At 57.4% G+C, this 60,948-nt stretch overlaps 3 protein-coding genes across 5 annotated transcripts; all 3 read left to right on the plus strand.

Annotated features, from left to right (window-relative positions):
* Positions 1 to 3,692: 3,692 nt before the first annotated feature.
* DUSP23 (dual specificity phosphatase 23) lies at positions 3,693 to 8,858 on the plus strand. 3 transcript variants are annotated; one of them, XM_055333821.1, is made up of 3 exons: positions 3,693 to 3,991; positions 4,902 to 5,083; positions 8,384 to 8,858. In XM_055333821.1, exons 1-3 carry the CDS (start codon positions 3,725 to 3,727, stop codon positions 8,385 to 8,387), a joined length of 453 nt encoding a protein of 150 aa, XP_055189796.1. In that variant the 5' UTR covers positions 3,693 to 3,724; the 3' UTR covers positions 8,388 to 8,858. The 3 variants fall into 3 exon arrangements, with proteins under 3 accessions (XP_055189796.1, XP_055189795.1, XP_055189797.1); XM_055333820.1 differs by lacking the exon at positions 4,902 to 5,083; XM_055333822.1 differs by lacking the exon at positions 8,384 to 8,858 and having other exon boundaries at positions 4,902 to 5,087.
* An 18,871-nt stretch (positions 8,859 to 27,729) lies between these two features.
* On the plus strand, positions 27,730 to 45,914 carry FCRL6 (Fc receptor like 6). Its single transcript, XM_055333873.1, is given in 12 exon segments — positions 27,730 to 27,760; positions 33,183 to 33,203; positions 33,906 to 33,960; positions 33,962 to 34,170; positions 34,605 to 34,889; positions 35,051 to 35,332; positions 38,569 to 38,634; positions 39,242 to 39,313; positions 41,456 to 41,487; positions 41,563 to 41,879; positions 45,465 to 45,626; positions 45,800 to 45,914. Coding segments are annotated over 12 exon segments (1,647 nt in total).
* A 1,347-nt stretch (positions 45,915 to 47,261) lies between these two features.
* Positions 47,262 to 56,710, plus strand: SLAMF8 (SLAM family member 8). The gene is made up of 5 exons (XM_055334155.1): positions 47,262 to 47,320; positions 49,227 to 49,595; positions 53,342 to 53,647; positions 53,735 to 53,830; positions 54,670 to 56,710. Exons 1-5 carry the CDS (start codon positions 47,287 to 47,289, stop codon positions 54,732 to 54,734), a joined length of 870 nt encoding a protein of 289 aa, XP_055190130.1. The 5' UTR covers positions 47,262 to 47,286; the 3' UTR covers positions 54,735 to 56,710.
* Positions 56,711 to 60,948: the final 4,238 nt, after the last annotated feature.

Here is a 60,948-nt window from a genome sequence, read left to right on the forward strand (position 1 = left end):
GCGGGGGATGTGCCTTGACCTAGCAGAGCCCCTCATCCCCAACCACGTTCGCCCCCGTGGACCACAGCTATCTCCGGTACAACGTTCCCCTACAGAAACAACGCTCCTGGAGCTGATTAGAAATTATGTCTCCTCCTTTCTTCTATCTGAATGTTCCCCTTCGTCTTAGTTACCTGTCGCTGCATAAAAATCACCCCAAAATATGGGATCCCCAGGTGGCTCAGCAGTTTGGTGCCTGCCTTTGGCTTAGGGCATGATCCTGGAGTCCCGGGATCGAGTCCCGCATCGAGCTCCCTACATGGAGCCTGCTTCTCACTCTCTCTGTGTCTCTTGTGAATAAATGAATAAAATCCTTAAAAAAAAACTCACCCAAAAATTTGATGCTAAGAGTAATAAATAATTATTATGTCTAGTTTCTGTGGATTAGGACCCCAACGCAGCCTAGCTGGGCGGTCCTGGCTCAGGGAACCCGTCGGGTGATGCAGATGCTGGCCATCTAAATTCTTGATGGGCCTGGAGGACCCGCTTCCAAACCAGCTGGCTCCCTCAGTGACTCTGGTACGAAAGCTCGGTTCCTCACCACAGGGATCTCTCCGCGAGGCTCCTCGAGTGTCCACACAACATGGCAACTGGCTTCTCCAGGGCGACAACCCAGCATCTTTACGACGTCACTGGAGAAGTCACCTGCCAGCACTTCCACCGCATCCGCCGGGTGCACTTCTGTCCGCGTGGGAAAGGACCAGACTAGCAGGAGGTGGTTCGCTGGGGCCACCTTGGAGGTGGGCCCCTCACCACCCCTTCTTAAACCCGATTCCCAAACCCACGAGTCCCAGGCATGAAATGTGTTTACACCGAGGAGGATGAGCCTGCTGAGGACACCAAGGACTCTGACGCAGTCCAAGGGCCCCAGGAAACCAACCCTGAGCAACCCTGTGCCTTGGTGGGGCACAGAGGCCGGCTTGGAGCAAGGAATTCTCCGACTCTGGCTTCACCTCCTCCACTGGCATCAAGCCAACCCAGGAAGTGGGACCTCGACGTGAAGGAGGCATAGGTCAGAACATTTTTAGGGACTGCGGAAGGAGGAGCTAGGATGCCCCCAAAACTGCTCCGTTGAGCTTGTCAAGGAAAGTCACGTCTAGTATTTCACGACGGAGAGAACAAAACAGAAGAGCGGAGGGCTCCTGTCTTCATAGGACTTTTCTGGTGGTTCTAGCCCAAGCTTATCTTTCCCCCACCAATTTGCGTAGCGCTTGTTATTTTTACCGCACAATGAACTTTTTAATACATATTATCTGATTGTCTTTGATGAGTAATTTAGCGCTTTATTATATGTTATGAGAACAATTACACCGGAGTCTAAATCCTCTCAAGTATGTTGTAAATTCCTTCAAGTCGGGGAAATTAAGCTTATTACTCAGCTCACCATCAGTGTCAACAGATCGTTATCCAGGAATATGTGCCCCTCAAAGCACTCACATACACCCGCAGTCACAGACACAAGAGGAGCTCCACGAAGAGCAAGGCTTATTAATCCCCTTTTACAAAAGCAGTAACTAGACTTAGCCAGGGTCATGTTCACACGGTCATTCTTTTCTTAAAAGCAGAGACATGTAAAAAAGCACAATTCGGAAGGTGCCACATGACTCCACCCGACGTGGTCCGCAAGCTGATGCACCCGAGAAGCTGTGACACGTCGTGCATTGTCACATAGTCCTGGAGACTCGCAACCGCACCCGGAAATGTGCGTTCACGACCTTGCCCCTGCGTTCTTTTGGTCTTTCTCCTTCATTGGCTCGTTTAACATTTTTGAGCTCCGTGTACTCGATCTGTGGAATTCAAAGATGGAACGATGAGGTCTGAGCTAACCTCAATCCAATAAAGTAACTACTTCCTGGGAGTACATGTTTATACCAGGTGAGAGGTGAGCACAGAAAAAAGGCCTCTATCTTCCTGAGGGTCAGGTGAGGCTTTAGAGAGGACAAAGGAGAAGAAGATGGGTATTGAGTTGGCCTGTGGTCTGGGGGGGGGGATGGGGGGCACTGCAGGGCGCTGACATGGTTAAGTCACAGAGGTCTGAGCCAGGAAACCATCACAGAGGGCTTTTGTGTTCAGTGTGAGACGTCCCAGGCCCAAGACCAAAAAATTAAAGAGCACCGTTGACCATGGGACACAGCCCAAGGCAAGAACACCGGGCGTCTCTCACCCGGGCTCTGTCGGACGGGAGGGGCAGGGCTGCCGAGAGGAGGCGAATTCCTAGTCACCCTTGGAGGCCGGGCAGGGGGAAGGCCGCACTCCTGCCCCTGCAGAGCCCCGTGCAAGGGGAGACCTTCCTCAAGGTTCAGGCCATGGGGACGGGGAGCCAAGGGGAGATTACCGGCTCCTGGCACCCGTCGAGGGTGGGTTAGAGGCAACGTTCTTCCCATTTTACTGGAACCAGAGCTTTAAATGATCCAACAACATGTGTGCCGGGGGCTGGTGGGGCAGGGAAGGGAGCACCGCTGCCCAGCTAGGTGCCCTGGGCCCGGCCTGCCCAGCGGCATCCCAGCTGCATGTCCTTGGCCGCGTTAACCCACCTGGGTTAGCCTCCGATCACACGTGTACAAAGGGGACCCAAACACACTGTCCACGTGTTGCTCTTCCAGAAAGCACTAGGCGCAGGGCCCGGTACACAAGCAGATTCAACGAGGGCTAACAGCTTCCATCATTATGATCGGCCTGCGTCACCAGAAGCGCATTGTTCAGATGAGGACACGGATGGGTCAGGTCACAGCCAGCTCGCCCCATAGGAGCTGGGTCTCCACCGTCGGGAGCAACGCCGGTGACCTCTGGCCGCCCCACGGGAGGGTGACACAGCCAGCCTGGAAGTCCCGAAACACTAAGAGAAATTCAGAAACCCCGCAGTTGTGGAACCCCGATGCTATTTGGGAGCGTGAGGATGGTCACGGAGGAGGGAACCAATACTGGGCTGCAAAGAGGCCGGGGCCAGGCCGCCTGCTTCCAAACCCGCAGGCCGCAGGCCCGGAGCCATCTCGGCCAGGTTCCTGCAGCTGCGGAGCCTCAGTTTCCCCATCTGGAGACCACGGTTCATGAGGGCACCCGCTCGGTGAGATTGCTGCGGCTGGGTCAGCGATGTTAAAGGAGTTAACACGGGTAAAGTGCTGTGGCAAGTGCTCAGTAAACGTGGCTTCTTCCGTCCAAGGCTGCTGCTGCCACTGGGCCCCCGCCGCCCCCCGCAGGCGGCAGCCCCGGGCTGGGGGGTCCCCGCAGCGCACACGCGGGACAGGCCTCCGCACGGCGCCGCTCGCCCGCACTGCCCCGGATCGCCAAGCCCCTGAGACGCAGCGGCCATCCCGGCGGAGGAGGCCCGCGCGGACCCGGAGCGCCCCGGGCCCAGTCGGAGCGCGGAGGTCACGCCCCGGGTCGGCACGCGCGGGGACACCGCTGCGCTGACCGCCACCGGCCGCCAGGGAGCCCCAGAGCCCGACCCCGGGCGGCCCCGCCCACCCCCGGCGCCGCCGCCTGAGCTGCACCAATCCCCGCGCGCACCGCCGCCGTAAGCCCGCCCAGCCCCGGCCGCCCGGCCAATCAGCGCGCGGGCTGCCCCGGCCCCCGGCCTGCCCGTCACTCAGGGCCCGCTCGGCGCTGCGGCCCCGCCCCCAGGCGGCTCGGCCAATCCCCGCGGCGGGGCGGGGCCGGGGCGGGGCCGGGGGGCGCTTCCGCGGCGATGGGCGCGCAGCCCCCCAACTTCTCGTGGGTGCTCCCGGGCCGGCTGGCGGGGCTGGCGCTGCCGCGGCTCCCCGCGCACTACCGCTTCCTGCGGGAGCAGGGCGTGCGGCACCTGGTGTCCCTGACGGAGCGCGGGCCCCCGCACAGCGACAGCTGCCCCGGCCTCACGCTGCACCGGCTGCGCATCCCCGACTTCTGCCCGCCCGCCCCCGAGCAGATCGACCGCTTCGTGCGCATCGTGGACGAGGCCAGCGCGCGCGGGGAGGTCAGCGGAAAGGGCGGGGGGCGGGGCCTGCGGGGGGCGGAGGGGGCAGGAGGGGGCAGGAGGGCGGGACCTGCAGGGGTCAGCGGAGGGCAGGGCGGGGACAGGAGGGAGCAGGAGGGCGGGACCTGCAGGGGTCAGCGGAGGGCAGGGCGGGGACAGGAGGGAGCAGGAGGGTGGGGGGCGGGGCAGGAGGGGTCAGGAGGGCGGGGGCAGCGGGGCAGGAGGGCGGGGACAGACGGGCTAAGCCGGGCGGGAGGGCGGGACCTCGCTGCGGGGCGGGGGCGGGGCGGGGCGGGGCTACGGGAGGCGAAGCCGGGGCAGCGGGAAGGCCCGGGCCGCAGGGAGTGTGGCGAGAGGAGAGGGAGAAGCTGGCACACGGGGAGACGCAGGTGGAAGGCGGCACCGTTGCGGGGTCTCGGGGCCACCCGCCTCCCACACACCCCGACTGGAGCCACAGTGTGACAGGCAGAGAAGGGTCAGGGAAACTCGTTTTGATGATACAGCGAAGCCCAGTAAGTCAAAGTATTATGGTTTCCCCGTATGATCAATGTAAATGCTAAATGACGGATAGGTCGTGTCTTGCACCCCGTGTGCAGAACCCGGTGGTTGCACCTCGGAGCGCAGGTTGGACGAGCGGCCTCTCCCACGCGCGGTGGCTTCTGCACTGGGAGGCGCAGGGACAGGGCTGCGGGGGGCCGCGGAGCCCAGCACCGGAACCAGCTACGGGGGAGGTGATTGGTGGCCTCCACACCACCAGGGAGGGGACAGCTGTCCCTGACCATGACATCCCCTCTCGCCCCCGAGAGCCTTGCAACAACTGAGGGGCCCCAGCCTGACCCAGAAGAGGCAGGTGTAGGAAGGAGGCTCACCCAGGCATCAGGCTCGGCCCCATCAAGCCCCCTCTTCCCAGGCGGTGGGAGTGCACTGTGCCCTGGGCTTTGGCCGCACGGGCACCATGCTGGCCTGCTACCTGGTGAAGGAACGGGGCCTGGCTGCCGGGGACGCCATCGCCGAGATCCGGCGCCTTCGACCCGGCTCCATCGAGACCTACGAGCAGGAGAAAGCGGTCTTCCAGTTCTACCAGCGGACCAAGTAAGGGGCGCAGCGCCCTCCCCTGAGCCTCGTGTCTGCTGGGGCCAGCGACGCCGACAGACGCTGACCCTGCAGGCAGGCCCCGGCCCCCAACCGAAGGCGAGCTGGCGTGGGGGGGGGGGTGCCGGGGTTGCGGTGTGCACAGCTTTCCCCACACCGACTAACACAAGCCCCACGCCAGCCCCGTGAGCTGGGGACTGTCCTTCAGATGAGGTAGCTCAGGCTCTCGGCCACACTTCTAGAAAGTGGCAGGATGGGCCAGGTCTTCAGCCCCTTAAAGAGGCTAAGACCATTCTCTGACAATCCCTGGCATGTCTCCTGGGGAGCTGGTCAACGGAAAGGACACAGCCCCCCAGCAGCCCAGGATCTCCGATGCTCCCCGACCGGAGGGCCACAGGGGACACCCCCAGCCGAGGCCCGCCTGCCCCTTGCATGTCTCCCTGCCAACCCCCGGGACAGATAACCACACTCCCAGCTCCAGAGGGCCGGACGCCCCTCAGCGACCTTCTTTAGGCTCCCCCGGGAGGAGCTTCCCCACAGGGCCCGAGGCCTGGGCCGAGCAAGGCACAAGGCGGGAGCCCAGCCAGCGGGGTGCTTGTGCGGGGAGCGTGTGTGATGGGTCGGGGAAGATGCGGGGCCACAGCTCTGGGCCGGGTCTCCACTCCCCGGATGGATCCCATCCCAGCAGCTCCAGCAGCACACTCTGGGCTTTGAGAGGACAAGTTGGGCGGGCCAGTCGCGCGGCCATTGGCTGTGACTCCAGTCTGGTCCGTGGCAGGCCCGGCGCAACAACATAGCAGTACTTTGCGAGCACATCCTCGGTGCCCGTGCGTCCCAGGCCGAGGCTCCCAACTCCTGCAGGACATGGGCACACAGGGTCCCACCCCACACAGTGGCGCCAACAGCCAAGCCTTCCAGACGCAGCAGGGACAGGGGTGTGGCCAGGTCGCCCCCACGGCGCCCTCCTGTGTGGCCGAGGCAGCCTAGGCCGCCCGCTGCCGGCACGGCACCTCGTGTCCTTTCCGCAGCTGCCCGCCCGCCCAAGCCCCGGCCGGCGCTCTCACCCGGTAGCACATTAGCCAGAGTCTCGCCATTCGTCTCGGGGAGGGAGACAGGCCCTAACACACCTCCCCGGTCTCCCCGAGGTGTGTCAGAGCTGGGGCGCAGCTCTCCATCCTGTCCCCGGCCCCCCACCCCCCTGCTGCTCCCCGATGCCAACCTGAGTCCCTTCCAGAGGGAGTGTGCATGCACGCGTGTGTAAGCGTGCACACGTGTGCCAGTGACACAGGAGGCGGCTGCATGGCCCGCTCCCCACGTCTCTCTCCTCCGCCTACGGGACGGATCAGAGAGGAGAGGCAGGACCCCTGAAGCCTCTGATCCCACCGGCCCCTCCCCACGTCCCCTGCGCGAGGGGAGCCTGCCGGGCCTTCCTCCCGGGCTCCTTCAGAGGAGACGAGCATTTTTCTAACCCCGTTAGAGCCCCGTGAGCAGCCTCCGTCCCCATAATTTAAGCAGATCTCCCTGCCTCAAGAGTTCCTCGGGGAAATAAACATATAATTATGTGCTTAAGGAAATCGGTTTTAAAATAAGTAAGAGTTGACTTGAAATGAAATCTCCGGCCTCATCCTTCCTCTCCCTGGGAGGGTGGCCTGAGGCTCCTTTTGGGCTGCTCCCCGCCCCCAAGCATTCGGCAGCCTCCTCCTCCGTGTGTGGCCACCAAGCTGGGGCCAGCCAGCCGGGACCCTTCCCCATCCAGCTGCCCTGAGGTGATGGGCGTGAGGCGGGGGCCACGGCCGCCCACCCAGAACCTTCGTGCCGCCTCCAGCCAGGCTCTGGCAGTCTCAGTGCTGCTGACATTTGGGGCTGGAGACTTGGGTGATGTGCGGCTGCCCTGGGCGCTGTGCGGCGTTGAGCAACGTCCCTGCGTGGCACCTCCCCTAAAAACTGACAGTAGGACTGTTCACGGACATTGCCAGAGGCCCTGCAGAGCAAAGCCAGTCCCCGTTGAGAACCACGGCGTTGGACCAACAAGCCCCAGATGCAGCTGTAAGCTTCCATTTCCTCTGGGAACGTGCGTGGGAACCTGTCCCGGGGACACGCACCCCCAGAGAAGGGGCAGAGGACTGAACTCCATCCACACTGTCGCCGTGTCGAGCAGGGCCTGGTACCCAGCCCCAGCCGCTCTCCTCTTCCCCAGTGGCCGGGTTCCCAAGGTGGTGACAGACACATTAACCTTCGATGGCCGGGAGGGTCTCGCTCTCCACCAGTAGTTGGCGGGCACAGCTGTGGCGACACGGACTCGCGACCCCATGACTTTAAAGGTCCCCTCAGGTTTATTCCGTGCAGTGTGACCTGAATGGAGGCTACCCCATGTGGACGACATCCCTCCATGCCCCTTGGGTTCTGCAGCCACCACCTCCTTGGCTCCTCTCCCAGAAATTTGTTCCAGGGCAGCCCAGGCGGCTCAGCGGTTTAGCACCTGCCTTCAGCCCAGGGTGTGATCCTGGAGACCCGGGATCGAGTCCCACATCGGGCTCCCTGCATGGAGCCTGCTTCTCCCTCTGCCTGTGTCTCTGCCTCTCTTTCTCCGTGTCTCTCATGAATAAATAAATAAAAATCTTTAAAAAAAAAAATCTGTTCCGATGCAAGAGGCAACTGGCATCAGGACGGGAGGAGCACGGCTGCTCTCAACCTTCCACGTCAGGTCCACTCCACCTGGGGCCCCAGGTGCACGGCTGCCCCCAGGCCGGGCGTCCCAGCACAGCCTCCCGCCGCGGAGACCGGCATCCTGCCTGCTCCCAAAGCCCCGGAGCTCTGTGTCCCCAGCATCCCTTCAGCCACTCCCAACGTGTGGGGACCTGCCCCACCGGGCCGCTCGTTACCCGTTCTCCCCAGGTGAAGCGCCCCCACCTGCCCCCTGGAGACCCCCCCAGGTCTTCCCAGGTCAATGATGAGCATGTCATGGGGGCCGGGATTTGGCCCAAACCGTACACCGGCTCCCCGACTGAACCGCACTCGCTTGCCAGGCCTCCAGTCAACCCTTCTGCCCTCCGAGTTGCCGTTCTCTCCAAGAAGGAAACTAATTTGGTCTCACAGGATCATTTTGTCACAAAACAGTAGCAGTCACCACGAATCCAACCCCCCCCCGCCCCCCCGTGGTCATGACCGCGTCGCTTACTTACACGGTCACAACTGTCTCTATGAGGCGCCTACCGCACAGCAGGTGTTTAATGTACGTCACGTTATATCATTTTATCTTTACAACCGCTCTGCAAATCAGGTGTTTTTCCCTTTTTCTAGATAAACCGAGGTCTACAACGCTGGCTGGCTTGCCCAGTCCCTCTCACTTGCCGCGAAGGAGCTGGGATCAAATCCAGACTTCCCACCTGCCAGGACCTCCTCCTGGACCCCACACATGGGGCCGTCTGTCTTCACAGCCAGAGCTTGGACTCGAGGGCCATTTTACCCACACGGCTTCCGGCGTCCCTCCGTCCCTCCCTCCACCCACCCCGGCCCATCCTCCTGGGAGGCCAGAGAATAAACCGCATCCGAGAAGCCAACACATCTGAGCTCTGAGCCGTTCCTTAAAGTGCAGCCCAAGCATTTCAGTGCAGAAGAGTGCAGCTGACCCATCGGGTCCCCGTCGCACCTGCTGCTACAGAACCCGGAGCGGGTGTGGGCCTGGCCCAGCGCGACAGGCTGGAGGGTGAATAGCCCTGAGCCCTCGCCGATGTGTGTCGGTGTCGGATGATCTATTAAAACCTCTAATATCCTTTCTGTTTGTGTTGTTCTCTGACCCCTTCATGCACGCCAGGTGCTACGCCAAGCGCTTTACAGACGTTACCTCACTCAATCCTCAAAACAGCCCTACGGACAAGGTCCTGTTATAATGACCAGTGCACAATTTGAGGGACGCCCAGGTGGCTCAGCGGTTGGGCACCTGCCTTCGGCTCAGGGCATGACGCCGGGGTCCTGGGATCGAGTCCCGCATTAGGCTCCCTGCTTGGAGCCTGCTTCTCCTTCCACCTGTGTCTGCCTCTCTCTGTGTCTCCCATGAATAAATAAATAAAATATTAAAAAAAAAGATAACCGAATCCTTTGTGCTGATGAATTCCTTACGTTGATTCAACCACCCTCTCAGCCTATTTTTCCCTTGACTTACTGTCACCAGGGGTACGTGATCATGACACAAACTGCTGGTGTCACCTCTGAGCTCGCAACGCGTGGGACTCCGCACGGCAGGCAGTTCTGGGATCTTCCCCCTACCTTTTTCATACGGGAGACCTTTGTCCCCACCAACAGATACGGAGCAGGGACTCTGCGCCAAGCCGAGGCGGGCCATCTGGAAGAGGACTGGCGTGGCTGTGCCGCGGGTAGCACTGCTCGCCTCCCGCAGTGGGTTCTACGCGCCCTTGGGCTCCCCAAGCCCACTCCACACGAATTCACCGATTTGCAGGCTTTCTGTAGGCACCTTGTGAGGTCTCGTGGGGGCTGGTCCAGCCTCGGCCGAGGAATAGTATTGAATAAGTGACCAGACTGGGATCAGGCCCACAGAGAGAACCACGAGGCCCCAAGGAGTCCAGTTCCTTCCCGCAGCTCCTTCCTCACCTCATATTCCTCTCCTTGCCCCCCAGCCCCTGTTTCCTCTGCTCTGCCCGTGATGGGGTCCCCAAGACCACCCTCGCTAGGAGGACCCACAGCTGTCACACTGTCGATGATGGCTTATTGCGGGGAGAGGACTCACTGGCCGTCAGTCAAGGAGAAGGATGCCTGGCGCAGAGTCCAGGCACACCAGGCACGGGCGTCCGGGGCATCGCGTGGACACGCACCTCTCCCCATGATCGTGGAAATGCATTAATACCGCCCAACGGTGTGGCTCACCGCCCCCAGGCTCGGGGCCCCGGGGTAGTGTGGGGCAGGTCCCCTGGGCATGCAGCCCCTGCCCGACTGGCCTCAGGCTCCAGCCCCCAGGCAGATACACAGCCACGGTGTCAGCACAGACCACAGCCTGGCCCGAAGCCTCAGGGCCACAGGATGTCCCAGGGGCTCAGGGATCGCCTCCCGGGAGCTGACGGCCTGCAGGCCTGACAACTCGGGGCATCTGTAAGGCTGGGGCCCCAGCCTGCGTGCAGCCAGGCATTCCGTGCTCTCTCCACATGACCGGCCGGATGGAGCCGTTCCTCCACCTGGGAGGACCGTCCCCAGCTCTGCCCAGCTCCCAACTCCCACTCCCCACTGGTCTCAGTTTAACACCATTTCCCGGGGAAAGGTTTCCAACCGCCCCCACGCATACTCACACATATTCCCGAAGCATCTGTCCTTCTACCTCGCGGGCCCTTGCTCACCTATGATTCATCTCATCGTTTAATGTCTCTCTTCCCTACTAGCGTCTAAAGCCCGGGCCCGTGCTGCCGGCGCCCAGCACGGTGCCTGGCACCTGGGTGCTCCGTGACGCGTGACCACTGACTGGCCGACATGGTGTCTGCCCGGAGGCACAGGTGTGGGAAGGGTCCACGTAGGGGAGGTGTAGTCTCCCGGGGGATGCACGGCACGTGCGCACCCCTAAGCGCACCCCCGAGATGCCCTGGAGCAACCCCAGCAGCGCGGGAGCCATCACAGGGCTCCGGGGAGGGTGTCCAAGGTGTATATACGGACGCCCCGACAGTGTGTGACAGGTGCAGGTCCCCAGAGGGAGGCTCGGGGAGGTGGGTGGGGCAGGGGACCCCGCAGCCCGCTCCCAGGAGCCGCGGAAAACACAGGCTTGGGTTAAGACGGTGGGGGGGGCCGCGGCAGCCATGCCAAGGGCCGGGGGCCTCTGAGCGGGACGCCCCCCCCAGGCTCCACTTTTCTTAGGCTGCTCCCCGACAGGACGGCCCTTGCGGAGCATCAGGGGGCGCTTTGCGACACAGGCCTGGGGCTGTGGCTCCTTAAGACTTTGCAGAAGCCCTGAGTTAAGAAAGAACCTGCTCTCCCTGCCGTGGAAGGTTAATGGCTTTAAAGCTCTGCCAGAGAAAGTAAAGGGGTGGTTAAGGCAGAGCGCTCACCCTCCGGGCTGGCAGGTCATGATTTTTTAATGCTCTTCAGATGGGAAGGGATCTCGGGCGAGTGTCACCCCTACGTGTAGAAATGCATCTCTCCGATGGCAGCTGGCACCGGCTCCCGCACACCCACTGCCCTGGCTGATTCACCAGCGACACATTTCGAGTCTTGGGCTGCTGCCCGAACCCAGCTGAGCCGATCCGAAGGTCCGCGGCGCTGGTGGCCCCGATGCTGCGCTCAGGCCAGAGTCCTGCTGTCTGTTCCTCTCATCCCAAGGCCAGGGGAGCTCAGACTTACCTCCTGCCCCCACCACCCTCCTGTGACGCCTGTCCCCCGACTCACCCACTTGTCTTCTTTTGGCCAAATGGTGGTCAGAGGAGCCAAGCCGACCAGATGGTATGTTCTCCTGCAGGAAGGTGCAGGGTGTGGCGTGTGCCAAGGAAGGGCAGTGCCAAGGGCTCCAAAGGCTGCTCCCGCCACGGGAACACGCAGGTCCTCAGAGGAGTCGAGGCGGCTGTGACTCCAGAGCACCCCGAGCCCTGGGGCGCCCGGGGCTGGCCCTTCGCCGCTGGGGGCCTAGAGAGTAACTGAGCAGCCTGCACACCCAGGGAGCCCTCTCCTGCCCCTCACAGGAGCCTGGAGAGCTCTAGATGGAACTCGGCAGGGGGGCTGACTGTGGGCGGCCTCCACACTTTGCTCCTCATCCTGTGGCTCCACGTCTGGCCTGGCAGGTGCACTCAAAGCCCTCCAGGAAGGGGAGGAGGCCAGGAACGCGTGGAGAGCTCCAGGCCCACTCAGGTGTCAGGCGGCACCCTCGAGGGCTTGACGGTGACCTCGAACCCACCCCAATCCACTTCGGCTCATCCGATAACCCAGAAGCCACAAGGGAAGTCACGGGGAGGGGTTCGGAAAGGAATTCGGGAAATGCAAATGAAATCAGCTGTAAGATATGATTTTGCGTGCATCAGGGTGGACACACGCGTTCACCAAGTCTCAAAACCCCAGCATTGGCAAGGCTGAGGAAAAGGGAGCTCTCAGGTGGAGGGTATGTAAACTGGAGGGCAGTGTGGCCGGCTCGCCGGGAAACTCTAGCCCCTTCATGTCTGAGCGTATATTCTGGGCAAATTCTGCATGTGAGCAGCCTAGGAGCGGGTATGAGGCTGTTCATTTACTCGTTAAACTCAAGGCAGAGCATTGAGCACCTCTTACATGCCAGGCACACTTCCGGGAGCTCAAAACCGAGCACGAACAGAACATAAAAAGTCTCTGCCCTCGTGGAGTGCATACACAGCACTATTCCAATGCCCAAAACCTGAAAACAATCCTAAAATACACTGTCCGGACAACGGATGGACGCCGGACGAGACACACAAGCGTCGACGCAGGGGTATCTCAGAAACACTGTTGGGCGCTTGAGAATCTTGCAGCATCTGTGGCACACAACCATTCGTGTGAATAAAAACAAACACGACTGTAAATCGCCTCCGGACGCCCACACAGGCTATGAAACTAGTGCTTCGGCTTCCCTCCGGCCCCAGCTCAGGGGCCTGCTGGAGGGCGGGTGGGGGTCTGAGAGCGTTAGTGAAGGAATCCGGAGGAGAACTTAGAGCAAACTCTGGAAAATCTGAAGCAAATATATAAAGTGCGAGCACCATACCTTCCACCTGTTAAGCACCTAGATGTTTGTTTTCGCATCCTGGGTCCCTCTCGGTTTGAGCTCAAGGCGGGGAGGCTGTTTTGTATTGCTCTCATTTTAGGAAAGGGCTGGTGAGACAAGGATTAAGGCCATGGCCCCAGCAACCCGCGTGAGGGTCTGGGCTCGGGGCCCCCCGGGGCACCTGGCAGGGTGGCGGCGGTGCTAGACAGGGGCTCCTGGCGCCCGCTGGCACGCTCTTCTCCGAAGTGCTGCTCTTAAGGGTCTGCCCTAGAGAAACGAATCCGTGCCAAAGGAGACGCGTGCAAGTGCTCCTTGCAGCGGCATTTAGTGGCCAAAGATGGAAAATGGCACCACCACCCATCACTGGGAGAATCGAAGTGAGACGTGCAGATAGGATGGAAGGCTGGAGCGACAGCCAGAGCCGCGTGTGTGGGCTCGGGCCCACCGCCCAAGCCTGCCCCTGCCCCGGCAATAACGTGCATGCATACGAGCTCTAAACGTGCCCCCAGATACTAGATGCTGTTGACGGACATTCACGTGGCATGCAAGTGTATAAACAGGCCCCGCAATGGAAAAATATGGGATTCGGGGGTTCCTTCTGGAAAGGAGACAGGAGGGTAGAGAGAGGGCGGGGCCCCTGCTCGCTCTGGGCTGCTTAGGAAAACAAAAATCTGTAGCAAATGTGACATTTTTGGAATTAAATAGAGCTGGGGGGTGAGTATGCAGGTGCTCGTGTTACCTGCTATGCTTTCCAGAGTGTTTAAGTCCGTCGCACGCGTGTGCACACACCCACACACACGTGCACACACGCACACGCATGCACACACACTGGCAGAGCCTGGAGGCGGAGGGAAGAGGGCAGGGAGGAGCTGTGCTTGGCAGAAGGTCCCGGCACAGAGGGAGAAGGCGGCGGCCTCCCACGGGACTGGAGACGCACACAGGCCCAGCCTGCCGGGCACGATCCGAAGGGGCATGTTTGCTCCCTGGCGGAGGAGAGACAGTGGGAGTTCTAACCAGAGGAGTATTTACACTGGGCCTGTTGATATTCCGAGTAGGTCACTTCTTTCTTCTGTGTGGGAAACGCAGGGGAGGCACGAGCAGGGCCGGGAAAAGAAGGGAAGAAGCTGTCCCAGCAGCACGCAAAAGCTGGGGTGGGGGGCTCCCCGGTGGGGCTGGCAAGAGGGGCAGCATGAGGGGACCCAAGGCACACTTTGGAGAGGAGCCCAGAACTGGGGGAGGGATCCAGGTGAGGATGACTCCTCATCCGGAGTTTCTGTTGGAGTCACTGGGGTGGAGCTCAGGGAGGCCGCTGGGGGCCTCCCCAGCTTGAGCAGTGGGTACATCCGGTCACCCCCAGTAAGGAGGGGAGGGCGCAGGGCTTTATGGGGACCTAAGGGGAGGAGGAGAGCCGACCTGTCTGTCCTGTCTGAAGTGCACAGGAGAGGTCGGTCAGGTCAGGAGATAGGAATGTGGTGCCACGACATGGGCCATTGACCCAGAGCACCCGAGGGCAGTGAGCAGAGGGGAAGGGGATGGGGAGGGCACCGGGACTGAACTGGCGCAGGACTGAACGCCCCCTCCCCCCTCTCCACGCAGTGAGAAGAGGGGGATCCGGCCAACAGACTCCTGCCAGGGACGCGGGAGGAGGTCAGGAGGGGGCCCGAGGGCCGCCCACGAAGAGAAGCCATTGGGGAGGGAGGCAGGGCTCAGCTGGGAGGTGCCGCCCGAGCAACCAGCAGCCGGAGGGCAGGGCCGCAGGGACACGTCTGAGCGGTTCAAGGGTGGCGGTCAAAGCCAGACCCAGGGCGAGGGGAGAGGCTGTGCTGGAGGCAGAGGAGACCCCATGAGCAGCTCAGAGGGACGCAGGCGCCCGGGGAGCAGCAGCAGAGGAAGGAGAAGGACGGGGCGGGAGCAGGCCGGGCTCCAGGCTCAGGGGGAGAGGTCTGCGCTCTTGGGGGATGTCTGTGCGCCCACGTGCAGGTGAAGACGTCCCCACGAGCCGGATCCACAGGTGGGAGCCAGGGGGAGGAAGGTAGGAAAGAACCCGAGCCAAGGCCCAGCCCCGTGCACCCAGCTGAGCCCAGTTCCTGTCTGGCCCCACAGGCCACGCTCCCTCCCAAATATCCCGTTAGCCTCTGCTTAGGTTGTGCTTGCTCCCGGGCGTCCTGCCTCCGGGCCCGCGTGCAAGATCCTTCACGGCCACCGCCTGGAAACACACGCGGCCTCTCTGTTTCCCTTGGGGCTCCATGTCTACCCAGGGAACTGGAGGAGAAAACGCGCAAACCGCAGAAAATGAAATCGGACCCATTTTACGCGTTCGGTATAAACACGTGAAATAGATCATGTCTGACGGTGGTAAACAGAGAACCCCCAAAATCCAATTCATCACGCTAATCATAGGTGCCTTCCCTCCTGGATCTCCGGGGCAGGCCGTGCCTCCCCCCACTGCCAGCCCCCTCTGCAGGGCTGTCCCCTGCCCTCCCCGGAGCCCAGCCCAACAAGGCGTAAGGTGCTGGCAGGATGGTGCGCGCCCGCAGGAATGTAACGGGCGTGTGTGAGGGACGTGAAGAGTAAGGACACGGAGGTGGGGGTGGGGTTGTGGTTCCAGGAGCCCGCAGCCGAGGGGCAGGCCCACCGGGAAGGGACAAAGGTGCTGCGTATTTCGGCTGCTAGGCTAACTCGAGTCAACTGAGCACCTGCCGGACAGGAAACCTCACCGAAAATCACTGATGTGGGAATAAGAGGAGAGGGTGGGAGGGCCTGAAGGAGGGCGCATGAGACCCCCCAGCTCAGGAGCCCCCCTGCTCCCGCAAGGCAGGGTCGGCACCCCACTCCCAAGCTCTGTGCCAGGCCCTGAAGGTACGGCCGGTGCCCCCTGCCAGCCAGCAGCCTGGGGGGGGCACGCGGATGAGAGCCCATCGGTGCCCATGGGACGGGTGCACTCAGCGTGGCGACAGGATGGGTGTGCAGCTGACCCAGCCCGGTGGGTGCAGCGGGGTGGTCAGGAAGGTCATGGAACCTGAGGCCTGGGGCATGACCCGGATTTAGCCAGGCTGGCGGTGGGGACAGGCGGCGGGCACAGGCGGTGGGGACGTTGTAGGCAACAGACATGCAAAGTGTGTGCGAGCACATGTCCACGACAGTCGTCGTCCCAGAGGGTCCTATTGGGGGAGTGTTCTCGCCAAGCTCATGGGCGCTTTGGGGCTGATCAGGGTCATGACACCAAGTCTCAGCCTCGCGCGCAGGTGCCGAGGGGCGCTGCCCACCGACAGGGGCAGCACCCAGGAAGGACACAACTGGGAGGCAGCGGCTGCTGCCGTCTTGACACCCTGACCTTGAGGAGCCTCGTGCCTATTACCCCATGACCCAATGTTCTGCTTAAACAGAACTTTCTGGAGGCACCTGGGGGCCCAGGTGGTGGAGCGTCTGCCTTCTGCTCGGGTGGTGACCTTGGGGTCCTGGGATCCAGCCCTGCACCCCGTGGAGCCCTGTGCTCAGCAGGGAGTCTGCATCTCCTGCCCCCCAGCTCGCTCTGGCTCGCTCTCTCGCTCTGTCTCTCAAATAAGTAAATAAAATCTTAAAAACAGATATGTTTTTAAAAAGTAAACAGGACTTTCTCTATGTGCCACAAAGCCAACGGAGTGGAAGCATGCTGTGTGGTCCTAAAGCAGAGGGTTCAGGTCAGATTTCCCACCCCAGACGCGCGTGGCAGGCCCCGAGTGAGCCTAGCACTCCCATAACTTGGGGCCTTTCTCCCTTCTCGGTGGGCCTGCCCCTCGCTCTGTGGGGCTCCTGGAACCACCACCCCACCCCCACCTCCCTGTCCCTACTTCTAATGTCGTTGCACTCGCCGGTTACATTTTACTGCCCAGGTAAGTCGCTTCATGTCCCCAAATGTGAGATTACAGCCTGTGTCACAGAGACACATTTGGGACTTGTCGTCCTAGAGGCCAACACTTGGACCGAGGTCGCAGAGGACAATAGTCAGGGACAGAGGCTAGAGTACAGAGAGGATGGGCCCTGGCCGGGTGCCTGGAACTCAGTCAGGGCTCAGAGGAGGGAGGGGGAGGGAGTGGGAGGAAAACCTGCAGCCCTGGGGCCCTGGTCCCCTGGTCCCCCTAGAGCCCTGCAGCCCTGGAGCCCTGCAGCCCTGGAGCCCTGGAGCCCTGGAGGCCTGGTCCCCTCGTCCCCTGGAGCCCTCGTCCCCTGAAGCCCTCGTCCCCTGGAGCCGTGATCCCCTGGAGCCCTGCAGCCCTGGAGTCCTGGAGCCCTGGTCCCCTGGTCCCCTGGTGCCCTGGTCCCCTGGAGGCCTGGAGCCCTGCAGCCCAGGAGCCCTGAACCCGGGAGCCCGGGAGCCCTGCAGCCCTGGTCCCCTAGAGCCCTGGAGCCCTGGAGCCCTGCAGCCCTGGTTCCCTGGTGCTCTGGTGTCCTGGAGCCCTGGAGCCTGCAGCCCTGCTCCCCTGGTCCCCTGGTCCCCTGGGTCCCTGCAGCCCTGCAGCCCACTGTTTAAGGAAGGACAAGGTCGTCCACAGTAACAATGGCAGCAACAGGATGGGAACAAACTGTCCACCGGGTCCCCTGAGACAGATGGCAGGTACTGTGCTGGGCGGAGTGCAGGGCTCCTAAGAGGCTGGGGGGGGGGGGGGACTAGGGGTCGGGGCGGGGGGCGGGGACGCTGCGTGTGCACCTGCGTGGTCCTCTCCATGATGCCAGATGTCAGAGCTCGTCGTTACCTGGTTACAGGTTGTACCCGGAGTCACTGAGATTTGGCCACTGCCCCGGGCCCCCCACCTAGTGAGCAGCAGAATCTGGATTGGAACCCAGATCTTTGTGACCTGGATCCCCTAACAGTTATAGGTCGGTGCCCCTCAAGGCTCCTGTGTGCGAGGCCTGGAGACGCAGGCCCGGCCGAGATGTGCCCTTGCCCCTGAGGAGGTCACAGACTGGAAGTGGAGGGACACAGTGAGCAACCAGGACACAGTGTGACAAGATACAGCAATGGGGACATTTAAAAAATAGTTCCAGAAGCACACAGATCGTACTGGAGAGAAGCCTGCCTGTCCCGGATGCAGGGGGGCAGTGAGGAGAGCTGAGGAAAGACGGGAGGGGGTGGTTCTCCGTGGTGGGGCGTCTGCCTTCGGCTCAGGGCATGACCTCGGGGTCCTGGGATCGAGTCCCCGCAGGGAGCCTGCTTCTCCCTCTGCCTGTGTCTCTGTGTCACTCAGAAATAAATAAGTAAAATCTTTTTTAAAAAGAAAAAAGCTAAAAAAAGAAAGCTGGGGGCGGGTGGAGAGAGCATGACCTTCCAGTACCCACCGCTGGGGGCACAGCGGCTGTCCCCGTGGCCACCAGGGGTCACTGCAGGCCTGGCCCTCCGTCCACCGGGCCCTCCAGGCTCCCTGGCCGTGCCTCCAGGAAGGCGGGAGGGAGACGAGCTGGCCCAGTGACCAGCCTCCCCCTCCCCGCCCCGCAGGCCAGCCTGCCCTCCATCCCCAGTCCCGCTGCACCTGCACCGACTCCTGCTCTTCCCCGTCCCGGTGGGGCGCAGGCTGCAGGGGGCTCCCACAGCCCTTCTTACTGGCCAGGCACTGCCCGCATCCCCCAGTCCACCCCTGGCCACAGGGGAACGCCTGCATGTAAATTAAGTAAAATTAGGAACAAGTACAGTCCAGTTCCTCACCCCCCGTGGTCATTTCAAGGCTTGGGCGGCTCCTGGGGCGAGTGGCCTCCTACCGGACAGCGCACAGCACACCTCCCCGCCGCTCACTGAACCCTCACAGTAACCCCACGACGCAGGGTAATTGCTTTTATGTGTTCAAGTGTCTGGGTTCTTCATATATGTTGCACATTGACCACTTATCAGTTATATCATTGGCAAGTATCGTCTCCCAGTAGGTTGCCTTTCCATTTTGTTGATGTTTTCCTTTGCTGTTCGGAAGCTTTTTAGTTTGGTGTAGTCCCCTTTGTTTATTTTTGTTTCTTATCCTGGTCCAAGGAGACATTTCCAAAAAAAAAAAAAAAAAAAGAATATTGCAGAGGGGCTCCTGGGTGGCTCAGTCAGGTGTCCAACCCTTCATTTCAGCTCAGGTCATGATCTCAGGGTCATGAGGTCAAGCCCCGCATTGGGCTCCACACTCTAAGGGGAGTCTGCTTCTCCCCTTCTCCCTCTTCCTCTGCCCCTCTTCTTCTCTCTCTCTCTTTCTTAAAAATAAAATAAATAAATAAATAAATAAATAAATAATAAATCTTTAAAAACATATATATATTGCTGAGACCAATGTCCGAGAGCTTACTACCTATGTTTTCCTCTAGTTTTATGGTTTCTGGCCTTACATTTAAGTCTCTAATCCATTTTGAGTTTATTTTTGTCCCTGGTGTAAGAAAGTGGCCCAGTTTCATTCTTTTGCATGTGGTTGTCCAGTTTTTCCAATACCAGTTACCGAAGAGACTCTTTTCCCCACTGTATGTTCTTGCCCCCTTTGTCAAAAATTAAATTGACCATATAAGCGTGGATTTATTTCCGGGCTATTTTGTTCCGCTGATCTGAGTCTCTTTTTCTGCCAGTACTATACCGATTTGATTGCTGAAGCTGTGGTAGCCTCTGAAGTCATTGAGCATAATGTCTCCCACTTTGTTCCTCCTCAAGATTGCTTTGGCTACTTGGGGACTTCCGTGGTTCTATATAATGTCTAGGATTATTTTTTTCTAGTTCTGTGAAAAAATCCCGTTGGTATTTTGATAAAGACTGCGTTGAATCTGTAGATTGTTTTGGAAAGTATAGACGCTTTAACAATATTAATTCCATTTATTTGTATCTTCTTCAATTTCTTTCATCAATGTCTTATTGTCTGCTCTGTAAAGGTCTTTCACTTCCTTGGTTCAATTTATTCTTATGTATTTTATTCTTTTTGAGGCAATTGTAAGTGGGATTTTCTTAATTTCTCTTTCTGATAGTTCATTATTCGTATAAACAGAAATGCAACAAATTTGTGTATGTTTATTTTGTATTCTGCAGCTTTACTGAATTCACTTATTCTAATAGCCTTTTGGTGGAGTCTTTACAGGTTTCTACATATAGTATCATGTCTGTAAATAGTGACAATTTTCTTTCTTTTCTAATTTGGATGCCTTCTATTTCTTTGTCTTGTCTGATAGCTGTTGCTAGGACTTCCAATAAAATGCTACCATTTTTACTTAAATGGTAAGAATGAGGTTGCCTGGATGGTGGAGCTGGTTAAGCATCCAGCTCTTGGTTTCAGCTCAGGTCAGGAGATCAAGCCCTATGCTGAGCTCCACCCTCAGCGTGGAGTCCGCGTAAGACTTTCTCCCCTTCTCCCTCTGTCTCCCCCTGCCCTCTCAAATAAGTGGATAATTTTTAGGAAAAAGTGAGAATGGGGATCCTTGTCTTGTTTCAGAGCTTAGAGGGAAAGCTTTCAGCTCTTTACCCTTGAGTATGCTGTTAGCTGTGGGTTAATTATAAGTGGCCTTTATTATTTTGAGGTATTTTCCCTCTATGCCCACTCTGCTGAGATTTTTTATCATAAAAGGATGTTGAATTTTATCAAATGCTTTTTCTTCATCTATTGAGATGATCATGATTTTTATCTTTCATTTTGCTAATATGGTGTATCATGTTGATTGGTTTGTGTATACAGAATCAACCTTGAAACTCAAGAATGAGTCCCACTTGATCATGGTGTGTGATCCTTTTAATGTATCATCTGCTAATATTTTGTTGGGAATTTTTGTATCGGTGTTAATCAGGGATATTGGCCTGTAGTGTGTGTGTGTGTGTGTGTGTGTGTGTGTGTGTGTGTGTGTGTGGTGTGTCTTTCCGGTGGTTTTGGTATCAGGGTAATGCTGGCCTCATAAAATGAGTTTGAAAGGGTTCCTTCCTCTTCAATTTTTTGAGATAGTTTAAGAATAGGTATTAATTTTTTTCTAAATGTTCAGCAGAATTCACCCGTGAAGCCGTCTTGTCCTGGTCTTTTATTTGTTGGAAGTTTTTTGGGTACTGATTCAATCTCTTTACTGATAATCAGTCTGTTCAGATTTTCTATTTTTTTTCCTGATTCAGTCTTGGAAGATGGTATGCTTCCAGGCATTTATCCATCTAGGTTGTCCCTTTTGTTGGCATATAGTTGTTCACAGTAGTGTCTCACAATCTTTTGTATTTCTGTGGTGTCAGCTTTAACCTCTCTGTATTTTCTGATTTTATTTATTTGGCCCCTCTCTTTTTTTGTTGATAAGTCTGGCCAAAATTTGTCTACTTTGTTTTCTTTTCAAAGAACCAGCTCTTCATTTCATTGATCTTTTCTATTTTTCTGTCTCTATTTCATTTATTTCCACTCTGGTCTTTATTATTTCCATCCTTCTACTAACTTTGAGCCTTGCTTATTCTTTTTTCAGATCCTTTGGGTAAAGTTTAGATTGTTTATTTGAGATTTTTCTTGTTTCTTGAAGTAGGCTTGTATGGCTATGAACTTCCCTCTTAGAACTGCTTTTGCTGAACCCCATACATTTTGGGATGTTGTGTTTTCATTTTCATTTGTCTCAAGGTATTTTTTTTTTATAAATTAATTTTTATTGGTGTTCAATTTACCAACATACAGAATAACACCCAGTGCTCATCCCGTCAAGTGTCCCCCTCCGTGCCCGTCACCCATTCACCCCCACCCCCCGCCACCCTCCCCCTCCACCACCCCTAGTTCATTTCCCAGAGTTAGAAGTCTTTATGTTCTGTGTCCCTTTCTGATATCTCCCACACATTTCTTCTCCCTTCCCTTATATTCCCCTTCACTATTATTCATATTCCCCAAATAAGTGAGAACATACACTGTTTGTCCTTCTCCGATTGACTTACTTCACTCAGCATAATACCCTCCAGTTCCATCCACGTTGAAGCAAATGGTGGGTATTTGTTGTTTCTAATGGCTGAGTAATATTCCATTGTATACATAAACCACATCTTCTTTATCCATTCATCTTTCGATGGGCACCGAGGCTCCTTCCACAGTTTGGCTATTGTGGACATGGCTGCTAGAAACATCGGGGTGCAGGTGCCCCGGCGTTTCATTGCATCTGAATCTTCGGGGTAAATCCCTAACAGTGCAATTGCTGGGTCGTAGGGCAGGTCTATTTTTAATTCTTTGAGGAACCTCCACACAGTTTTCCAGAGTGGCTGCACCAGTTCACATTCCCACCAACAGTGTAAGAGGGTTCCCTTTTCTCCGCATCCTCTCCAACATTTGTTGTTTCCTGCCTTGTTAATTTTCCCCATTCTCACTGGTGTGAGGTGGTATCTCATTGTGGTTTTGATTGTATTTCCCTGATGGCAAGTGATGCAGAGCATTTTCTCATGTGCATGTTGGCCATGTCTATGTCTTCCTCTGTGAGATTTCTCTTCATGTCTTTTGCCCATTTCATGATTGGATTGTTTGTTTCTTTGGTGTTGAGTTTAATAAGTTCTTTATAGATTTTGGAAACTAGCCCTTTATCTGATATGTTATTTGCAAATATCTTCTCCCATTCTGTAGGTTGTCTTTGAGTTTTGTTGACTGTATCCTTTGCTGTGCAAAAGCTTCTTATCTTGATGAAGTCCCAATAGTTCATTTTTGCTTTTGTTTCTTTTGTTTTCGTGGATGTATCTTGCAAGAAGTTACTGTGGCCAAGTTCAAAAAGGGTGTTGCCTGTGTTCTCCTCTAGGATTTTGATGGAGTCTTGTCTCACATTTAAATCTTTCATCCATTTTGAGTTTATCTTTGTGTATGGTGCAAGAGAGTGGTCTAGTTTCATTCTTCTGCATGTGGATGACCAATTTTCCCAGCACCATTTATTGAAGAGACTGTCTTTCTTCCAGTGGATCGTCTTTCCTCCTTTGTCGAATATTAGTTGACCATAAAGTTCAGGGTCCATTTCTGGATTCTCTATTCTGTTCCATTGGTCTATGTGTCTGTTTTTGTGCCAGTACCACACTGTCTTGATGACCACAGCTTTGTAGTACAACCTGAAATCTGGCATTGTGATGCCCCCAGCTATGGTTTTCTTTTTTAAAATTCCCCTGGCTATTCGGGGTCTTTTCTGATTCCACACAAATCTTAAAATAATTTGTTCTAAGTCTCTGAAAAAAGTCCATGGTATTTTGATAGGGATTGCATTGAACGTGTAAATTGCCCTGGGTAGCATTGACATTTTCACAATATTAATTCTGCCAATCCATGAGCATGGAATATTTTTCCATCTCTTTGTGTCTTCCTCAATTTCTTTCAAAAGTGTTCTATAGTTTTTAGGGTATAGATCCTTTACCTCTTTGGTTAGGTTTATTCCTAGGTATCTTATGCTTTTGGGTGCAGTTGTAAATGGGATTGACTCCTTAATTTCTCTTTCTTCAGTCTCATTGTTAGTGTATAGGAATGCCATTGATTTCTGGGCATTGATTTTGTATCCTGCCACGCTACCAAATTGCTGTATGAGTTCTAGCAATCTTGGGGTGGAGGCTTTTGGGTTTTCTATGTAGAGTATCATGTCATCGGCGAAGAGGGAGAGTTTGACTTCTTCTTTGCCAATTTGAATGCCTTTAATGTCTTTTTGTTGTCTGATTGCTGAGGCTAGGACTTCCAGTACTATGTTGAATAGCAGTGGTGAGAGTGGACATCCCTGTCTGGTTCCTGATCTTAGGGGAAAGGCTCCCAGTGCTTCCCCATTGAGAATGATATTTGCTGTGGGCTTTTCGTAGATGGCTTTTAAGATGTCGAGGAAAGTTCCCTCTATCCCTACACTCTGAAGAGTTTTGATCAGGAATGGATGCTGTATTTTGTCAAATGCTTTCTCTGCATCTAATGAGAGGATCATATGGTTCTTGGTTTTTCTCTTGCTGATATGATGAATCACATTGATTGTTTTACGAGTGTTGAACCAGCCTTGCATTCCGGGGATAAATCCTACTTGGTCATGGTGAATAATTTTCTTAATGTGTTGTTGGATCCTATTGGCTAGTATCTTGTTGAGAATTTTTGCATCCATGTTCATCAGGGATATTGGTCTGTAATTCTCCTTTTTGGTGGGGTCTTTGTCTGGTTTTGGAATTAAGGTGATGCTGGCCTCATAGAATGAGTTTGGAAGTACTCCATCTCTTTCTATCTTTCCAAACAGCTTTAGTAGAATAGGTATGATTTCTTCTTTAAACGTTTGATAGAATTCCCCTGGGAAGCCATCTGGCCCTGGACTCTTGTGTCTTGGGAGGTTTTTGATGACTGCTTCAATTTCCTCCCTGGTTATTGGCCTGTTCAGGTTTTCTATTTCTTCCTGCTCCAGTTTTGGTAGTTTGTGGCTTTCCAGGAATGCGTCCATTTCTTCTAGATTGCCTAATTTATTGGCGTAGAGCTGTTCATAATATGTTTTTAAAATCGTTTGTATTTCCTTGGTGTTGGTAGTGATCTCTCCTTTCTCATTCATGATTTTATTAATTTGAGTCTTCTCTCTCTTCTTTTTAATAAGGTTGGCTAATGGTTTATCTATCTTATTAATTCTTTCAAAGAACCAACTCCTGGTTCTATTGATCTGTTCCACAGTTCTTCTGGTCTCAATTTCGTTGAGTTCTGCTCGAATTTTAATTAACTCTCTTCTTCTGCTGGGCGTCGGGTCGATTTGCTGCTTCTTCTCTAGCTCCTTTATGTGTAAGGTTGGCTTTTGTATTTGAGTTCTTTCCAGTTTTTGAATGGATGCTTGTATTGCGATGTATTTCCCCCTCAGGAGTGCTTTTGCTGCATCCCAAAGATTTTGAACAGTTGTATCTTCATTCTCATTAGTTTCCATGAATCTTTTTAATTCTTCCTTAATTTCCTGGTTGACCCTTTTATCTTTTAGCAGGATGGTCCTTAACCTCCACGTGTTTGAGGTCCTTCCAAACTTCTTCTTGTGATTGAGTTCTAATTTCAAGGCGTTATGGTCTGAGAATATGCAGGGGACGATCCCAATCTTTTGGTATCGGTTCAGACCCGATTTGTGACCCAGTATGTGGTCTATTCTGGAAAAAGTTCCATGTGCACTTGAGAAGAATGTGTATTCAGTTGAGTTTGGATGTAAAGTTCTGTAGATATCTGTGAAATCTATCTGGTCCAGTGTATCATTTAAAGCTCTCGTTTCTTTGGAGATGTTGTGTTTAGAAGACCTTGATAGAAGCGTGAACTCCTCTCACTGTAGCGTTCCAGCTGGTCTCTCTTTACATCTCAGGCCGAATTCGTAGATTTTCAGGATGGTTTGAAGGTTATCTAGGTAATTTGTTGGGGACAGGTGATTTGGGGACCCTACTCCTCCGCCATCTTGCCCCTCCTTCAAGGTATTTTTTTATTTCTTCTTTGATTTCTTTATTGTCCCATTGATTGTTTAGCCTCCATGTTTGTGGTTTTTCCCCCCAGTTTTCTTCTTGTAATTGATTTCTAGTATCATACCATTATAGTTGGAAAAGATTCTTGATATGATTTCAATCTTCTTAAATTTGTTAAGACTTCTTCTGTGGCCTAACATATGATCTATCCCGGAAAATGTTCCATGTGCACTTGAAAAGAATGTGTATGTGTTTTTGGCTATTTGGGGATGCAATGTTCTATATGTATCTATTAAGTCTACAAACCACAACTGGATAAAATTCTGTCTCGCTCCCCCCTCCATCATCCTCCCCACTTCCTTTTAGCCCTGAATTTTTCTTGGAGTTTTAGTATTATGGGTTTGATTCCTCTCCCAACCCATCTCCATCTTGAGATCAGCCTGGGTCCTGAAGATTCCTAACCTAGCAGCAGACCCTAGGGTCACCTTCATGGCCAAGGGAATGGTATGCAGCCAGCTCAGCTCAGAGACCCAATTCCACAAACGCCTTTAAAAATGTCACTATGTCTCACTGTTCAGGGGCAGAGTGAGGAGTCAGGAAGAGTTCACACACCCACGCTGCCAGGACCTGGTGATAGAAGCTAGGGTAGAAGCTTCAATGTTCTGCACGCAAAGCACACTAAGTGCTTGCAAGCTAAACCATTTGCGGTTGCCCGATCTCTACCTTAGCTGCAGGCCTGCAAAGCTGCTACCCTACACTCTGGACCTGCAGCTGAGCAAAGGCGTAGACGACTCAAGTCAAGAGACCTGTTGAAAAGAGACCAATAGGGGAAAATGTATAAACATTCACATCTTAAGGTGAGTGGATAAGATATCCATCTCCTACTTCACTTCCTCGCCATGTTCATCTCTCACCCAACCAAGAGTCACATGAGAATTGCCTGCCTGTGTCAGATTATTTTCCCACTTCCAGGGAATTAGGGAATCTAGAGCACAAAAAGTTAGAAAGTTCACACCTCCATTCTTGTCTTTGACAATAAGCACATTGAATTCTTTCCAGACTGTATGGAACTTCTCACCTAAAGACTTCCAGGAAACACTTTACTGTCAGAAAGTGCTTCCTGGTACTTTACCCAAAACCCTCGTGCTTCAGTTTAAACTCCCATGTTCTATCCTCAAAGAAGATGAGGGTGGTGTGGCCTTTTTCTCTGTTGAGGGCTCACTAAGTAATTTCCAGGTTTCATCTGTTAAAAGGGATGCTGCTATGAACACTTTTGTACATATCTTTTGATGCCAACATATATGCATTTCTGTTCAATATATACCTAGGAGTGAAAATGCTGGGCCATCAGGTATTTTTATGATCCATTTAGTAGATTCTGTTAATGCAGTTTTCTAAAAGTAGTTGTACCAATTTACACTCCCCCTGAAGGTGTACAAGAGAACACCTTACATCCTCACCAGCATGTGGTTACTATCTTGATAGTTTCAGCCATTTTTATGGGGCATGTAGTGGTGTTTCACTTAGTTTAAATTGGCACTTCACGGTTATTTATGAAGTCAAGCTTCTTTTTCTGTGTTCATTTGGCACTTGGATATCTGCTTCTATAAATTACATATTCAATTATTTTGCCCATTTTTTTAAATTTATGATAGTCACAGAGAGAGAGAGAGAGAGAGAGAGAGAGAGGCAGAGACACAGGCAGAGGGAGAAGCAGGCTCCATGCACCGGGAGCCTGATGTGGGATTCGATCCCGGGTCTCCAGGATCGCGCCCTGAGCCAAAGGCAGGCGCCAAACCGCTGCGCCACCCAGGGATCCCTATTTTGCCCATTTTCCAGTGGATTGTCTCTCTTTTTCTTACTGACTTTTAGAAAGTCTTATATTCTGGATATGGGTCCTTTCTCGGCCACGTGTATGGAAAATATCTTGTCACCCTGTGGCTTGCCTATTTACTCTCCTACTAGTACAATTCAAGGAAAAGTTCTCAAAATAATAACCTGACAGTCTTAAAACCTCAGATTCAGAAATTCCAGCCCATTCCACTCCGACCTCATCAATCCCGGAGTTCCTCCTGAACTAGTAGTCCCGTGGGCCATTTTCAGGATTCCACTTTTCCACCTCATTGCAGTGCACAGAGACTCACTTTTCTCCTTGGATAGAAGGAAACCTTGGAGAAGTGGACGTCACTCAGGGTGGGGGACGGATGATCTTGGCGTTTTCAGAACTGTGCTACCTTCCAAGATAAATGATGTTGAAATCACACAAATTCTGGCAGTCTCTGGATCTTTCCATAGCCATGTCCCATCTTGATTCATTAGCATGAGCTTTTCAAAGCCACAGAGTGTTCAAGGGTTTATTAGCAAATTTCCTGACTCCTTCATGCAGCATGGTAAAGGAAGTTCACTTATATTATACCTCTTCAACCAAAGAGGAAATACTAATTTGAACTTTTAAAGTTTCTTCCCCACTTCCTCTATTTAGACTATGAAGTAGCAACACCACCTACATCAGAAGGGTCACTCACCCATCCCTGGGCCTGCGGCTTAGATCCTCTCCACTCCACCCTGACTCTGCATCTGCCTTTAGCTGGACCTATGTCCTTCCCCTGTGCCAGGCCAGGTTCCATGCTGCTCTACAGGATTATGCTGTTCTTTGGTAAGTCACCAAGCATGAGCTTTCCCTCCTTGGCACCAAAGGCTAAGTTATTTGGGTCTTCTACTTTCACCTTTCTGAGTTCAAGTGGATTTAATGAGGGTGTGCACATGGGTATGCTTGACAGAGATGGGGTGTAGTGGGGGGGGCTCCTCTTATGTTTCCCATCCCTTCGTCCTTAGAAGGGGAGGCCTTCAATGTATCAGAGCAAAATTAGGGAGACAGAAAATCACATTCTGAGGCCCAATGACATGTTTACCCTGTCAAATAAGATTAAATTACTCACCAGGCTGTCTCAAAAGGAAAATGAAGTTATAGAAGGAAAGAAGGCTTGGGATGCCTGGGTGGCTCAGTCGATTAAGCCTCGGCCTTCGGCTCAGGTCATGATCTCCGGGTCCTGGGATCAAGCCCTGAATCAGGCTGCTTGCTCAGCAAGGAGTCTGCTGCTCCCTCTCCCTCTGTCTCTCCCTCAGCTTGTGCACACTCTCTCTCTCTCTCTCAGATAAACAAAATCTTAAAAAAAAAAAAAAAGAGGAAGGAAAGAAGCTTTGGGCAGGGCGTGGGCTGGACAGGATTAGGGAAATGGGAAAAGGTAGTTCTGTGCATTTTGCTCAGCAATAGGTAGGCTTTTACAAAAAACAAAAGATTTATTTTTATGAAGTTTCAGTGTTTTCCTAGAAGCAGTCAACAATGACCAGGCTTCTCATCTGATCAAGAGGCCTTGCTCTGAGTGTCCAAAGCCCTTTACCCACTGGCCGTTCCCCTTCTCCCTACATCATCTCTCTGTTGGGGATGGGCAGGTGCAGAGGTTGCTTCAGGTCTGACTGATCCTTGGGGATGGTTCGCAGGATCAAATCCATTCTCCCTGAGGTATGTCTCTCTCCTTGACGCACCTCCCCGGAGGCCAGTCACCCTTGCCAGCAGTGGAAGGGACTGCTCCTCCAGTGGGAGAGAACTACGAGGTGGGGAGAGGGTCACTAGGCACCTCCCAGACTCAACCCAGTCTCAGCCACTATTGCCTGCTACACTTAAAAGGAACAAGTCTGGGCACATACTCCACATCGCCTTACAATTTCCGAGTTGACTTACTTTTTGCTTTATACTTGGTCCCATTAGTTTTCTTGTTTGTTTTCGTCGAACCAGAAAAACAAAACCATTTCTAAATACGATCTCTTCCTGGACAGAGTTTTTGAGAATTTGACCCTGCAAGGAAAACCCTTGTCCCATTCGGTGCTCTTCCTTCCCCCACATCAGTGTTGTCCTGTGTGCTTATGAACAGCCCTTTGGACAAGTGGAAAGATCCAAGGGCAGGGTCAGGATGGCCTAGTGCCTGGATAGGCTCCAGAAGAAAGGCTTTCAAGGGCAAATCACTAACTTGTAAAAGGAACAGCCCTTGCTGGGCTTGACTGGATGAAGTCCAAGCGCTTTCCAGCGTGGAACCCATGATCTGGAAGAGAGAGAGAGTCAAAAACTGGCTGACTAGGGGACAAGGTGGTAGAGGACCCAGGCCCAATGGAGTCACACTTGATGCTTGGGGACCTCAGGAAACCAATCTAAGATGCTGGGACCCCATGGCTAGGTGTGGAGAAACAGAGTTACCCTAAGTGCAGAGCTGCTATTTCCTCTTAGATGTGGGCAGAGACAAACAAGAAAACACCGAAGGCCTGCTTTGTAGTGCGTACGGTATCTCACCTCACCTTTAGAATCATAGGGTGGGTATTTTTTTTAATCCCGATTAAAAAATTGGGGATATTGAGGTTCACGATGGTTAACAAACTTGTGTAGAATTGCCCTGCTAATGAGCACAACAGATGCAAACCCAAGTCCACTTGGTGCTACCCGTGTGCTCTCTCCATCCCACCGCGATACCTCTAGCACAGCTGTGGTTGAGTTTTAATCAAGTGAGACTGGAAAACAAAATTCACTCCAAGTGCCTGGTGGGGCACATTCACACAGTAAGTGGTGCCTCTTACTATTATGACTATCAGGAATTCGAGAGGCCAGGGGCCCTGATGCCAAATGTGCTGGTACCTGGCTGTACACTAAAGGTGTATTTGAAGTTTAGGAGAAGAACCTTAAATTTCTTCTGAGCTGAGCATTCGCCAAGTTCGGTCCCAGGGCTGGAACCCACCCTCCGTAGACACGCACGCGGGCCATGACAACTATCTCAGAGCTTCCAGAACACGGCCACCCCCTGGCACCGTGGAAGCACGGCATGTTCCAGTGTGCTTGCGCTCACTGCCGAGAGGGTCCCTCGTGCTCTGCTGAAATCTGCTTCCCTGATCTCCCTCATTTCCATGAATTAGTCCCACTTCTGCCTAAAGTCTATCCCTCTCTCTTAAGCTTCGCCCATCAGCTATTTGAAGACCCCTGTGTCCCTACTCTGCTGGGTCTTTCTCAGACAAGTATCTCCCAGCGCCTCTGAGCGGGAAATGGTGTCAGGGCCCCGTCCATCATGCTGGTTGGCCTGCTTGGTCCCCATACACTGTCCATGGGCCAGGAGCTGGGCCTTCTCCTCCCTCCCACCACGGCCTCACTAGTGCCAAGGTCGGCAGGGCTGCGGCCTCCGCTGTCTATTGTACAACTTATTCAATGGCTGTGTCATCGCCTCATCTTCAACCTGTAGCAGACTGGGGTCCACGGGCCCTTTGTAGGAAGTGCCACAAAGCACCCACAGCCCCCCTGCACACCCTACTGCCAACTATCTTCATGACAGACGCTGGCTCTGTGGGCACAGCTCCCTGGTCTCACCGCACTGGACAACAGGTCCCTGGGGCCCGGGGACACCAGCTCATCTGAGGTGTCCCTCTGGCCTCTGGATGCCTTCTCTCCTGTTGTAGGCTTCTATGCCCTCACCCTGTTCACTCACCACTTTGAAGTTGCAGAGGCATTTTTCCGGTAAAGAGGGGAAAGGAAGAAGGGCATCACTCCACTGAGAGATTTTAGTCACTCTGAGGTCAGGCCTTCTTTCTGCTTTCAGTTAAAACAGTAACCACGTTTCCAGGAGGCGGGTCACTAGCCACACGGCCCTGCAAGGAAGAAATGGCTGTGGTGGTTCCCGTCCTATAGACAGAACCAGGAATTGAAGGCTGTTGGAATCCACACAGTTCATCCAAGTTCCCACCGAAAGAGAGGGATTCAGGAGTTAGGTTCAGGTCCTGTGATTCCAGACCCTGCATGCTTCCCACCACACCAAGCGCAGAGGAAAGATGTGTTTAGATGGGGCAGGGGGAAGATGGAAGGATGGCTAGAGAGGCGCGGAATTCCTTGCACACTGAGAGCCTGTGGCTGAGCTAGCCCCCAGCTGAGCACAGAACTGAAACTGAAAGCCTCTGTCTGGGTCCCAGGCCACGCGGGCAACACGGGTGACGGCATGTGAATCAATGTGCCAAACAGCTGCATCTCAGGGCCCTGGTGAGAGCGTCCTCACCCACGCCTCCCAAGGCCATTCCCACATTTCTCAATGTCTGACCATCACCCATGACCTGTCGGTGTAAAGAACACAGTAGGGCCCGAGGACGGCCAGTCTGACTCTTCGCAGCCCTATGCCGCTCTTTGCTTCACCCCTTGACCTAAAGCCTAGAACACGGTCCACCACCTCGTGTCCAGCTGTGCCCCTCCATCCCTTGGACTGGTCATGCCTGTCTAACCTACCTCATCTATCATTTTGTGGCTTGGCCTCTCTTCCCAGACCATTTTTGTTCTGCAAACATTCATGCATTTAAAAGCATTAGGGGTTGGGACGCCTGGGTGGCTCAGTGTTTAAGCATCTGCCCTAGGCTCAGGGCGTGATCCCGGAGTCCCTGGATCCAGTGTGGGGATGGAGTCCCACATTGGGCTCCCCGCGGGGAGGCTGCTTCTCCCTCTGCCTGTGCCTCTGCCTTTCTCCGTGTCTCTCAAAATAAATAAAATCTTTAAAAATAAATAAAAATAAATAAAAGCATTAGGGGCACCTGGCTGGCTTAGTGGGGTGAGCATATGACTCTTGATCTCACAGTCATAAGTTCAGGCCCCACCCTGGGCATGGAGCCTACATAAAATTTTTATTTTTAATTAAAATAAAAATAAAAATTTTCTCTGATGGGGCCAACTTGGCTCAGTTGGTACAGCATGAAACTCTTGATCTCAGGCTCATGAATTCAAACCCCATGTTAGGTGTAGAGCTTACTAAAATAAATAAATAAATAAATAAATAAATAAATAAATAAATAAATAAATAAATGCAATAAAGCAAAAGCATGATTAGTTCAATTACATAAAAAGATTTGGGGGGCGCCTGGCTGGCTCAGTCTCTAGAGCTGTGATTCTTGAGCTCCAAGCTGTGAGTTCGAGCCCATGTTAGGTGTAGAGATTACTTAAAAATAAAATCTTAAAAAATAATAATAAAATGATAGATTGATAGATGATAGATAGATAGATAGATAGGTGATAGATAGAAGCATTAGGGGTGCATATAGGGGCGATCCAAGCTGCCGGTCAAGGTCCCTCAGTCTTCGTGACCCCGCACCTCTTCATCTGTCACTTCCAGGCTGTGCTCTCCAGAGCTCTGCAGACAGGTGGGGCCACAGGAGTGCGCGGCCTGCCTTTGCTCTCTGAGTTCTTCCGCAGGTGCAGATAGGCACTGGGACCCACCGGTGCACGGGTCCACTCTTCCGTGTCCTGCTTGGGGTGCCCTGCTCCACGTGGCTGGGCACAAAGCCGGCGAGTGTTCATCCAACAGATGCACATTGAACACAGACTATTCCCGGCACGGGTCCTCGGCATGGGTGGGGTGGTACAAGGTATAGGTGAGCCCCGCCCTCGTAGAGCTTGCGTCCTAGACACAGGGAGGCAGGCGGTAACGAGGAGGCAATTTAAAGAATAATATAACTTCAAATAGAGACAAGGGCTCGGACGTTAATGCAGTGGGGTGCTGTGACGGTGACTGAGGTGAATTATTTCAATTGGGGGTCCCAGAAAGACCTACAGGGGTGACATTTGAACTGAGGTAGGGCAGAGGATTCCAGGCAGTGGGTCCAAAATAAAAGCAGAGTGGCTGGGTGGCCGGGTGGCCGGGGAGCAGGGGGGGCTGGAGGGGCTGAATGGTTTGGGGAGCTGGGGGCTGAGGGGCAGGGGGGATGGGGGGATGGGTGATTAGGTGGTTGGGGGGCTGGGAGTCTGAGTGGCCTGGGGGGCCTGGGGGCTGTAGGGCTGTGGGGCTGGATGTTTGGGTGGCTGAGTGGCTCGGGGTGCTGGGGGGCTGGGGGCTGGGTGGTCGAGGGGCCAAGTGGCTGAGTGGCCAGCTGAGTGGGTACCCAGGGGGCTGGGTAATTGGCTTATTGGCTTATTGAATGGATTTGAGCGCCCATCCCTGAGGTGACAGGCCTTCTGGTGAGAAAGTTCTTTCTGCTACTTACCCTAGTTGTGTCGCTCTGTTCTCTTGCAGTTCCCTGTGCTGGGAAAACTGGTGAGTCTTACGTATCTGTCCCTTCCAACTCCAAGTATGTCTCTGGGCCAAAACTTAATGGATGGGTCATGGGTCCCCTGGAAACATCTTCAGAGCAGCAGACTGAGCCCATTCCTCGGGAATCCTGGCCAGGGCCCAGGCAGAAATGAGACCTGGGACCCCACTGGTCTCAGGCCGAGGGTAACTCTGGGGCCCAGCAAATGGCTCTGGGCCTCATCTCATCCCCCGTAAGTGGCACTGGCCTCCGTCTCCTCCTCTCAGCAGTGCTCGGAAGCTCCTCCGGTCTCCACTCCCCGAGGCCCTGGACTCCCTTCCATCCCTCGAATGTTCAGAGGAGGCAGCTTTGTCCCTCGGCAACCTTTGCCTTCCCGCCCACCCTGACCCTCATAGAGCTCTCTGTCAAGTGGGAAAAACCCTGACCCATGAACAGGCCTGACCAACCAGGACATGTTCTGCATGTTCTGGGGGGGGGGGGGTGCCAGAAGAAGTCAAACCCAGGCACAAGCAGGGGAGGGGAGGGAAGGGCAGGGGTAGAGAGAAGAGCCAGGGAGAAGTTGGGGAGGGGGTGGAGCAAAGCAGAGGCCTGGCCCTGGCCCGGCGGGGAGGCCTGGGGGACCGGGAGCCCCGAGGCTGAGGGACAGAGGGAGAAAATGAGCCGGTGGGACGCGAGGCTCCGGGCAACCCCGTTCCTGTGTCTCCCAGTCTGGCTGCACCTCCAAGCCTGGCCAGACCCCGTGTTCGAGGGAGACGCCCTGACTGCAGTGCCAGGGGTGGAGGAACACAGACGTGTCCCAGGTGGAGTTCTACAGAGACAGAAAGGCGCTCGGTGCCCCCAGGGATGCACAGGTCCTGCCCATGGGCACGGCAGCCCTGGAGAGCAGCGGCCAGTACAGCTGCAGTGGGAGGATGGCCCACATCCCACACCTAGGCACCCAGAGGTCAGAGGTGACCACGGTTCAAGTCCAAGGTGAGTCGCCAGAGGGGGGCCGGGGTGGGGCCGGGGTGTTGCGCAGGGATCCAGCCTCTAGAGGTCAGCAGTCTGTGGGCAGCGCCGTCACCCTGGCCGCCCCTCCGGGCCCAACCACAAGGCTCCAGGTGTCCCCGCGCTAGCGCGGGGGAGGGAGGGGAAGCACCCTGGACCAGCCCTGCCCCTCAGTCCCGGAGACCTTGGGCCGGACCCCTCCCTTCTGGGGACCAGGTGACCCCTAGGCCCTCCGCTCTAGCCCGAGGTTCCAGGGACGCCCGTGTTGTGGCTCCCGGCTGAGAGCCATGGCCTGAGGGACAGGGACGGTGTCCCCTGCCGGGCACAGGGCTGGGGCCTGGGGACGCCCTGGATACCACCTGGCCTCTGGGCACCCGCGGGTCAGGGGTCCCCTGTGAGCCCGGGCCTCTCCTCCCCAGAGCTGTTCCGGCCTCCAGAGCTGCATGCTGTCCCCTCTCCCGAGACCCGTGAGGGGGCCCCGCTGACCCTGAGATGCCAGACGGAGATGCACCCCCAGAAGTCAGCCTCCAGGCTCCTCTTCTCCTTCCTCAAGGACGGCCGCACCTTGCAGGACAGGGACCCCCAGCCAGAGCTCCACCTCCCAAAAGCCCGGGAGGGAGACTCTGGGCTTTACTGGTGCCAGGCCACCCCCGAGGGCAGCAGCATCCGGAAACAGAGCCCCTGGCTGGAGGTCAGGGTGCTGGGTGAGTGGGGAAGGAGGGGGACACTGCCCGGGATCTGCCTTCAGGTAATGGGACCCCTGAGCCTTGGGGGGGATCCCCAGGGCAGGAGGGGGCTCAGGCCCCAGTAGCCGACGCCCAGATCCCTGGGGAGTGTCGCTGACGTCCACCCCCTATGCGCCCAGCCCCTGTGTCCCAGCCTCTGCTCACCCTGAGCCCCGGGCCCACTGGCCTGGCCGTGGGGGACGTGGTACAGCTCTTCTGTGTGGCCCTCAAGGGCTCCCCTCCCATCCTGTACTCATTCTACCTGGACGGGAAGATGCTGGGGAGCCCCCAGGCTCCGCGTGGTAGGACCGCCTCCTTCTCCTTCACCGCGATGTCAGCGCGGGACGCCGGGAGCTACTCCTGCCAGGCCCAGAACAACGTCTCCAAAGAGACCAGTGAGCCCAAGATGCTCTCCCTGGACGGTAGGTCTTGTCGCCCAGCCGGGCTCTGCGCCCCAGCCAGCGGCAGGAGTCAGGGATCACCCCTCGGTGTGCCCCCCACCCGCACCCTGCGCTGCAAGACTGAGCGCAGACCCTGCTTGGGGCGTCCGTGCCCTGAACCAGGAGGAAAGGTGGGAGGTCGCTGTGGAGGGCGCGGTGGCGTGGAGCCGTCCTGCTGGCACCCTCTGCAGCCCCCTGCCTCCTCCTTGAGGCCGCACGTGCCCCAATGCCGGCCCTTCTGACCCCTCTGCGCCCGCCGGGGGACACCTCCGAGTCTCATCCTCGATGCCCATGGTGCCCCGTCTCCCCCCGCAGCTCCCGCGGGCTCGCCCGCCCCGCCCGGCGCCCCCCAGCTGGCTCCCTGGCTGTGTGCAGGCCTGCTGGCCGTGCTGGCCGTCACTGCGGCACTTCTGGGCCACTTCAGACCCTGGAGACAATCCGGTCAGTAACCGTTCCGACTTCCTTAGTGGCCGAACCGCTTAGCCAGACGCTGCCCGGCCTTTGGAAAGCCACCGTCCCGAGGGCCCCGCTGCTTCCTCCGCCGAGTGGTGGGTGGCAAGAGGGACTCCTCTCTAACCGTCCCACAAAGGAGCCCGCGGAGGGACCCTTACAGCCTCCAACACACACAAACACACACACACACACACACAGACCAGTGTCTCACGTACCCACGGTCAGCCAGAGACGCGTGAACAAAGGCGCCGACAGAGGAGTCCGTAAACACCGCACGCAGAGCACATGAGGGCCCCCGTGTTTGGAGGAGCATCTGTGGCTGTGGGCGGACCACGAAAGCCCCGGGCCACCCCCACCTTGTCGGGCCAGAGCTCTGCCAAGCGAGGACGAGGGATGGAGAACCCCGGGCTGCTCAGCGGAGGCTCCTCACCAGGAGGGAAGCGGAGCCGCGGCCTCCCCACACCGGCCTCCCAATTCTGTGGCCCTGGCCCTTGGCTCCAGGATTCCTCAAGCGTCTCCGCTTGGGGTTATTGTGAGAGTCGCAGCCAAGGAGATGCATCGACCTGACACCTCGAGTGTGGGCTGGCACCTGGCGGGGGCTGGCACCTTCTCCCTCGGGGCCACGTGGATTCCGGACCCACACGGTGGAGACGGGGAGGCAGGAATGGAGGCCCTCACGGCCAGGCTGGCTCCGCACTGCCTCCCACTCTAGCCTGTCTCCGCCTCGGGCTGCATCTAAGGGAAGGCCATTGCTGGCCCGGCTCGTTGCTAGACTTTCAGCCCCCGATGACGGGGACCCAGACCCGCCCACCTCCTGCTCGCCCCGCGGAGCCGTCATTCCTGCTTTCCACTTGCCAAGGGACGAAGCCGCCACCTGCATTTCCTTATTCACGTCGGCAGCCCCTTCTGTCGAGGAATCCGCGTGAGATTTTCGGGAGCCAGGCCAGACCACTCTGGGAGGAGGACCACCCGGTGCTCCTCCCCAAGCTCCTGCCAGGACGCCTGCAGGGGCCTCTCCCCGGTCCTGATCCCCCAGCCCCCGCGCCCCACAAGCTCCCCCGTTAGGGCCTGGACCAGCCTCCAAGCAGATCTTTGTCCCACAAACGTGCCCTCTAGTCTTGAGTCCAGGCTCCATGCAGGCTGTCGTGCTTTAAGCTACGGCTGTGCAGGAGGAGGACGGGAGGACGTTGGAGGCAGCCGGAGCTAGCTGGGGCGGCTGCACACACTGCCACCGTCCCGCCTCCCCCCGGCCCCACCGTGGACGCCTGGGAGCCCCCGGGGCCTGTGCCCCCAGCCCCTCAGCTCTGGGTCCGGGCACTAAAGGCAAAGCAACAGGCCCAGCCGTCTCCCCGCCAGCCCCCGATGGGACGATGGGAGAGCGGGCGCTGCTGCAGGCCCCTCGGGAGGAAGAAGCGCCTCGTGGGAAACGAGAGAACACGTTCCCGTGCAGACGCTGCTGCGGCCCCCACGCAGCCCCACTGCCAGCCTGGGAGCGCCTGGGCCCCACTGCGTGAGGGAACCTGTCTCCCGGGAAAACAGGGCTCCCGGTGGTGGCCCCGGTCCTCTCACCTCAGAGTCCCAGGCGTGCAGAACCTTCAGAATGTCACGCGGGAAACCACCGTCGGGCCCGATTCCAAAGCTTCACCAGAAAACCAGCAGGTCGACGGCTTCGTAGCTCACAGCCACCCACTGACCGCCTCCGGGGAGCACGTCGCTCCCTCAGCACACCAACCTGCCACCTCCAAGGGCACTGGGCAGGCCGTACCTCTGAAGGGGATTGGCAGGACGTGCTGGCCAACGACAGCGAGCCCGGCACCACACACAGTGACGCAAGGTGGCACCTGCCCAGTTGTGCGCACTGGCCTCTGCTTGCTTAACAAGGTCCATTTCACCACCTGTTGTCACACCGTGTGTGAAACAGAGGAACCCCCGGAGCCCATCAGAGGACGGAGACCCAGAAACAGCCCTGGCGAACGAGCACCGGAGCGGGGGTGCAATGACAGGGAGCACTCTGGGTCTTACAGGAAACACCACTCCCACGACTTGGCCAGCTAAGGGACGTTCCTCAGGCACCAAGTGTTCTAAAACACACGTGTGAACCCGTCCCTATCCTAGGAGCTGATTTTGAGAGCTTTGGAAGCACCTGCTCCCCTGGAAGCACCTGCTCTCCATGTTAGTGGAGAAAAAGCCTATAAACCCCCGTTAAGACTCTGTCCCTACCCCTTACCTTATGTGCCTGCCCTTGGAGAGGTCCCCTCGCCCAGCCTCAGTCGCCTCACCTACAAGTGATACTAGGATGGCCCGGTATCAACCTCTGCAGGACGGTCGTGGAGAATTCCAGACGCCAGAGGGTCAGGAGGAGAGGCTTTCTTGCCCCCTGGCTGCGTGCCGCTCGCTGGGCCAGGCGCCGAGCGGGGCGCAGCCCCCGCGCTGCAGTTCCCGGGGCCAGGGTCTGGCACGCAGCATGTGGCCAAAGCCAGTAGCTTTCCCCCTTCCGGAAAACAGCCCTCCTGGCGAGCCTAGGCCCTCTCCCTGCAGGGGCGGCCCCGTCCCTTCTGACCCCGCTTCCTCCCGGGCTGTGGCTCCCATGGGGCCACATAGGGTATTTCTCAAAGGAAACATCTCATGAAAATTAACCACGTCCAGACCTGCGGCTTGGCCCTCGTGGACAGACGAGCCTGAGACGCGGGCAGCCTCCACTGCCTTTCCTTGTCGCAGGCTCCCCGCTCTCTGAGGGCTCAGAGTCGTGCCTTTGTGTCTCCCAGGGCCGCCTCCGACCCAGGATCCGCCCCCAGCCCCAGCCGGAGAGCAGCACGCGGTGTATGGCAACGGTAAGGACCTGCAGCAGGGCCACGCACGGTGGGTCCCGGAAGGCCGAGGAGGGCCTCTGGAGAGGACAAGGACAAGGAAGCCCTGCGAGCCCCAAACCTCAGGAGTCAGTCACTGGGGAAGGAAGTAGAGGCTTCTGGGGAGAGCGTGCGGAGGCGGAGCCAGTGCATGGGGCTCGGGGAGGGAGGGACAGGGAAGTGGCGGGGACGCCCGGCCTCCAGGCCGAGGGCAGGGGGTCGTTAGGCCAACGGCCAGCCCCGGTCCACCAAGTAATTCTGTAAAGAACATTACATATGAGTCGTGTAAGGCTGCTTTTGCACCACAGAACTGAGTGATGGCAGCAAACACCTTACGGCCAACCGGGCCTAAGACATTGACTTTTTAACAGAAAATGTTTGCCAACCTCCAGTTTAAACAGTGTCAGGGCTGGTGAAGCCTCTAGAACCTGCTGTGGGGGCAGGCAGCTTTTGCCAAGACGGATATCCCACGTTACTAACGGCCTCCCACTCTCAGTTCCCACCTGGCTCCCCCCATAGGTGTCCTCGGGACACTGAGGCCTCGAGGTGGGACAGCAGGTGGGTCTTATTCAAGCCTCATTCCTTCTTTCAGTCACTTGGCAGGATGAGGATGAAGAAGCTTATACGTATCCTTCAGACCTTGCAGTGCTAAGGGAGCCTGAGGGTGAGTAATCTCGGACCAAACTCGACGCCCTCGCTAATGTAAAGGGGAAGTTTGGGGCCTGGGCTGAGGTGTCACCACCACTACCACCAACATTGCCATTTTACAGTGACAATTATCATCATCACGTCTACCATCACCACCACCTCCACCACCAACACCTCCACCACCCCCAAAACCTCCACCACCCCCATCACCACCACCAATACCATTACCACCACCATCAACAACACTATCACCCCACCATCACCACCATCACCCCCTTCACCTCCACCACCACCATAGCCACCATTGCCACCATCACCAACAACACCCCCATCACCACCACCAATACCACCATCACTACCATCACCACCACCAACACCATTACCACCATCAACAACAATGCTATCACCCCACCATCACCCCTTCCCCTCCACCACCACCACCAATACCATCACAACCACCAATACCATTACCACTACCATCAACAACACTACCTCCACCACCCCCACCATCACCACCATCACCCCCTTCACCTCCACCACCACCATAGCCACCATTGCCACCATCACCAACAACACCCCCATCACCACCACTCCATCACCACCAACACCCCTACCACAAACATCACTACGTCCACCATAATGACTATTTTATTTTTAAAGATTTTATTAATCTATTCATGAGAGACAGAGAGAGAGAGAGAGGCAGAGACACAGGCAGAGGGAGAAGCAGGCTCCCAGTAGGAGCTCAATCGGAACTCGATCCCAGGACCCCGGGGTCACACCCTGGGACAAAGGCAGGCGCTCAACCGCTGGATCCCCAGGGATCCCACATCATGACTGTCTTCAACATCATCTCCACACACCACCACTGCTCCCACTGGAACCAGGGAGATTTTTTGCCTTTTTCTGAGCCCTGCGGAGGAACAAAGAAAGGAGAGGAAGGAATGACGCAGCTGGGCTTCGCCCCAGAGTAGAAGACTCCGCAGGACATTCCCGGGTCTGAGAGGAGCCAGGAAGACCGTGCACTTCAGCCGCAGATCCCAGACTCAGGATGGGGGGAGTCTAGTTGGAAAGGATGGCAAGGGGGCGTCCTAGGAAGAGTAGGGGCTTCCGAGTCAGTCACACCTGAGTTCAAATCCTGACTCCGTGTACTCACTGTGCGACGGGGCAAGGTGCTTGAGCTTCTGCGCCTGGTCCATTCAGTGGAGGTGCTGCCTACTTTGCAAGGCCATTGGAAACCCCTGGGCCCGGAACACGGGTTCTAGACGCCTTGAGCACCATCTGGTGTGTAACAGGCACCCCAGAATGGGAGGCTTTTTGTTCTCGTTTTGCTGAGATTTCTACTGCTGGTCCGTAAAATGGGTTTGGATCGGCCCCGGCTTTCTGCTCCCTCCACGAAGGGCACTGGAGGAAGAGACAGACGGGGGCACTCGTGGACTCCGGGGCCGGCGGGCAGATGGGGGCACACGTGGGCACCGCTCCCTCCAGACCGGAGTTACAAGGAGACTCGCACACAAGGAAGGAAGAAGCCAACCCTATGCACTTTTTCATGGACAAAATAAGGAAATATGGTTGTTTTAGTCCTCTCGGGACGGAGGCGCCTGGGGGCTCAGTGGTTGCGCATCTGCCTTTGGCCCAGGGTGTGACCCCGGGGTCCTGGGATGGAGTCCACGTGGGGCTCCCCTCGGGGAGCCCACTTCTCCCTCTGCCTGCTGCTCCCCCTGCTGTGCGATCTCGCTCTCCCGCTCGCTCTCTCTCCCCCTCCCTCCCTCTCTCTTTCTTAAATAAATAAAATCTTTAAAAGCTCGTAAGAATAATCCTGGCAGGGCAACACGGTGCGGGCATAAAGGCGCGATCCGGGGTGGGGCAGGGCGGGCTGCTCGCAGCTCCTTCCCCCCGGCTGGGGAGGCCGGGGTCCCAGGGCCGAGGCTGGCCTGCCGTCACGCAGCTGGGCCCTGGTCGAGCAGCACAGACCTTGGCCTCCTGGGTCCTGGGCCCACCTGTGTTCGGATGGTGGTGAGGGGTCCTGAGGAGCAAAAAGGGGGAACAGCGTTCCCTGGGCTGGTCCGTGTGGTGAGGGGCGGGCAGCCAGCCTGGGGGGCAGCAGGGGCATGGGGAGCCACACACCCTAACCCGAGGACTTCTCTCTGCCCCGCAGCCCGGCCTGCTGAGCCAGCCTCGAGGACCTGGGTGAGTTGGAGCCCGGCTCGCCCCTCACCGTCCGTGTTACATCCGCCTCCTCTTCCTGACCTGACTGTCCCACAGGGCACGTCTGTCATCTACACCGAGGTGAGATGCTCCCACTTGCTGACGTTCCAGGCACGAGGCCCAAGACAAGAAGCAGGACCCACGAAGCCCACCCTGGGAACTTCGAGGAAGCCCTGTACTACTGATGGCACCACCCCAGCACCACCCACCGCGGCCTCCAGCGCTCCCCAGGGGGCCAGCGGGGACCCCAGCCCCTCTGCAAGTCCCCGACCCCTGAGCCCAGCAGCAAGGGAGGAGCCCGGCGTCCTGGTGGGGTCCCCAGGAGGCTCGAGGAACCCCTCGGTGAACCCCGGGAGCAAGAACAGGAACACCAGGCAGGGCTTCAAGCAGGGGACAGGCCACGGAGGCCACCGATGTCTTCCTGCGGGAGTGGAGGAGGGGAGGCCCTTCCCTCTACGCACCTGTCGGTGGCCCTCAGGTCTGGGCAAGGGCCTGGCCTCACCCCCACGGAGAGAGCATTAGTCTGTGTGCCCCGCGGGGCTGGCCCGGCCGCTCCGGGAAAGCATTTCCTACTGGCAAGCTGTCGCTGAGGCCCCTGAGTGGCCACGGGGCACAGGACCCGGGGAGTCCAGGAGTTGGGGGGAACGACCCAGCCCGGTGGCATCTCGGGATTCTCAACCAGAGCCAGAGCCCCCCGGGGACCCTGAACCCTGCCTTCCATGCGTCCCACTTCTGTTCAGACCCCTTCCGGGCTCCCAGGTTCATGGTACTGAGGTTGCCCCAAACCCCCAAACTGCAGTCACCCCTCAAGTGCTCACGTCTGAGCCATAGACTCTATCCCTTGACAGGAGTGGATGGGTCTGTTTCCTGCTATGCCCCAGTCCCGGTCGCCGTGGGGCCTGATGGCTGGTTTGCTTTGGCTCGTGGGGCCCACAGTCCTTGACGCGAGAGCTGGGGGCTAGTGACCAGGGGATGAGCCCTGGACGCCCTCCGGCCCCAGTCCCGCCCCCAGCCCCCTCTCCTGGGAAGAGGCCACCCCACCCACCCCCAGCCTCCCCCCCCACCCCCAGCCTCCCCCCCCACCCTCAGCCTCCCCCCCCTTGCCGGGACTGTTCATCCTTGAGCTTCCTAGAGGGACGGCCCCCCAGACACCGCCCAAACTGCCTAATCCCAGTCTCCGCTTACATAGGACGGGGCGGGCAGCGGTCCGTGCGCACATCAAAGTCTGCAAAGCCTGGTCTGCCTTCGAAAGGCACTTCATGGGACGGAGTCCCCAAAAGCCTGGACTTTGGGATAAGACGTCACCGGATAAGACAGAGGAGCTGGGACTGGGACTCGAGCCTTCTCCTCCTTTGCATCCCCCATCGGCCTTGCCCTGGCCCAGCCTCTCCTGCCCACTTGCTCCCGCGCCGCCTCCTCGCTGGGCCTTCCCCGAGGCCGCTCCGACCTCCGACCTCCGACCTCCGACCTCAGCCAGGCTGGGAGCCAGCACTGGGCCTTCTAGAAGCAAGGAGTCCTCCTGGACCATCAGGAGACGCCCTCCACCCCCAGGCTGTGAGGAGACAAGACACCGTCAGGACAGGGGAGGTGGCCCCCCAGCTGTCCCTGGGCCCCTCCCTGAGCTCCTGCACCTGCCCAGAGCGACCCCTGGATGCGGACCCCGGAACCAACCAGCCAGCGCACCCACGCTCTCCAGCCAGCTCGCAGAGCGATTTGCTGGTTTGATCATTAAAAACAAAACAAAACAAAACAAAACAGGGCTTGTTTTGTGTGTCTCCTTTTATTTGTCTTTTAAGTAGATTGTTCTTCCCCGAAGTCTGCAAAAGCACAGGCGCACGATGGATTCAAAATGCAGCTCGGCTCCTCGGACACGGTGGTTGAGAAGCCCGACCCCACAGGACGCTGGTTCACGCTCTCGCTCGCTCGCCTGCAGCACCCGCCTGCGCTGCGCTCCTTTCCCGGGACCCCTCCCCACCCCACTTCTGTGGGCACGGCTGAACATATCTTCTCCCCTTCCTGCAGAAAAGAATGAACTGGGATTTTTTTTTTTTTTAAGAAAGTTGAAGAAAATCCCCAAAAGAACACAGAGAAAGCAGAGGCGTCCGAGGAGACGCCAGCCCCTTGCCAATGCTCGGGGCAGCAGCTGCGGCTGGTCCCGGAGACCCTGGCGCCCCGGGAATGGGAGCCTCGTGGGCAGCAGGGGATGGACCCACAGACCAGGTACGGGCCCACGGAGCCCCCCACACCCCACACACACCCTGCCAGGCTCTGGCTGCGAAACGCTCTTTCTCCCTAAGTCGGAGCTAAGTGCAGGCACCCAGCCGTGGGGAGTGGCCTGCACAGGCTGGGGGCCCTGGGACCGGGTCTGTGGGGCCAGGTCACCCCCAGGGTGGGGGCGGGGAGCACGGGCCTCACGGCTGCGCCACCAGCACCCCTGGTCAGACCGTCCCCAGCCCCTGTCCTTGCTTCCCAGGTGGCTCGATGCTTTAGACACAAACCACGTCAGTGGAGCGTGGCCCTTCCCCGAACCAGGCAGTTTGCAGATCCCCGGATTCCTTCCAGTTCCAAGTTTATGTGAGATTTGGCTGGAAAATGAGGCCTTCAACGTCCTTACCCAAATCAGCAGCCACCAGGCAGCGCTGCGTCCTTCATCTTTGCGTGGACCGCAATGATGGGAAGGACAGATGGGGAGCACGGGCCGGGGAAGATCCAGGCTCCTCCATCCCCTGCGGGCTGTGCTGGGCCGCGAACTCGGGTTCCCGCATCCCTGCGCCCTGCTGAGAGGAGCTCCTGACATGGGCTGAGGGACAGGTGTGCACCGTGGACGTGGCTGAGGACAGGTGCGGGCCGTGGATGTGGGCTGAGGACAGGTGTGCACCGTGGACGTGGGCTGAGGGACAGGTGTGCGCCGTGGACATGGGCTGAGGGACAGGTGTGCACCGTGGATGTGGGCTGAGGGACAGGTGTGCACCATGGACGTGGGCTGAGGACAGGTGCAGGCCATGGACGTGGGCTGAGGAACAGGTGTGCACCGTGGATGTGGGCTGAGGGTCAGGTGTGCACCATGGACGTGGGCTGAGGACAGGTGCAGGCCATGGACGTGGGCTGAGGAACAGGTGTGCACTGTGGATGTGGGCTGAGGGACAGGTGTGCGCCGTGGACATGGGCTGAGGGACAGGTGTGCGTCTTGGACGTGGGCTGAGGGACAGGTGTGCACCGTGGACGTGGGCTGAGGGACAGGTGTGCACCGTGGACGTGGGCTGAGGGACAGGTGTGCACTGTGGACGTGGGCGGAGGGACAGGTGCGCGCAGGAGCTGCAGCCTGAGCCACCGCCGCCCTGTCTCCGAGCTCCCCGAGGCCCCGCTGACAGCGTCTCCCTCACTCTGGGACCATGCAGGGGCAGGGGGAGGGGGGCCTTTTACCGCCCAGCCCGGGGCCTCCGCGCACCCTGCACTGTCCCCTGTCCCCGCGCGGGACAATTATCCTGCTCAGAACCTGCGAGCAGCCGTTCTTCCCTCCGGGGGGTGGGATGTCCCCAACCATCCGACCCCCTCCTCTCCCTTCATTGGCTTCCCGTCCAGGACAAGGCTGTGAGGCGGGGACAGGGAGGCTGGGAAGGTGGCAGTTGCCTTCCTGCTGGGACGGAGCCGCCCCAAGACTCCTGTGCCCAGGGGGTGCCTGGCCACCACCTGCTCCGGGAGACACCAGTGCCTGCCTCCCACACCCACCCGGGCCCGGCCAGACACCTCGGCATCGTGCCGTCCACCTCCACCCAGACTCAGGGGGTGCCCCGCTTGGGGAGCCCCTGCTTGGCCGCAGACGGGGTGCAGGCGTGGAGGGCCTGGCCCTGCCCTCGCCGAGCTTCCCATGTGGGTCCGACGGAGGTGGCCGCTCTCACCCCAATGCCCTTGCTCTGCACTTCCCGCTCCCCTCTCTTCCCTCTCTGCCCACCTGGTAGCCAGGTGTTTCTGAGTGTGACGAAGCACCAGACCCCATCCCGAATCAACCCCTACACGTGTCGCTCCCGCCACCCCGACTGTAATCAGAGGGTCACGTGTCCCATCTCCTCGCCCCACTGCAGGGCTGTGCCCTTCACCTCGGTGTTCCGGGCCCCTGGCAGGTAAGTAGATGCTCAGTGCACCCCTGATGCGGGAAGGATGGCATCACCACGGACGCATGAGCGAGTGCCCTCCCTTGGCGTCTTGGCCACAAAGCCTGGCAGCTTCCAGCTTCTGTCCCCTGGTTCTGCTCTGTCCCTGCCCCTCTGCTCTGGACATTTCCTTCCTGCTCCAGGAGGGACCATCCCAGCAGCTGCCACCCAGGCTTTCCCGCCTCTCCTTTCTCTGCCCACCTGCCCTTCCACCGGCCGGTCACCCTCTGCTCACCCCGGGCCACAACCCGCCTCTGAGCAGACTGGGTCCCCGGGAGCAGGGTGCTGGTTGAACTGGGATCGCGTCCCAGCCGCCCTGAGCCAGAGTCTCCGGGGCCTTGAGTCGGGCGAGATAGAGCCGCGGCCCGCAGAGCCGGACCTGGTCCCTAAGCCAGTATCCAGGGCTGCTGCGGTCTGATCCTCAACCTCCCCGGGTTCCTGCCCACTCGGCCCTCTCGGGCTCCTCCCCGCGCTCCTCCGTCGTCGTGCAGGGTGTCCCAGGTGGCACAGCCCCTGCCTGGCGTCCCGGGCACATCCTGTTTCTGCACTTGGGCTGTGAGCACCCGAGGGCAGGAGCCCGGGCCCGGGACCCCCGGCTCCCAGGCCACCGTGCCTGCCTCGCTCTCGGCCGGGTCAGAGCCCTGCAGGACTGGACCTCACGAGGCACACTCGGCTGTCGGGGAGTCCCCTGCCCTGACTCAGGAGGCCGCACAGCTGAAGTGTGAAGAGATTCGAGGTGAGGCAGGGCGGCTGGGGCCGTGGCCCCGGCTCCCAGGGGTGCAGCCGCCCCCCAGCTCTCAGCCGCAAGGTGCTAACCTCGCTCTGGGTTCAGATCCACGAGGCCCTCGCGGGGAGAGCTGAGACCACGGCTGGAACTCACGCCCTCACCGACAGAGTTTCACTAAGTGCCCACAGTGTGCCGAGCACCCAGGGGAGTGCGGACGCGGATGGGTGTAGACCGTCCTGCAAACAGTCCGTGGAGGCGGGAAGAGCGTCCCAGGACAGCGTGAGGAGGGCGGGCGCCGGCCGGCGGGGGGCCCGGGGTGGCTTGAGCGGGGCTGGGGGCTGCAGTGCCCAGACGGAGCAGGGGGGCGGGGGGGGGGTGCCTGCCGCGGGGGCCCCCAGGAGGGCGCATCCCGGCTCCGCAGGGCCAGAGAGCAGCCTCACCGAGGCCGCAGCTCACACCGGTAGCCCTCAGAAGACTCCAAGCCCACAGTTTTGTCTTGTTTTCGAGGGTGGTGGGAGGCGCGAAGGAATTTTAGGGAAGTAACAAAGGGAATGGCAATCCGGAGGGCCCCGTGGCTGCGGCAGGAAGGGCACCCGGCGGGGGGCGCTGGCGCGTCGGCAGGAGGTCGTGGGCCGTCGGGGCCTGTTGGGCAATCCCGGGCGCGAGAGAGGTGACTTCCAAGAGCACCGTCCGAGACAGCCCAGCGAGGCTGGTGGCCAACTTCCACTTTACTCGGGATATTTTCACTTTCGGGGCATTTTGATCTGAGTCAAGATTCCTCCTTCTGAACATGGGACTTTCCAGAAGGACCGCAGCCTCCTCCCGCGCGTCCCCTTGACCCGGGTGTCCTGGATCAGGGGCCGTGGAAGGAGCCGCGGGCCTCGCAGACCAAGGCGGCCGGCCATGGGCTCCCTGCGGACGCTGCTCCTCTGGGGAGGTAAGCCACCAGCCGGGCAGCCACCCACCAGCCGTCCCCAGGCGGGACCCCGGGGGCGGAGGGGGGTCAGGGAAGAATGAAACGCGTCCTTGGCGACAGGGACCAGCCCGAGCTGCAGGGACCTGGGGCGGCAGCCTAGCAGCATCCGCGTCCTCGAGCCGTGGGCTGTGCCGTGGCCCCAGGCGGGGGGTAAAACTGGAGGCTGGTGGCACCAGTGGTCTGGAAAGGGACGGTTGTAAGGGGGGTGAGGGAGATGGCAGGTGGGGCAGCGGGCTCAGGCCGTGAAGGACGCCTCTGCACCCAGGCTGCTCCCTGCGGGTCCGCGGAGGAAGGCAGATCGGGGAGGGGTGAGAGGCGGCAGCCAGCGCAGGGGGCTGGGGCACGGCCCACCAGGGTGCTGCGGGCAGGGCGGCACGTGGGCCATCCCCGTCCTGTCTGCACCTGCCCCCCCCCCCCCCCGCGCCGTTAGCAAGCAGCTCACGTAACCGGTCAGCGCCCCAAGCCCAGGGGGCAGGACGGGGCACGCGGGAGGACCAGGGCACCCAGGCCCTGCCAGGGACCCAGGGGGACTTTGAGACGACTCTGCCCAGTGTCCCCGCCTGGGCTCCTGGCCGTGCAGCCTCCCAAAGCCCAAACATGTGCAGGGAAGCCCTCACCAAAAAAAAAAAAAAAAAAAAAAAGGAAACTGGGAAACTGTGGTTCACGGATCTTTCAACCCCTTGGACGTGGAAGGCAAGCGGCCCCAAATGGTAACCAGATGCGAGGTACGTTGGCTCCTGGCGGTGGGGGTGAGACGACGGAGGGACCAGGCTCATGGGCTGCGTCCCCCCTTCGTTGGCAGCAGAGCCGGGGCAGGAGGGACCCCAGGGCCCCGAGGGGCACCCTTCCCTTCTGTGTGCACGTGCACCTCCCGCCCGCCCGGGCCCTGCACCCCTACACCCCCTGCGCCGGCGCCACGGGGTCCCCAGGGAGCCCTGCTCCAGCCAGTACAATGCACTGAGCTGCTCCTCCCTGTGCCCCCTAAACAGGGGTGGGCGAGGGGTACGAAGGGGACAAGGGGACCTGGTGGTATCACGGCCGCAGGTGATGACGACAGAGGGACAGAGAGGAGCACCCCTCCTGGCTGCCCTGAGGGACGGGAGGTCGGGGAGGCAGCAATCCCCCCAGAAAGGCAGCAGGGCAGGGCCCGCAGGGGACCCCACCCTCCACACACCTAACCATGGTCCCCTCCATGACCAGACCCCAGCGACCAGCACCTGAGCCCTCAGCTCCTCCCACTTGTCCCTCCCAGCCGCCCCGCCCAACCCCCCCCACCCCCCCCACCCCCCCCCCCCCCCCCCCCCCGCCACCACTCTGCAGGTGGGGGGCCAGGCTCCAGTGCAGCCCCCACACCCCTGCCTCTGCAGCTTCCTAACCAGAGTCTCAGGTCTCAGCCGTTAATCCCAGCCCTGAGGGTGATGCTCCCGCCCCCCCTGCTCCTTCCTCCCTGCAGAGAGCTTCCCTCAGTTACAGAGAGCACACTCCCCCCACTCAGGGCCTTTGTAGGCGCCTCCCCTCTGCCTGTGAGGCTCCCCACCACCACCACCACCCTCTCCAGTCCGCCCTGCCCCCCTCCCCTTGGCCGCTCCCCACTCCCATCTGCTCTCAGCTTCAGCACTTCTCCCCCCCCAGCCTCCCAAGGCCCCCCCACCCCTGCTCTCCCAGGCCCTCCCTCCACCCCATCCCCATACTTGACTTATTCGCCTCCTCCATCACCTCCTCCGCAGCCCAGAGCTGAAAGGGGACCCTCTCCCTTCGGGTTTCATTCGGGGTGTGGGTGGAGGGGGGGGTGTGGGGAGAGGGGCCCTGCTGTGCGAGGGGGTGGTGGGGAGCCTCGGGCCAGGCAGTGAGGGCTCCATTGTTTCAGTTCTTTCAGCCCTGCTCCCCGCGGCGGCCCCCCGTGCCCCAGTGCTGCTCCCCGTGGCGGCCTCCCACGCCCCAGTGCACGGCCAAGTTGGGGGCTCGGTGCTGCTGGAGGCAGAGCGCCCTGCTGGCTTCCAGGTCCGAGAGGCCATCTGGAGATCTCTCTGGCCTTCGGAGGAGCTCCTGGCCACGTTTTTCCGGGGCTCCCCCGAGACTCTGTACCGCTCCCGCTTCCTGGGCCGAGCCCAGCTTCACAGCAACCTCAGCCTGGAGCTCCAGTCCCTGGAGTCTGGGGACAGCGGCAACTTCTCGGTGCTGCTCGTGGACACAGGCGGTCGGGCCCGCACCCGGGTCCTGCAGCTCAAGGTGTATGGTGAGTGAGCACCACGGGCCCTCCGGCTGCCTGCTGGCCTCCAGGGGAGGTGGGGGGGTCCCCGCGCCCTGGGAGTGGGGAGTGCCGGCTTCCAGGGCCTCTGGGCTCTGACGTCACAGCTAGTGCCCCACACGGCTGCTCCCGTAGCCCACCTGAGAAACTCTCTGGCTGCCCCAGGTGAGCTCCCGCGCGACGCAGCTGGCCTTGTCACCCCGGAGTCCTTGCCCCAACTCCGGCAGCAGGCGTCTTTGCTTGGCTCAGTGGCCTTGACACGATCAAAGCCTCCGTAGCACAGTCACCTTTCTCACTTGCAAAAGGGCCCATAAGTAATTCTATGGTAGATGCCGACAGAGGCAAACACGCAGCGCTCGCGCTCGCTCGGGCGAGCCTCGGAGACGGAGGTGTGGCCCTGTGCCGAAATTCTAAGATTACACCATGTGCCATCATTAGGCAAACCACTAACAAGGGAAAAAAGTGTTGCCGAGCAAACGTTGATACGTGTTTTTTATTAAAAATTGAAGTGTGACTAAAGCACAAAGGCTTATATGGCTTTAAAAGTTCTCGCAGACGTGTTTAGAGATTTTTGACTATAGGACATTCATGGGTTCCCTCAGTTATTCTCTGTTGCGAAACAAACCAGCCCCGGACTGATGGACTGACGGCCTGAAAACAGCAGCTATGTGGAAGTCCCGCCCCCTGTGGGCTTGCAGGATGCGGCACCTTCAGCATCTCACTGGGGTGACTGGCCTCACTGGGCGCTGGACGGGCCCTTCTTTCCAGCAACTTCACCTCCACCACCTCTACCACCACCACCACCTTCACCATCATCTCCTCAACCAGCACCTCCACCACCATCACCTCCATCATCACCTCCACCACCTCCACCACCACCACCTCCATCTCCACTACGTCAACAGACACCTCCACCACTTCCACCATCACCTCCATCACCATCACCTCCACCTTCACCTCCTCCACCATCACCTCCACCACCTCCACCACCACCACATCAACTGCCACCTCCACCACCTCCATCACCTCCTCCACCATCACCTCCACCACCACCACCTCAACCACCACCATCTCCATCTCCACCACCTCTACCGCCACCTCCACGTCCTCCACCATCACCTCCACCATCACCTCCTCAACCGTCATCTCCATCACCATCACCTCCACCACTATAATCTCCACCATCATCACCTCCACCATCACCTCCTCCATTGTCACCTCCATCACCATCACCACCTCCACCATCACCTCCACCACCATCACCATCTCTACCATCACCGCCATCACCACCACCTCCACCGTCACCTCCTCCATCACCTCCTCCACCATCACCTCCATCACCATCACTGCCATCACCACCACCTCCACCATCACCTCCTCCATCACCTCCTCCACCATCACCTCCACCTTCACCTCCTCCACCGTCACCTCCAACACCACCACCTCCACCACCACCACGTCAACTGCCACCTCCACCACCTCCATCACCATCACCTCCACCTTCACCTCCATCACCATCACCTCCACCTTCACCTCCTCCACTATTACCTCCACCACCACCACCTCAACCACCACCATCTCCATCTCCACCACCTCTACTGCCACCTCCACTACCTCCACCATCACGTCCTCCACCATCACCTCCTCAACCGTCATCTCCATCACCATCACCTCCACCACTGTAATCTCCACCATCACCTCCACCATCACCTCCTCCACTATCACCTCCATCACCATCACCTCCACCATCACCTCCATCACCATCACCACCTCCACTGTCACCTCCATCACCATCACCTCCACCGTCACCTCCTCCATCACCTCCACCACCTCCATCTCCACCACCTCTACTGCCACCTCCACCACCTCCACCGTCATTTTCTCAACCATCGCTGCCTCCACCATCACCTCTCCCACCACCATCACCTCTACCTCCACCTCTACTGCCCCCACCTCCACCATATTTCTGCTGATCAAGAAAAAATGGCCTTTTAGCTCTCATTTATCTACCTAGTGACTTGGGAAAGGCATGTGAGGCACCCCAAACCACTATTTCAATAAGACCTCAGAAATTTGGTAGAGAAGTGGGGAGAAAAAGGTCTAATTTTAAGAATGAAAAGTAGAAATGACAGCTGGGAAGAGGAAGACAGTGAGGGAGAGAAAGGCAGTAGTAAACCGGGAAGGAGACAGGACCTGCCGCCTCCACCACTAACCCAGGGACAGCTGGCTGGTTGTCCTTGGGTGAGCCCCTCGGGGTGCAAGTGTGCCATCGGGTGTGTGTCCCGGGTGCACACAGCCCTCAAGTTGCACAGCTTGGCAGGCAGGGTGCTGGCTGGATTTCAGCAGCCCCACCTTTACCTGTTACCCCCTTAGCCCAGTGGCCCTGTGCCGTGAATACCCTGCACAACTACACAGGCAGCCCTGGAGCCTCTTCCTATTCTGAGTCTCAGCTGCTGCACATGTGAAATGAGGACGTTGAATGTGATAATACGCACAGCACCCACACCACTAAGCTCTAAAATGCCTTGTTCTCAGCATCTGAATTACAGATTTTAAGGAAATTGCTGTTTTATTGCTTCCAAATACATAGCGTGATTAGAACTAATTACACAAAGCTGCCAAGCAGCCGTCCTTGGGAGCTCTGCTTTGACAATAGATAAGAATGATTTGAATTAGCAGATCAGTTACTAGAAATGTCAATGGGTGTTTCTACTGTGTCTGATCGTGTTTGGAAGCAGCTTGTCCTCTGAAGTAGTGTAAATACCCCCCCACATACACACACGGTGATCTTTGTTTATACTATTAGTGCGCCCAGCAAATCCTTCCCTTTCCATATCACAAATCCCACCACATTGAGCTGGCATTAATGAGGTTTTACTCTGCTTGACTTTGGAATGCTGTCAGAGACAGAGCCCTCCCGTGGTCACCAGAGTGCTCTCCCGCTGGCCCCATTGCCACAGAGACTCAGGATTTACTCGTCAACCTATATAGGACAGGGGAGCCACAGCCTGGGATGCCGGGACTCCAGTTTGTTCCCTGATCTAGGTGGCTAAGCACCGAGAGGGCTAGGTAATGAAGATAGCAAACCCATCCCTGGTCTCCTTCACAGCGCTTTATACCCTTGTAATTGTTTCCTTAATTATTCCGTCTTGTCAGAACCTGTCGTCTTCACCAAACTAGGAGTCCTAATAGCCCAAGAATGTGTTTGTTTTCTTACCTGATTTAATACATGCCCAGCATCTGTCTGACGAGTATGTCGTAAGTGCTATGACGAGGGCAGAGTTCTTGGGGTCTTCGGAGCCTGCGGTATCCGGGAAAGCTTCATAATCGGAACAGTAAGCAACGTGTCCGAGCTGGGTCTTGAAGGGTTGCTAGGAGTTTCCTGGAGGGAGAGAAGGGAAAGGCATACATGCACAGCTGAGCCACAGGACGGCATGCAAGATAGACAAAAGCGTGGCACGCTTGGGAGAACTGGAAATTAATTAGGGTTGGTGAGTAAGACCAGCAGGAGGTTACCCCAGAGAGGTTGCCATCAACCGGTTCATGAAGGATTTTGAATACCAGATAAAAGGGATTCAGCTGCTGCCCTATGGGCAGTGGGAAACCAGACTAGGTTCCAGAGCAAGAGAGGGCTAGTCAGAGGGGACCCCTAACCCTGCGTGGATCCCACAGCCGGCCCTATACGCCCCGCCAGTACCACCACAACCCATGCGTGCTCTACTGTTCTCACCTAGACTCAGTGCCCAGGCCCGTGGTACAAGTATTCATCGCTGCACCAGGGGATGCCCATCCCCCCAAGACTTGCCAGGTGTTCCTGTCCTGCTGGGCCCCCAACATCAGTGACATAACCTATAGCTGGCGACGGGAGGGGCCCACTGACTTCGGTATTGAACCAAGCGGCCTCTTCACGGATGGACAGGTGCTGAGGGTTTCACTGGGACCAGGCGACAAGAGCGTGGCCTATTCCTGCATTGTCTCCAACCCCGTCAGCTGGGACTTGGCCACCATCACCCCTTGGGAGAGCTGCCTTCGCGAGGCAGGTATGCCAAGGGCCAGGGGTCAGTGGTCGAGGGATTGTGAAGCCTCAAGCCCTCCCCTGACCCTGCCGCCTCCGTGTCTGGTCCCAGGAAAGTCCTACAGAGATGTGCTGCTGGTGGTGCTGCCCGTCTCCCTGCTCCTGACCCTGGCTGGTCTCCTGTCCGCCTGGCACTCCTACTACTCAGGTAGGCGGTCCGAGGTGCCAGGAGCGTGCGGAGGAGGGGCCCACGGGAGGGAGGGCAGGGCTGGGCTGCCCCCATTTTCGGCTTCGGATGGCGCCCTGTCTTCCCTCTGCCACCCCATCTCCTGGCTCATGCTCTGGTCTCCAATCGCACTGAGCTACGTGGAGTTTCCTCGGCAGCTCTTAGAGACTCTTGTCTTCTCTGCCTCTTCAGGCCTTTGCATGTGCCTCTCTCCCTGCCTGGAGCTCACTTTCCGTGGGGTCCCACCCAATACCCCCTCTTCACATGCCTGCCTCCCCCACAATCTCCAAGGCTGCGTCTCTCCAGGAAGCCTTCCTGACGTCCTCCCCTGGCCTTGGCAGGCTTGGTGCTCTCCCTCTGCTCTCCATCGCTACCCCGGCCTCCGTGCTCCCTGCACTTGCTCTGCCCCTGAACGCTCAGCCCCTTAAGGGCAAAAGCTGGCTTACCGGTGGGCACCTAGCAATGGTTCCCGGAACAACGCTGGTCTGGATAAGGGTTGGCAGAGTAGACGTCTAGACGAATCCCAACCCCTTCTTGCCTCCACTACCTGGGAAATTCTCCCGGAGGAAAAGCTATCTCTGGTTAGGGGCTGATAAGGTCTCCTTCTCGAAGAGGAGACAACAGGGGAAACTCCGAGATGCGGCCATCCCTCCAGCTCAGCCCCTGCCCCGACCCCATGATGCCCCGCCACTGACAGAAACACCCCACGGACCTGGGCTTTGTGGGGATGTCCACCGCAGGCCGTCTGGGTGGCTTCGGGCCAAGCCAAAGATGCTAAGATTCCAAACACTGGAGGGGTAACCTTCCTAATCTCTTTGCAGGGAAGAAGCACAAGAACGTCTGTGCTGACAGAGTGGCTCCAGAGACAGAGAACTCCCTGGTGTAGGGTCTGCCTTGAAGGAAGATGTAAACTTGCCTGGGCCATCAGGAAGTGCACTGCCCAAGCACAATGCTCTGGACGTGGCTGGTGTCTGGAAACCACCAGGTCCTCATACCCCCCATGAGACTCCTGTCCCACCTCTAGGAGCTCCCAGCTCTTGCACTGGGAGCCGCCAAGCAGAAAACACTGGCACAACCTTCCGCATCCCCTTCTTCTCCCCCTGCTCCTTGCAGGTCCTGACTCTGCTTGGGGCAAGACAACAGACCACCCCCTCAAAAATGCCGGACGTTCTCCAGAGACGTAAATAGGCCTGGGCATTCACTGCCACCACCCCCACCAGCCACTACCACTGCCCATGACGTATTGTTGTAGACTGGGTTCGTCTCTTCAAAATCCACGTGTGGAAGTCTTAACCCCAAATACCTCAGAATAAGACTGTATCTGGAAAAGAGATCATTAAAATCACACGAGGTAATTGGGATGGGCCCTAATCCAATATGACTGGTGTCCTTATAAAAGAGGGAGAGACCCCAGGGACGCACGCCCAGAGAAAAGGCCATGGGAGGACACGGAGAGAAGGAAGACATCTACGAGCCAGGAGAGAGGCCTCAGAAGAAACTAAACCTGCCGACACCTTGATCTCGCACTTTTAGCATCCAAGATTACGAGAAAATACAGTTCTGTTGTGAAAGCCGCCCATTCTGTGACATCTTGTTGTGGTGACCCTAGCAGACCGACGCAAGTGGTCACTAACTGGCACCAAAGGATTGCCCCCAGTCTGGGTCCCAGACTCTGAAAGACGTTAAACGGTGAAAGTAACAGGGAAACCCTGAATCTCCCACTTGCAGCTCCGGCCCCAGCCCAGCCCCTGTACTTTAAGACCTTGATGTTTCCTGATGTCCAAAGCGTTTTCATGAGAACAAAAAATCTAGAAATAGATGAAGGTGAGAGATGCGGGACAGGGGATTCTCTTCCCCGCCAGAAGGGCCATCAGGTCAGCTGAGTTCGTGGCCCCTCAAAGGTAATTTGCAGGTAGAGACCATCAAGGGGTCGTCGACGTCTCCCGGTCGGGATGGGTGCCATCTTGCAGGTAACACCCTATTAACGACATTTCCTCTGTCTCTGCTGCCCACCGTGCATCCTGTAGGATCTGGGGCTAGGGTTTGAGATTCTCTCCTCACTCCCAAGCACAGTGACCTGGAAAAGAGACATTAAATTTGCCCCCCGCCAACACAAAGCTCTCGCACGGCTTCAAGCAAAGCAGCTCAGCCTGAGTGTCTCTGCCTGCGACCAAAAAGGTGAGGAGCCAGGAAAAGTGAAGCAGAAAGACAAATATGGACGGAACAGGTGTGGGGCCATCCTAGAGTCTGCTACACTCCCGTTCAGATGCACGTGCAGGAGGGGAGGAGACAAGGACTCCAGCGCTCAGTGTGAAGACGGCCAAGGTCACTGTCAAAGGAGAGCATGTGGGATGTGGCTGCCTTTGGAAAACAGTATCTGCCACTTGGTGGTCCTGTCTGGAAAAAATCTGGGACACGACCACTGGAAACTTCTAGGTGGGGCCTCACGGATGGTGAGTTCCACCGTTATTCCTTCTCCGGTGCAACCAGATTCTTTTCTGGGACCTCACTCAAGTCTCGATCATGGAGAGGAAGGAGGCACTGAAGGAACAGGGGTGGGCTTCGAAGCATTTTCCCTGGGCAGCTTCCATCGCTCCACCCACTAGGTCACTCCTGTGCAAGGATCACCCCTTGCCCCCCCAGTTTCTGGGCAGTCACTTCACCTCTGACGCCAGCCGGCCCCATCGGCCTCTAGATTTACATCTCCACTCATCTGCTCAACTAGCTCTGGAATTTCCCTGCCTCTGGCTCTGCTCTGAGGTCCCCAGCTGGTCACCAGTCTTCATCTTGCCCTCTTGCCTTTCCCGGGCCCATTGTCTCCCCTCACCTCCCCCCCAACCCCCCCAGTCCCCCTGAGCAGTGCACGTGGCCTCCCAACCTGGCAGCTTGTGTTGCCCCCTCCTGCCACCTGGAGGCATTCCCTGGAGGCCACGGATTTCTCATGCAAAACTGACCTCAGTCCCTAAAAATGACGTGGAAGAGAAAGCCCAGGTCTAGCAAGGAGCCACGGTGGTTGTGTGGGGGAAACACACGCACACGCACACGCGCATATGCCCCACAGCCCCCACTTGTCTTCCCTTCATCGCCTGGGCCCCGCCTCAGGTGACAGCAATTCTAGACATGGGCCCCACCCCACAGTTCTCCCTTTATGACTTAAATCTTAGTGACCTCATTCAGCCAGGGGTTTTATGATGTGATGCATCAGGGCCTTTTAAAAGAGACCCATGCTGCTCCCCCAAATGGGTGTTCCTATCCCCCATGATTCACTTGCCAGCTAGTGGACTAATTAACCCTCCACCAAAAAAACCTCAAAGTACTTCTGAGGGAACAGTGTTTACGCTAATAAGCATTGGGATTCATGGTTTCCAGGTCACACAGAACAAATATCGACTGAAGGCTCAGCATGTGCTGGGTACCCCTTGAAGCACCGAGGACTCAGAAGTGAACAGTGCAACGTCGTTCCTTCATGGCGTTTATATTCTGCAAACACAATAAGCAAGGAAGCGCATGTCAGGAGTTGGTGGGTTCCAGTAAGAAGATAAAGCAGAGGAAAAGGCTAGAGAACAAGATGGACTGAACCGTGGGGTGGGCGGGCAAAGAGTAACCAGAAGGTGCAAAGGCCCTGAGCTGGGAGCATGGTTAGTGTCTTTGAGGAATAGAGCGGAGGCCGGGGCAGCTGGGTCAAGCAGAGAGGGCAACGGGGGGCGTCCGAGTGATGGCCGGGGGCCACAGCGCAGGGGACCTGGTGGTTCTCAGAACACAGCTCCCTGGCGTTAGGGTAGTGGGGGCACCCCCGTCTGTTGGGTGTCAGACATTTATACCATTATTTCCAGTAGGCTCGGCCTTGGGCCAGAACCCTGTCCCTCTGGTTTTGCTTTTCTTTGTTTTCATGACATTCCCCTCGGAGCACGAGCCTCTGCACCTGTTCTGTGCAAAGCACAAAAGCAAGAGCTGCTAAGGCAGGGGGTCGCATGACATGATGTCAGAGGGAACAGAGGGGGGCACAGCAAGAGAAGGGCGAGAGAGACGTGGTTGGTTTGTTTGGCTTTTTTTCTTTTTTTTTTTATCAAAGATAAAAATATATTTTTTATGGAGCAGCTGAGTGGCTCAGCGGTGGAGCATCTGCCTTCAGTTCAGGCCATGACCCCAGGGTCCTGGGATCGAGTCCTGCATCGGGCTCCCCGCAGGGAGCCTGCTTCTCCCTCTGCCTGTGTCTCTGCCTCTCTCTCTGTCTCTCAAGAATAAATAAATAAAATCTTTAAAAAATACATCTTTTGCAAACAGCCTCTCTGGCAAATCTTCCATTTTTGTCAAGAAGTGGCACCTGCTCGGCTGGTTAGCCACTGGTCTTCCGCGCAAGCACCATCCCCCTCCAGCCTGGACTCCCCGGCTCCCTGCACCTCCTCGGCTCCCAGGGTGAATGAAGGGCGCCCCCCAGAAGCGCCCAGTGCAGCCACCCCAGCTCTGGGCGGGCCTCAGCGGGTGCCTCCCCTCAGGCCACACCGTGGTCAGCACGGTGGGAGGAGGCTGAGCACACGGGTCAGCAGCAGGGGAGCCCCCGCTGCTCCCCCAGCCACTCCCGGGAGCCGCGCTTGCAGGGTCCATTATCGACCGAGGATTGAAGAGAGAAGGGCTGTGGCGGCGGGGCTAGAACCTTATCCTGTGAGAGATGATTAAAGACACTGGCCATATTGAGCCTAGAACAGAAGACGGAGAAGGCCCTCGGTGGTCGGGAGGGCTCCCCCGTCACCAGGCCAAGGGACTGAGACCACGGGAACGCGACCCCGGGAGGCAGGCGAGGGGATCTCTGAGCTGGAAGGAAATCTTGTGGTTTCTCAGTTCAAGTTTCTCATTTCGCTGGTGAACAGAGAGCCGAGCCCAGGGACAGTGTCACTCCTGGAGTCGCATAACCGGCGGCGGCAGAGGCGGCGTGGGCCTGGGTTTATCCCTGAGACCTTCCTGACAGATGGGGGGCCTGACGGGACGTGAGCTGTTCCGCCCAGTGGCTCGAGCAGAGACCATCCCAGAACAATCCCACAGACCTGAGGCTCCTCCTGGTGGGTGGGAAGCTGCGTTCGACCAGGAAGGACAAATACGGGTGCGTGTGCACAGCCGTCTGCCCTCCAGACCGTGTCGGGCGTGCATGAGTCCTTATGACACACTCTTCCCGTGGAGTCCACGGGCCCCGCAACGCTCAAGTGACTCCGGCCAGTTGATTGAGGTTGGGGGCCAAGACGAAACCTGTTAGCCACGCCGGCCCCAGATGACCCGTAACTTCCTCCCCACATCACAAACTAAGTACAAAGTCAGGACAGAAAGAACGGGTGACGGCGGGGTCCAGGAGGCCGACGGAAGGAGCAGCCTCCCGCGGACGAGGAACTGTCCTGTCGTGGGCGCGCTGCTCGGGGGCTGTATCGGGACCGAAAAGGAGGAGAGATGGGCGGAAAGTCCTAATACTACCTCCCGGAACGCAGGAACCAACAGGACATCAGCCGAATAAGCCAAAAGAGTACCTGTGGCCGCTGAAGCAATCACGTGCATCAGAATATCTAAGAATAACGTGAAAACCCTGGCATCAGAGCTCTCTGGATGCAAAGAACAGAAACCAACTCTGGTTTTAATTAAAGCAAAAGAAGGACATTTTTAGAAAGCCGTAGGTAGCTACCGCAGTCCGGGTGGCTGGTACACGACAGGGATTTACTTCCCGTGGTTCTGGAGGCTGGAAAACCTAAGGTCAAGGCGCCCGCAGATTTGGTGTCAGGTGAGAGACCAGCCTGCTTCCGGGTTCAGGGAGGGATGGCCACCTTCCCACGGGGCCCTCGCGTGGCGGTAGGGGTGAGGGGGCTCTGGGGGGGCCTCTGCTGAGGGGCTCACGAGGCTCCACCCTCAGGACCTCGTTTCCCCTCAAAGGCCCCACCTCCAAACACCATCGCTTTGGGAATTAGGTTTCAGCACATGAATTTTGGGGGCGATACAGACATTCAGTCCATAGCGCTCCGAGGACCAAAGTAAACAGTGGTGAAGCGGGGCTCAGAAAGGACAAAGCCACGTGGCCTTGGGATTACAACATCCTCGGGGCCACCATGGAAGAAATGTGTCCTGTTTCTGCGCCCACGCAGCTCCCTGAAGATTAACACTGCCAGCAAACAGATTGAGCTTGATGGGGCCTGGCGGGGCTCAAGGATCCTCCCTCTCGGGGGTGGAGAAGAGTTGCAAGGCATCTTGTAGGAAGGGGTACAGGTTTAACAAAAGAAAGGACAAAGAGGAAGTTTGAGCCAGAATCTGTAGGGAACGAAATGCATTTATCTGTTCAGTCAGTAGGTGGTGACTGCTCTTGACTGCTCGCCTGCTGGTCCCCTTCCGTGCCAGAACCCACTGGGACGGGGAAGTCTGAATAGTGGTGTCCCAACCCCTGCCCCCAACGACCTTGCAGCCCAGCGGGGAGGCAATGCAACAACCGATTGATTCCAGGGAGTAAACCAGATTGATTCCAGGGAGTAAACCATAAACCGTAATATGGCCCCCAGCATGCGCTCAAAGGCATCTCCTGGCCTGTCCCCACAGAGGGCCAGTCGGGTCCCCAAAGGAAGCGACAAAAGGGGCAGAAACCCCGGCTGGGAGTAAAGCTTCAGCCGGCATGGACTGAAGAAGCTCGGACCCGTGGATTCCAGGGGCAGGCCGCCCAGAGCAGCACCAGGCTTTGGGGTGACCGGTGCCCGGGCTGGCAGGTTGTCTGTAGCTTCCCGTCCGGGTGGCACAGCAGAGGGACAGCAGTCAGGAGGAGCCATAGAGCTCTCACCCATGACTTGCCCAGAAGGCCAGGGTCACCTGCTAGAGCCTCAGCCAGCTCCGGGCTCAGTCACTGGAGGGTTCATTCTTCCGGGGGTTGCATGGGACAAGCACAGATACAGCAGGACGTCCGCTGGTCTGTTCCGTGTCCAGTTACTCCCAGAGGCCACGGGCACAGCTGGTGTCACCCTTCCACCCCGGCAAGCCTGCTGTGACTCTCCTCTGCAGGCAAGGAGCCGAGGGTGCATCCCCTGGAGCTCACTCACTCTGGCCCTTCTAGAACACCCTCCAGGAATCCAGAATACAGTTCT

This window comes from Nyctereutes procyonoides, unplaced genomic scaffold, assembly GCF_905146905.1.
Source record: "Nyctereutes procyonoides isolate TBG_1078 unplaced genomic scaffold, NYPRO_anot_genome, whole genome shotgun sequence".
In the NCBI taxonomy this organism is placed as follows: Eukaryota; Metazoa; Chordata; class Mammalia; order Carnivora; family Canidae; genus Nyctereutes; species Nyctereutes procyonoides.

Excerpts from the sequence above, each read along its gene's own strand:
- SLAMF8 (XM_055334155.1), top strand. The coding sequence starts at position 47,287 with ATGGGCTCCCTGCGGACGCTGCTCCTCTGGGGAG. Across the intron at positions 49,596-53,341 it reads CCTGCAGCTCAAGGTGTATG|ACTCAGTGCCCAGGCCCGTG; the intron begins GTGAGTGAGCAC and ends GTTCTCACCTAG. Across the intron at positions 53,831-54,669 it reads CTGGCACTCCTACTACTCAG|GGAAGAAGCACAAGAACGTC; the intron begins GTAGGCGGTCCG and ends ATCTCTTTGCAG.
- DUSP23 (XM_055333820.1), top strand. The coding sequence starts at position 3,725 with ATGGGCGCGCAGCCCCCCAACTTCTCGTGGGTGCTCCCGGGCCGGCTG. Across the intron at positions 3,992-8,383 it reads AGGCCAGCGCGCGCGGGGAG|ATAAACCGAGGTCTACAACG; the intron begins GTCAGCGGAAAG and ends CCCTTTTTCTAG.